This window comes from Prosopis cineraria, unplaced genomic scaffold (genome assembly GCF_029017545.1).
Source record: "Prosopis cineraria cultivar Desert tree isolate PC_DT_omini unplaced genomic scaffold, ASM2901754v1 PC10, whole genome shotgun sequence".
NCBI lineage: Eukaryota > Viridiplantae > Streptophyta > Magnoliopsida > Fabales > Fabaceae > Prosopis > Prosopis cineraria.
In genome coordinates this window covers 29,348,841-29,414,173 of record NW_026555341.1, presented here as the reverse complement: position 1 = coordinate 29,414,173, position 65,333 = coordinate 29,348,841, and the positions used below count along the sequence as shown (strand labels likewise).

The window sequence follows — 65,333 nt, the reverse complement described above, 5'->3', positions numbered from 1 at the left end:
ATCACTAGGACAACACTCTTATGTACCGTTGTGATAATTAAGATTAAATAAAAATCCCAAGCAAAGGTTATCACAACCTAAGGATTTTTAAAAGATAATTAGTTAAAAAATATGATATCAAGAAAACCCTTTTTAAAATATTTTTTAAGCTCAAATCATAATTCAAAATTAATTAAATATGGTAACGGAAGCATGGAAATCAAAACAACAATTGAAACAAGCTGAAGCAAATCTAGAAATTCTCCAGATTCTAGCCCATCTATCACGGTAGATGGCACAAAGGGTTGAATCCCTCGAAGGCCACTTATGCCACAGAGCAACTACCATAAGCCGTACGCACCTACTATCATGACAGTAGATTACTGTCATGACAGCTCTTCGAACTTTTAGGGCATGCCGTTTCGCCATTTGATGTCCAATTTGAGTGATTCAAGAGTTCACACGAAGCTCTCGAGCCTTCTAACTAATGGCACCAATCTCACACTCAAACAATCATCCGTTGAAAGATGGACATTCAAACTCAAAATGATTTGTTTTTACTTCAAAATACACACAAAGGTGTTCAACTCATAATGCCAAATGCCATCGATCCTAGAGACACTTTGACAACCTCAAACAGACTATCACAACATGACAATTCAATTATAACGCACAATTAAACATTCACACTCAAAATAACCACTAAAACTGTAATACATAACAACATAAAGGGGTAGATAAAATCTAACACACATATTAACTTTGGTATTTTGGCACATAAATCATTCCAATTATATTACTTGTAATTGTAACTTGGCCAAGCACATATAACATCAACCTTAGACTAAAATATGTATACTTATCACAAATTCATACAAGTGATATCCTAAAATAATGTCATGTTTCTAAGTTGGCATTATATATTGACAATATTCATTACAATACCCAAAAAGAGGAAAAGGAAGAGCTATATGACTAAGTTCTTCACTCATCAGACACCCCTTCCTTTCCTTACCCTTATCGAAGCCCTCACCTATAAAATATAGTCATGGAATGAGATAAACATCTCAGTGACAGAATAATTCACTACTAGTAATTAATATGTACAACCATTATGGAGTAAAGTTATTAAAATAGCAAAATATACTTTTTGTATATTATAACATACTCTTTTTCATCAACGCAAATCATTTACCACTGGCATGATCATTTTACCATCCAAGCCTCTATATCACCCTAACTCAAATCATAGGCTCTTGAACCAAGTACACATCTATAATGGTCCAAGCTCACCTTTGGTGGTAAGATCACCCAACTAAAGGTATTCTATCTCACTTTCAGACTATGGTCTCCTCCTATCGCATCACGAATTAGGGTGTCGTTACTCAAATACTATATCATTAATGCTAAGGAGCGTCACTTTCTAATGTCGTATCCCGTATGGATATCGAAGAGAAAATCTCCAACACTGTGCCTCACTAAATACTAAAGAGATACATGCCATATGGACTTTCACTACTCCTTTCTACGAGTGAACTCCAATCCCTTAACATAATCATGCTTAAATTACCACATATTTCACATCCTTATAAGAAATCATAAATTTTCATGTAAGAACTCACAATTCTTTATCATTTCAAAAGTAGTTTCTAATGCATAAGAAAATTATCTTTCATAACATGCTAAGCTTTTGAAACACATGTAAACATGTATATTTATCTATTCACAAACAGTTAAGCAATATAATCAATCAGTATAAATTATTCTGTTACCTCACCTTTATCACACAAAAGAATTATTGTGACTTAACGTTAGCTTCACACGTTCCATACACACGAGATAGCTCGAGCAACATTAATCTACACAATCAAGTGACAATTATCAATTATCACTCTGGATAACCCTGAATTCACTAGGTTCTAAGTACCTAAAATACCTAAATTCCTTTTTTAATAATATCAACCATTTCCAAACACTCTAACCATCTTATTAAGCACTCCAATACATCAAGATCACTAACCAATACCCCACATTGTCTCAAAACCTCTAGATTATGCCTAGGGTTTGTCTAACCCTTATCAAAAATCTCGAATCACCATAAAACTCACAAACCTAAGGTTAGAAGCTTGATTTAACTTTCCAATACCTTATATGAACCAATAAATTTGGTCTAAACCTAAAGAAACCAAAATCAAATCCCATACTATCACTTAAGTCAGAAAATTTACATAAATAGGAATGAGAGGGAATGTGAAACTTACCCAATAATGATTCAAGCTCTAAATGCTCCCAATGTAGTCTAAGGATTGTGCTTTAACAGATAATGAGCTCCTCTCTGTCGCTCTCTCGTTTTCCTTCTTTCTTCCTTCTAATTTTGAGTCTGTTTTCACGATATGATAAGTGTAGATTTTGCACGTACGCCATAGCACATTGACATGCCTACCATGGCTTATGGCGTAGAAAGCCACACCAATATTTAAACTTTCTTCCGTACCATGGCTTACTCAAACATCAACTTAGCCCTCTTTTAAGGCTGTCCAAGGATCCAAAAACTATATTAGTCTCCCGTAAACCTCATTAATCAATAATTTATGTAAATTGACTAAATTATGCTTTGAAATACTAATAATTACTAATTAAGGAACTTAGGATGTTACAAACCACATGAGAGCAAGCCCTGTTACTTTGGCTAAAATGTTTGCTATAGTGATAGAAAACCTAGTCATTATTCTTATGAATGTCCACAGAACAAAGGGAAGGTCCCAGAAGAAAAAGCTCTAGCCTAAAAGCCTATGACCAAAGGAAGGGTTTATACCCTGAATGGAAAAGATCTTGATTAGTCTACTAGCCTAGTGAAAGGTATATATGATATAAACAATAATCCCTTGCTTGCACTTTATGATTCAAAAGCAAGCCACTCCTTTATAGCTAATAATTGTATGAAGAAATTAGGCTTACATGTTTCTAACATTCCTTATCAGTTAGAGGTCTCAACTCCTATTAGGGAAAAGGTCTGTACGACCTTTATGTGTTTAAATTTTCCTGTCAAGATTGAAAATAAATACGATGTTGTCAACCTAATATGCCTACCCTTGATAGATGTTGACGTCAATTTGGGCATGGACTGGTTGACTTAAAATCAAATAATCAATGATTGGTTTAAAAGACTTGTGATATTTCCTTCTAATGCTATGACGTTAACTTACCTTTGTACCTATTCTAAGAGTATGGAAATAGACCAAGGAGACAGTGATATTCTTTTTTTAAAGCTTGAAAGAAAGCCTGAACCTAAAGAAATTCCAATTGTAAGAGGTTACCTTAATGTATTTCCTTCACAAATTACCACTCTTCCCTTAAATAGAGAAATTGAATTCACCATTGATCTAATTCTAAGAAGTAGACATATTTCTATAGCACCCTATATGATATATCCTCTAGAACTAAAGGAATTAAAAGTTCATTCGTCCCAGTGTTTCTCCATGGAGAGCTCCTGTCTTGTTTGTCAAAAAGAAGGATGGTAGCTTTAAGTTATGTATTGACTACAGGCAATTAAATAAAATGATAATTAAGAATAAATATCCACTCCTTGGAATAGATAATCTTTTTTATATTAGTTGAGGGGAGCATTTATTTTCTAAAAAATTGACCTTCAATCATGATATCACCAATTAGAGTTAGAAAAGAGGATACATCTAAAACAACTTTAAAACCCAATATGGACATTATGAATTCTTAATAATGGCTTGCAAACTAACCAATGCCCTAGCAATATTCATGGATTATATGAATTGAATTTTTTAGACCCTATTTAGATCAATTTTTGGTAATGTTTATAGATGATATCTTGATTTATTCAAGGTTCATAACAGAGTATAAGCAATATCTTTGTATAATGTTGCAAATCTTAAGAGACAAACAATTGTTTACAAAATTTGAAAAGTGTGAGTTTTGGATGAGAGAGGTTAAATTCTTAAGTCATGTGATTTCTAAAGAAGGGGTATTAATAGACCCAGATAAAGAATCTACTGTAATTGAATAGAAAATACCCTAATCAGAGATAGAAAAAAAAGTTTCCTAGAATTGGCTGGTTATTATAAAGGTTCATTAAAGGATTTTTCTCAAATAGCTTTACCCCTAACTAGACTAACTAGGAAAGGACAACATTCATATGAATCCCGAAATATGATATCAATATTCAAATTTTGAAAGAAAGATTGACCACCTCTTCCATTTTAATTCTCCTTGACCTCTAAGAAAATTTTGAAGTTTACACTGACTTATCCAAGAAGGAATTGAGTCATGTATCAATGCAAAATGGGAAGATAGTTGCGTATGCATCTAGATAACTTAGGACATATAAAGTAAACTACCCTACTCATGATTTAGAATTAGCTATTGTTGTGTTTTGCCACCTTAAAAATTTATAGGCACTACTAGTATGGAGTTGTTAACCTCTTGAATTTTATATCATTTCATCATATTTTTCCTAGATTCTAATTCATTTTGACTCAATTGTATATATTTTTATTGCCTAAATTAGGAAAATGTGTATTTTATTTTGGATTTGTATTCTTAGATTTGATTTGATATTTTTGGCCTAATTTCGTGTTATTTTGGTTTAAGATTTGATTGGAAGCATTTTTGGAGTTTTGTTGATGTTTTTGAAAGGCTTTTAGATGAAGAAATCAAGCACAAAGTGAATAATTTTCATTAGCTACAAAAACACAGTCAAAGTCATTCCAAAATTATGACTTTCGTTCGCGACTTTCATCACTATTAAAAAAACACTACATTTTATTAAGTCTGAAATTGGTTGCATAGGACACTTATATGTAGAGAGCTCGACTCATAAGTCATTCTACACACTTAAAGATACTTTGGGAGCTTTGTTATGCTAGGGTTTGAGCTTTGGATGAGTTGGGTCAAAGAGTTGAAGCTTTGAAGAGATTTGAAGCATTATTGCTTCAGTTCTTTTATTTCTTCTCCATTTCTTTTCTTGTAATCTTGTAATGGCTATAAATATCTTGTGTTTGTAGCTTTTTAATGTTTATGAATAGCTAAACTCTTTGTTCTAGGATTATTTGGAAACTCTTGTATGGATTAACGCTAAGTTTCTCCTTTCTTTTTATAATTAATGATATACATGTGTTTATTTTACTTTTTTTCTTAATACTTCTATATGATTGGACACTATTTAGATATTGAGTTCACTTGATTGATACTTGAGAGGGCTAGATTGAGTGTAAAACTTAGGTAAAATAGTGCAAGAACTTGACATTTGCATGTTGAATGAATAGTTTTGCTAGTAAGATAAAGATATACTTGCTAACCTTATATAGCCACATTAAGATTGGCATTTAAAATTGAGTTTTATTAATTGTAACAAGAGATTGAGCAATTAATTTAACTAAACATTTGTTCATGACTTCAGAGAGCTTATCCAAATATTTTTTAGAACCTAGGTTAGCACTTGTCTTCATTAAAAGCATTTATGAGAAGAGGTAATTTTGATGTTATGATATGCAAGAGGGATAAATAATTATAGGTCTCAATTTGTGTTTGAAATGTTGAATGAAATTCTTTTCTTTATTTGATAGTTTAGTATAGTTTACAAAATCACCTTTTTCCTAATTATGTTTGGCTCGACTTAGTTAAATTTATTTAGTCTTTTTCTTAATCATCATTTTTAAACAAATTTTTGAGAGAACAATACTTTACTTTTATTATATTATTTGCTATAACTCGTGCACTTACGGTTAGCAGCAGGAGTCAGTTTTGAGGTTTTTAGTGATCATAAAAGCCTTAAATATCTTTTTGATAAAAAAGAACTGGACATGCAATAAATGAGATTGATGGAGTTTATTAAAGATTATGAGTTCAAGCTTGAATATCATCCAGAAAAAGCAAATATAGTTGCAAATGCATTTAGTAGAAAACCTTTACAAGTTTCCTATATGATGATAGAAAAAGCTAAGATGTTAGAATACTTTAAAGGCAATAGACTCTCTATGATAGTCTTGCCTCACAGTGTAAGACTAAACACTCTAAGAATGGGTTGCAACTTGAAGGATCAAATTAAATAAGCTCAACAGAAAATTCCATTCATGTAGAGTCAAGTAAATTAAAAAAGATTTTCTCAAGCTATAGATGGAACGATTCTATTTCAAGGAAGAATCTGTGTACTAGAAACTGAGGGACTCAAAAAGAAAATTCTAGAAGAAGAAGCACATAAAAGTAATTATGTTAGTGACCCTGGATCCACAAAAATATACTAAGATCTAAGAATAATGTATTAGTGGCTAGGACTGAAGAAGGAAATTGTCGAATTCATAAGTAGAGATTTTGACTTGTTAGAAAGTCAAAATAGAGCATCAAAAGCCCTTTGGTCTTCTTCAACCTCTAGATATTTCTAAATGGAAGTGAATTTTATAATCGGATTGCCCCAAACCCAACCAAGCAAAGATACTATTTGGGTCATATTTGATAGATTAACCAAATTAGCTCATTTCCTTTCCATAAAGATTAGTGATTCCTTAAAAAACTTGCTCAGTTATACATTCAGGAAATAATAAGATTACATGAAGCACCAACAAGTATAGTTTTAGATTGTGATCCTAGATTTACCTTAAGATTTTGGAGAGTGTTACAAGAAGCTTTTGATACTAAATTACATTTTAGTACAACCTATTATCCCTAAATAAATGGTATTTGCTTAGATCTTGTACAATAGATCAAGGTGAAAGGTTGGAGAAATACTTACCATTAGTAGAATTTTCTTATAATAATATTTATTATTTAAACATAAGAATGGCATTCTATAAAGTTCTTTATGGTAGAAAATGTAGATCACTTCTTTTTCAGTTTGAGGTAGGAGAAAAATGGTTATTAAGACCCAAATTAGTACAAGAAACCACTAAGAAGTTTCAATTAATACAAAAAAGGATGTTAATTACTCAAAGTAGATAAAAAAAAAGTTATGCAGATCAAAGGAGAAAACCCTTAAAATTTGAGGAAAGAGAATATATATTTTTGAAGATTGCTCCTATAACAGGGATAGGTAGATCTCTCAAGTCTCCAAAACTGAGCCTAAGATACATTGGACCTTTCCAAATTTTAAAATTAGGCTAGTAGGTTACCAAATTTCCTTGCCACCTAGATTTGCAAATCTTCACCTTATATTTTATGTATCTCAACTTCAATAATATGTACCTAATTCTTCACACATATTAATAAACAAAAATAGTGTAAGTAAAAGATAATTTAACATATATCCCCAAACCACCAGGATAGTAGATTTTAATAAAAAAAAACATTTGAGGAATAAAACTACCCCACTTGTCAAAGTAGTATGGGAAGGGTTAACTCAAAACAAGCAACATGGGAAACAGAAGAATATATGCTACAAAAGTCTTCAATTAAGGTGTACCTTGAATTTTAAGGATGAAATTCATTTGAAGAAGGGAGGAATTGTAACACCCTCTAGGACAATATATATATATATATATATAAGGGTCAAAATAGGGTGAGCTGAGCTAGGTTTTTAGCCAAATGGACTTGAGCTTATGTGGTAAATAGAGGCTTGAGTCTAACCTGAAACTTATATAAGCCTTTTTTTATGACCTAGGCCTGAGCCTATTTAAAGCCTGGCCTAAACTACAAGCTTATTTAGAAGCTTACTTAAAAATAAAGCCTTTTAAATAAAATCACATTTTAGCTTTAAATGTTTCAAATATATTTTAGGGCTATTATAATGCAATACATAACCTAATTTATCAATTATAATATTCAAGAATTGAAAGGACTTACTAACTATAATATAATATAATAATAAAGTGACAATATTAAAATTAATATAAAGTCAACTATGATTAAAAAATAATTAGAAGTAGTAGAGAATAAATTGATTAAAAATTATTTGATGAAACCGATGTATTTGTGATATAGTACATTATATATATAGAGGGACAGCCTGTTGGGCTTGCAGGCCAGGCATTGAAAAATAAGCCTAGCTTATTTAACTAAATAGACCTAATTAAAGGTCTAAGCTTATTTAGTAAGTAAGCCAGGCTATAGGTTTCTATTAATGGCCTGGCCTATTCCACTCTTATATATATAATGTAGGATTCCTTTTGGAATTTTGAAAAATTTACATATATTCTAATATTTTGCATAATATTGATCAAAATGCTAAGTATTTAATTTTCATATTTAGGTTAAAAAAATTTGTGTTGCATACATGAATATAATAAATCTTGGAGAAAGACATGGGAAGAGAAATGGAGGGATATGGTAAGATATTTTTTGAAAAAATACCAAGCTAAAAATAATTATATTATCTCAATGTAATTAAAAGGTAAAAAAGATTTTTGAGAAAAAAATCTTACTATATCTCTTCTTTTACTTTTCATATCTCTCTCCAAGATTTTTCCCACTCTCTCAATCAATAATTTTTTTCACCTCTCTCTAACTAATCATTTGGCTATTTATAAAAAAAAAGTTGAATGACAAGTGATTGACAATTTCTTATGTCACTTCCCACTATTGATTCATTCAAAATTACAATAATGCTTTCTCACCACAAATTCATCCTTATCCCATATTTATTTATTATGTCATGTCCATGCTTTCTTTCCTTCACGTGCTGCAAACCTCACTTCCCTTCCCTTCCTCTTTTTTTCCCTCTCCTCAAAGTTTAACCTTTTTTTTTCTCCCACGTGCAGCCTTAAATATGAGAAAGGTAACCAAGTACAATTTTATTATATTGTCACATGCAACATAATTTTTTTTAACCAAAACATGAAAATTGAATACTTAACATTTTTGTCAATATTATGAAAAGCACAAGTGAACATGTGAATTTTTTAAAATTTTAAGAGGAATCTTATATTATATATATATATGTATGTATGTATGTATTTTCCCTGGAGGGTGTCGCACAGAATCTCACTCCAGAATAGTTCATAAAATAGTACAACTTTATCTCCATTTTCTTTATCTCCCACGTGTAGCCTTAAATATGAAAAAAGTAACCAAGTACAACTTTATTATATTGGCATATGCAACATAATTTTCTTAACCAAAACATGGAAATTAAATACTTATTATCTTTGTCAATATTCTGAAAAGTACAAGTGAACATGTGAATTTTCTAAAATTCCGAGAGAAATCTTATATTATATATATATATATATATATTATTTTTTTTCCAAGAGGGTGTTACACAGAATCTCATTCCAGATAAAATAGTTGTCATCGAAAGAAATAAAAGTTCCCAATGAATTACCAATCAAAGAAGCAAAGTATTCCATATGGAACCGTATTGGCAACTCATGTAAGTGAATCCATAACAGGACAAGGGAGAAGGAAACCTCATGAAGCCAAAGAGATGGTTGTCAACGTTTCAGAATAATCAAAGCAACCATTGAACACTCAAGGTCCACCATAAAAGCATGAAGTCCAGATCATAGGTACAGCCAAAAAAGAGCAAGAAGCGATGATTAAGATTGTAGCACATGTACGTCCCCTCTTGGTTCCCAAAACCGAGATATGTAAGCCTGAATCTTAATTAGAAGGATGAAAACATCTTTGGCTGTGAAGTACCTCAGCAAAATGATGGTGAGATCCTGTGATCCTTAAACGAAGCCATGAAGAAAAAGCATCAGAGAAAAAGCTTCGCATTAGAGAGAAAATTCTCCCCTTTTTCAGTGAATTAATTAATTATTTGATCTATTAGTTGATTAAGTTCAACATCAACAACAACTTTATCTTGTTTATGCAGGCAATTGCATGATCCAAAAATTTGTGAAAAAAGTCTATTAATCATTTGGCCAAAAAAAAAAAGCATTACTGTAAAATTACAGAAAATAATCTATAAAATTACAAACAAGTACCCCCATAAAATTGACAATTCTTGTATTTATTATCCATGTAAAGTATCTCATACTTTGATACCTTAGATGGGTAATAAATGACATTTGTACCCTTGTATTTATATGTAATTTAAGAGATTTAATTGCGTGTTAATTTTTATATATTGTCACGCCTGAATCATGATTTTCCAAAAAGGAAAATCAATAAGTGTATGAGTCGCCATCAAAATTTTAAAAGAATAATTTTAAAAACCTATTTTTTAAAAATAATGGTCTACAATAATTAAAATAGAATTCAGAAGTTAATTGTGCGTAGAGAAGGTATTACGCACCCCACATCACCTGTTCATGAGAACGATTATCCTAAGTTGGCTAAACAAAATTAATATGGCCTTACATCAAATTTAATTATCCTTAATAAAGAAAAAAAAGAAGAAGAAGAGAAGAAGAACAATTAAATTAAAAAATATTATTTATTTACATATTGAACTTGACTTAAGATAAAACCCTAAGGCCTATATACCCTTTAAAGGAATCAAAGCCCATGTAGTTGGCTAAAAATGTGTGTCATTTTGTTCGCATTTTTTAGAAAAGGATTTCTTTAAAAGGGTGTTTAATTGGATTTGTATCTTTTAAATTATTAAAAAAACTTATTCCCTTATTTAAGAAAGGATTTTTTTTTGAAAAAAATTTGATTGAAATTCTTGCAAAGATTTCAAAAATTTTACATGAAAATTAATTTACTTTATAATTGCAAAGATTCCAAAACCTTACATGACATATAAATTATTTTTCAATTTATTCATTTATATAAAAAATATAATTTTTAAATAAATTAATTAAGCATCATGATTGATGTGCTTGTGGTAGTCTAACAGGGCATATCAATTGATTAATTATCTGCAAAGACTCTACAAATTTTACATGATATAATTAGAAAAAATATGTGCAAAAAAGTTTTAAATCATGTATTTTGTGTGTTAAAAAAATATAATAATATAAATGACTCATAAGAAAAACAAGAGGTCAAATCTTTGGAGTTTTATTACTTTTAAGCATTTTGATAATTATTTCAATGCTCATCCCACGCATAACCAACAAAAAAGATGAAGGGTTAAAGTGAATACTTGACTATTATGTGTGAGCATTAAAACAAAATCGCACATGTGACTTTCAACTCATCTATTTGTATGCATGAAAAGATACTCACATACATACATACATACATATATATATATATATTATATATGATTTCCCCCTGCGTGAAAAACTGAATCAAAAGTGGAGGAAACAAAAAAAAGAAAAAGAAAAAAGAGAGGCTAAGGTAAAGGAACGTGAGTGAGAGGGAGGGACGGGGATGAAGAAAGAAGCAGGAAAACACAAGGCACCAAAAGCAGCTACATATGCACGCGACGACCAAATTTTTTTTCTTTTTCTTTTTTGAGAAAGGAATACGGAAAACAAAAGGATTAACTAAATTATTATTAATCTTATATCCTTTAACTTTTAACATTTTTTTAAAGATACATATGCAATCACAAGTGTGAGAATATTGACTTTTCTTAAAGCATTATAGAATAATGATCAATAGATATTATCCTATTTAGGACCTCTATCCATTTCTAATCACATACTATAATAAGTAGAGGTGATAAAAAAGAACAAACAAACATTTTCTACTTTTTCAACAAACTTTATCAAGCTTTTTTTTATTTTTTTCCTTCTCCCCCTTTTTCACCTTGATCTCCACCTTTTTATAAATGAAAATTAGGGCTTTCATTTTTAATGATTAAATCTCATCAAATCACAATTTATGATTAATTTTATTTGATTTTTATCATTTTAAATCAAAGCACAAATTTGGGGATTGGATCTCCAATTCATTTCCCTAATTGATCAAGACGCAAATTTGAAAATTTTTTCATTTAATTTTGTTTATTAATTTATTTTTTTTATTTTATTAAAAAAGGCTTTTTAATTAATTAATTTATTTTTTTGTGGGGGCCTAGACAAAATGAGATGTTCATATATATGATAATTATTTTTAATTTTAGGGTCATTTCTTGTAATTTTTAAGTCAATTAATGGTTAATTTTAACATTTTTTCAACAATAGAATACCTAATGCATTATTTTTAAAAGTTGATAGGAGAAATTGCATCACATGTATTTTTTTTTAAATTTCAGCTCACATATAAATTTAAGATATCAAACATTTTTAAGAAAATAATTAAGAGACAAAAATATCCTTTAATTCAAAAAGTATTGTAACAACATTTTTCGTGATGTTCTAGGAGTGATTTTTAATCTAAAAACTGCATTTTTTATTTCTTATACAAATACACAAATTTACCGCCATCAATGGAATTTGTCAAGCTAATTATTTATTATTATTGTGCGAAAAATGGTAATCACTTTTCCTAATGTGGAAGACAAGAGTGAGAAAAACTATGAAACCAATTACCATAATTTGAAGAAAAACTATGAACCAATAATTTGAAAATCAGACTGAACCAAAAGATTGAATCATTGATCAGACTCGTTAAGGGCTCATTTTCAACCAAAAAATTATTTTTATAATTGAACTAGATTAGATGGAAATTGAGCCACTATTAATCTAGAAATCAAAGTTGAATCAAAAATGGGGTGGTTTTTAAAAAATTGAAAGATTTTAAAATTATTAAAAATTTTAAAAATTAGAAAAATTAAAAATATAGATCTTCCTAAAAGTTAAATATATTTGTGGACAATTCACATGTATAAAATATAATTTAAAACTATTTTTTAATAAAAATATTGATAATTATATGTGCAAAAATAAATATATTTAAGTTTACTCATATCTAATTTAACTAAAATTCACTTAAGTTTGACGATTTATAAAATTATAATTTATAATATTATTAATTTATAATTATATTATGTCATTTTATCAACATACTATAATTTTTTTATATTTATTTTATATAATATTTGATATTATTTTTATTTAATTATTACATATCGATTCAATTAGTTCAATCATAAAAATTGAGAAACACTAATTTTTTTAATTCAACATTCAGTTCGGCTTTTAAAACATTATTATAAGGTAGTGAGTCAACACTGGTTAACGAAAGTTGGAAGAGTGAGTTAAGGTCGCTTGTATTATTTTATATAATTTATTTGTCAAGAAATCTTTTAATTGATATTTATTTGTAATTTCACCCAAAAAAAATTGTTATTCCACGAAAAAGATTGGGCCTTCGGCTAGAATATGCTGACAGAATGTTAAAAAAAAAAAAAGGAAAAAGGGTCTATACAAATACAAGTATTGGGCTCTTCGTAAATGTAAATGCAACAGGCCAACCTAACCCAAGACTATCAACAACGTAAATTAGTTTTCGCCTTCTCTTCCGTTAGATGCTTCCGGTTTCGTAGTCCTGGACTGTCGCGATTGTGTGAAACATGGAGAAGCAAAAGAAGAGCAATGGTGAGGAAGAAGCGAAGAGGTCGAATCGCCAGAAGACGTTTGGAGCAAGCTCTCTTCCATTTAGCGGAGACGTCTACTCTGGCTTGGTCGGAAGCATAGTTGAAAAGGGTATAGTTGAGAAGCCACCGAGCAAGCTCACTTCCATTTCTTTACCTAAACCCACGGTTCTTCCTTTTCCTGTTGCTCGCCATCGCTCCGAGGGTCCTGTAAGTGTTTCCACTGTTCTTCTTTAAGCCCTTTTGCTTTTCATTTTGATGCTAATTGTTGGGTTTTAGCTGTTAGACTGTGGAAAATGAACTCATTGTGGAACCAAAATTTTGAGTCTCGGTTTAAGAGTATGACGTGAACTAGTATTTGGATCTCTCAAGTGTGAATCGCTTACCATTTTGTCTCGTTTTGGTGGTAATCTTGGCCTTTAAACATTTTAAAGTGAAAACCAACTTCAACTTTTGGAACTGATACTTCGATTCTTCATTTGGAGAGTGTTGAAACTTGAACTTCCCATTGCTTTGTTTTTTAGAAAAAATAAATAAATAACTTGGGCTTAGGAGGGAATATGGGAAAAGATGGAATCAATATTGGGAGAATGTTAAACGAGAGACATAAAGTTCCATCCAGCTGACCCTTTGATAGCTGCTTCATGCCTTATTCTTTCTTCTATGGACATTTGAGTTTGAACAGCAATTCACTTAGATTTCTTTTTTTTTTTTTTGCACTTATTTCTCTTCCAATCCCTCCAGTTGTCATTGGCTTAAGCAATAGTTGGATGTTTTTGAGCCTCAAAATGACTTTGATACAGGATCTATATGTTTCAGCACTTACCTTAGTAACTAATCAGGCATGCTGCCATATCTGAGTTCGGTGCCTTCAATTTTGGGGTTTGGAGGGTTGGGTCTAGAGAAAATTCAATAAAGAAGATACTAACATTTAGATCTTATGATTTTTGCCTATGAAATCAATCCTAGGTAGGAGATGCCTTTCAAAAAGTTATGGAGGAAGGAGAGCAGAAGATGACCCAAGTATCACATTACCTAGGGTTCATTTATACCCATTTTTAATTTACAAATTCTTTGATAGCTGGGGATACTTGTACAAGAAGCCCCTGATAATTGCAAAACCTTCAAAAAAGGCCCACATGTCGAGATTAATATGCATGATTAAGGGTCCATCTAGGAATTCTTGGACCATAAAAATCAGTCCCATAAACAAAACAAGAGCAAAATGATGAAATTCTTTAGTCTCCGAGTTTGTGCACTATTGGAGCCTTGTCAGTGGTGATTTTCTCTGTCTCTGTCTCTATCTGTTTTTTGGCATGAATCTCTGCTTACATTAACTCATTTTAGTTGATTGTGAGCAGTTTTTATAATAGGTTAGCCTTATATAGATTGATGTTCAAAATTTGAATTTACAGTATTGGCGACCTGTGAATAGTAAAATGGATGATGATAACAATGATGATAGTGATAATAATTTTGAAGATGATGAAGATAAAGATTTTATGGAGTTTGACCCAGTTAAAGCCCATGCTAACCCAGTGCAAAGGAGGAACAAAAAGGGGTTGGATTTTAGCAAGTGGAAAGAGTTCATTCAGGAAGATAATTCTCCCTTGGAGAAGAAATCCGAAGAATCTATGTTACACTTCAGGCAACCCAAGGAAAAGAAAATGGATGATGAACAAGGTAAGACTGAAGACAAAGGAACCCTTTCTTCTGCTGATACAGGCATCACTACTTTTCTGGAAGCTGAAGCTAAACCACAGTCATATAGCTCTTGTAGTGGGATTATCATTCAGTCACGCCCATGGAATTGGATAACTCAAACAAGCTAGGTCTTCAGGAAACTACTAAAGATGCCAGAATTTATGATGTTGAAGAAGCATCAAAATATGAGGCTGGAAGCAACCAAATTAACTCTAAAAGAATGCCTGGTGACAGTTTTGGATCACTTGATGTGCTAAGTAGACCAGAGCAAAATAGTTTGACTTCAAGTATGGATTCTTGTTCTAGTGCTAACAAACATTCAAATGAACCAGTTTCAATGTCTCTTGAGAGTCAAATCGATGCTGAGAATCAAGCTCGGATTAAGCAAATGTCAGCTCAGGAGATTGCAGAAGCCCAGGCTGAGATTGTGGAGAAGATGAGTCCTGCTTTACTCACACTACTACGAAAGAGGGGTGAAGAAAAACTGAGGAAAAAGAGTAACTCAATCTTAGAAGTCAGTACTGGTCGTGAATCTGTGATTCAACATGCTGAGAATGTCAATGATGCAAAATTTTCTCTGCGTGTTAAGAATGATGTCTCCAATATTTTGGCAACACCACCCTTAGAAAATAAAGAAAATAAGCTAGATGATCAGAACTATATGACAATGACATCAGCCACTGGAAGTAGCAGTTCATGGAATGCTTGGAGTGGCAGAGTGGAGGCTGTTAGGGAATTGCGATTTTCCTTGGCTGGGGATGTTGTTGAAAATAGCATTGATTTGGTGTCTATAAATGGTATGCCTTATTTTTTATTACTATTTTTTCACAGTCCATTTTATTGCTCCTTTTATCTCATGCCTATTCAACGGGAGGAGGAGAGGGGATTTAATATTACCTCATTAGATTTGATTGGAAGGGAGGGGAGGGGAAATGATAATAAATGGACAAATATACCTTTATCTTATTTCAGTTGTATTCTCCTCTTTTATATGAATGTTTAATATCTGGCGAAAGAAATATTAATGTTTAATAATATATATATAATATTTAATATATACATATATATATTGTATGTATGTATATTTATATTTATAAATAAATAACAGTCATTTTCCAAATAGTCTCATTGAATGTTAATGCATGGTTGTTCAATATTTAGCATTTAAATGTTATCATTGCTCTCTTGACCGTTTTCTCATTGATATCCTAGTTGTTCTGAAAAAAGACACGGGTTGAAATAAAATATGAATCTCCTTTGTATATAGTATTTTACAGTTACAACTTATTTGTGGGAATTCTGTTGGCTGTGCTGCAGATAATTTGACTGAACGTGATTACCTGAGAAGTGAGGGGGATCCTGGTGCAGCTGGTTACACAATCAAAGAAGCTGTGGCACTCACTAGAAGTGTGGTATGCTATATGTTGTGCAACTTATGTACTTGACAGCTGGATGCATTTTTTACTTTTGATTTCTGGCACAGTTTGGAAGAATTTGCTTGGCATGTGGATAGTTTAAGCATGTCTTCTGAGAGCTTAAATAATTGGGATGAAATGGTCCTTGGCATGATATAAAGTCTTCCTTAGCTGGCTGTCAAGTTTGATCTTTGTCCCTTTCTGTTCTTTCACTTTTACAGAAGAGTAGTGGTGGGATGTATTATTTGTCTGCACACCTTTGCATAGACGAGTGTTAGAGATATATACCAACACTATTTCCAAGCCTTCTCCTAACCACCTAAGCTTTTGGAATGAATTAATTATTCACATATCATAATATTTCCCCCCATTTTTGTATCTTACTATCTGCTGAATTTTGTTGTTTAGGTTCCTGGGCAAAGGGCACTTGCACTGTGTCTCCTTTCGTCTGTGCTTGAGAAGGTGTTAGACAACATTTGCAAACACAAAGTTGGGCATTTGGTGAGAAATGAAAATAGAATGAACACTGTTGACTGGGAGGCTGTTTGGGCCTTTGCTCTGGGCCCTGAACCTGAGCTTGTGTTGGCACTTAGGTGAATAAATTGGCTTAACTTGTTTTTGATTCATCGACTATCTGCAATGACTGAGTTAATGCACATTTCTTCAGCAAATGTACATGTCCATATTGTTTTAAGATTCTGTTGGATATAGTGTAATTTCATCCACTAACACTGATATATCTGATATTAAATTGTGTATGAGATGCATGCTTGTGGTCTTTGTTTAATATTGCTACCTTTGTCCTACGTACATTTGAATAGTGAGAACCTAGAATTGATTGCTTACTTGGTTGACATACCTTTTGTCCCTTGAGGTTGATAACAAGGAGGCATGTCGATTCACTAACTAGAAATTTTTTGTGCATTTTTTATCGTAGATATTTAGGAGCCAGAAATTTGGAAAGTTCTTTTTTTTTTAAATTACTGTTTGTTGAAATCAAGTTCATCCCAAACAGGTTACTATTTATTTTGTTTACTTCATGGTCCAGATTTTGCAAATAGACAGGAATATAATGTTTATCTGGGAGCTGATTCTAGTAGCTAGTGATTAATAACCACTTGATGTAATCTTCAATTTATTCCAATTTTATTGGCACATAACTTTTTCTTTCTCTGTCTGGGCATCCATTGACATTACTGTTGTATTTGATTTCTTGTAGAATGTGTCTTGATGACAACCACAGTTCTGTAGTTCTAGCCTGTTTGAAGGTCATTGAGTGTGTGCTGAGTTGTGATGTGAATGAGAATTTCTTTGATATCTCAGAGGTAATGGTGTTTTCTAATCGTATTTTTCCTCTTCATATTATATTACTGTTTCTATTTACATTTGTTTGTAATTATTTTGACCTACAGAAAAAGGCAACTTATGACAGGGATATCTGCTCTGCTCCTGTGTTTAGAACTAAGCCTGACATCAATGTTGGTTTTCTTCCTGGTGGATTTTGGAAGTATAGTGCAAAGCCTCTAATATTCTTCCTTTCCACGAGGATTCTATTGAAGATAAGACTGAAGAGAAGCACACAATTCAGGATGATATAACAGTTGCTGGACAGGATTTTACTGCAGGTCTAGTTCGGATGGGAATCCTTCCTAAACTTCGTTACCTTTTGGAGGTAAGAATGAACAACAAGAACAACAAATAGTGACATCATCATTGTGTTAAGCTTTGTTTGGCGAACTGACTCGGCTTTCAAAGGCTGCTGGAGATTCTTTTCTACCAACTATTACATTTTCATCACTCTTTAAGTGTCACTTATTCATTTAATATAGCCATTACTTTAGTTTGAACTTCATCATCCTTTGTGGTTTCTTTTCTGCAGTCACAAATAATATTTCTTGAATGAATAATTATGTTGAAGCATTTTATATTTTAGAGTTGTTTAGAATGACGCAAATTGTTAAGAAAGTTCTCATTCCCTATTTTATTTGAACTTTCGTGTCAAATTTATTATTTGCCAATTGCTGCAGACAGACCCTACAGCAGCTTTGGAAGAACGTATTATGTCTATAATGGTTGCCATAGCCAGGCATTCACCCTCATGTGCAAATGCAGTCTTAAAGTGCCAAAGGCTAATTCAGACAATTGTGCAGAGATTTATGGTTGACAGCATAGAAATTCGACCTTCTCTGATAAAATCTGTGACCCTCTTCAAGGTGAGGATATTGCTCAATAACATTAGATTCATAATATATATTAATTTTTGTCATCCATGATTGATATTTGAGCATTGTGGTTAAAGCATTATTACTAATGTTCCATTTTGTTATTGAATAAGGTCTTGGCCCGGTTGGACCGGAAAAATTGTTTGGAGTTTATAAAGAGTGGGCATTTCAAGGCTATGACATGGCATTTGTACCAACATCCTTCCTCCACTGAACACTTGATGAAGTTAGGTAATGAAAAATGTAAACTTGGGTCAGCGCTGATTGTTGAACAGTTACGTTTCTGGAAGGTTTGCATTCAGTATGGATATTGTGTATCATATTTCTCAGACACGTTCCCCACCTTGTGTATGTGGCTAAACCCTCCTTCATTCAGAAAACTTGTTGAGAAAAATGTGTTGTATGAATCTGCTTCTATCTCAAGGGAGGCTTACCTTGTTCTGGAATCACTGACTAGGAGACTCCCTAAGTTCTTTTCACAGCAGTGTCAAAAACTTCCAGAATTTACTGATGCTGAAACAGAGGTCTGGTCTTGGAGTTTTGTTGGTCCTATGGTTGACTTAGCCATGAAGTGGATAGAGACCAGAAGTGATCCAGAAGTATCTAAATTATTTGAGGGACCAAAAAAAGTGAGAGCAGACTTTGCTTCCCAAGATCTATCTGTGACTTCTTTGCTGTGGGTGTATGCAGCTGTTGTTCACATGCTTTTCAGAGTCCTTGAAAGGTTGACACCAGAGGATGCTATTAACTCAAATGAAAGTGGTGGGCCTGTACCATGGCTTCCAGAATTTGTTCCAAAGATTGGACTTCAATTGATTAAGTTCTGGCTTTTGGGTTTTTCAGTTTCCTCTGGCACAAATGGTGGCAGACCTGATGGATGTGAATCGTTTATTGAAGAGCTAATTTTTTTGAGAGAGAATGGTGATCATGAAATGTCTATGGCTTCTGTCAATTGCCTGAATGGAATGGTCAAGGTGATCAGTACACTTGATCATTTAGTCAAGTCTGCCAAGAATGGGATCTGTGGTCTCCCTCCCCAGAACCAAACCTTCTCAAAGGAAGGAAAAATGCTTGAGGATGGCATATTAAATGCGTCTTGTGTTAATCTAAAGTTGATGCTGATGTTTTTACAAATTTAGTTGCTTCAGGGTGGCAATGCATGCTCTCTATTGAAACATTTGGCAGAGGAGGACCTGCTCCAGGAGTGGGAATTGGCTGGGGTGCCCCTGGTGGAGGATTTTGGTCACAAAGCATTTTATTGGCACAAACGGATGCAATATTTCTCGTTCATTTGTTGGACACTCTTAAAAATCTTTTTGTTAATACATCCATAGCTGAAGAAACAGCCTTCATCACCCAAAGGATTAATTCTGCCTTGGCTTTTTGTTTAATTGCGGGACCAGGGGATGGGATTTTTTTGGAAAAGGCAGTAGATCAATTGTTTGATGTTTCTGTTCTGAAGTATCTTGATCTCTGCATTCAGAAATTCCTTCTTGAGAGGAGAGGTGAAACATTTAGGTGGCAATATGAAGAAGAGGATTACCGGCAGTTCAGTAGACTTCTATCATCTCATTTCAGAAGAAGATGGTTGTCTGTAAAGCTGAAGTCCAATGCTGCAGATGACAATAACGTTTCTGGAGCCAAAACCTATCAAAAGGGTAATGCTCATTTGGACACCATTTATGAGGATGTAGACATGTCAACTGTGACAAGACCATCCTACAGTTCTTTAACTGTAGAATGGGCTCGCCAGAGACTACCTCTTCCAGTCCATTTTCATCTTAGTCCAATTTCGACAATAGTTCACAGCAAGCAATCTGGTCCTAAAAAATTTTCTAGTTCGAACATACACGATCAAACTAATTTGCTTGAAGTTGCAAGATCTGGGCTTTTCTTTGTTTTAGGTGTTGAAGCAATGTCCAATTTTCAACACACTGACTTTCCTTCTCCTATCCAGCATGTATCATTGACCTGGAAGATACATACCTTATCTGTCAATTTCCTTGCTGGAATGGAAGTGCTGGAACAGGAGCAGGGCAAGGAAACTTTTGAAGCTTTGCAGGATCTATATGGTGAGCTTCTAGATAAAGAAAGGTCTACCAGAAGGAATGAAGTTATTCAAAATAATAATAGCCATCCTGAGTTTCTGAGGTTCCAATCTGAGATTTTTGAAAGTTATTCAACAGTCATTGAAGACCTTGTAGAGCAATTTTCTGCTATATCCTATGGTGATCTGATTTTTGGCCGGCAAGTTGCACTTTATTTACACCGTTGTGTTGAATCTTCCATTCGACTTGCTGCATGGAATGCATTATCTAATGCTCGTGTTCTGGAGCTGCTTCCACCTTTAGAGAAATGCATTTCTGGGACTGAAGGTTACCTTGATCCTGTTGAGGTAAAAATAACTTGTTAATTTCTGTTTTTTTGGTAGTGTAATATTTTCTTAAAGAAAGATATTGGTTGTGCCTTTAAAATCTCTTATTTTGAAGGCTAATGATAAAAATCACAAAAATTAAACACGATTGTAGTTGTGTTGAAATGCTAGAAGAATGTGTGTGCACTTGTGTGTGTTTGCATGTCTATGTCAATGGACTGAATTCATTAGTTTTTTATCCTTGAAAGGACAAAAAAGTTCTCGAAATATTTATACAAAAGTACAATGAAATACTATCATGTTTATTTGTTGAAACTGTAATGATTAACTTTTAGAAGCACCTTCTGAAAAGCACAGCAATGCCACTGAGCGTAGAAATAAAATGGATTTTTTCATTCAACATTCATAATGTTAATGTAGAAATAAAATGGATCTACATCCTTGATTTTTTTACTGTACGAAGAATTCTAATATCCACCAATGTACACTTGTTTGCCCACTTTGTACCACATAGACAGGCAAACATCTGGCATTTATATGATGCCTTCTCCCAAAGCTTGTATAAGCAGAAAGAAGTCAATATTGTTTCAGGTTTAATTAAATTTTTATTGTGATATTTGTGATAACTTTTTAAAAGAACAAATTGGAAAATAATTTGATGACCTAATCATATTCATTACCCCTTACAACAGTTGGAATTCAACGAGTAGGCGCATTTGTCTCTTTTTATTAGTTCCTCCGAACTCATCTGCTTGGAAACACATGCTGGCGTGAAACATTGACTCGATATATAAACTTTTTTCAATTAAATTTGATGATGTACTTACCCCGTGCAGGACAATGAAGGGATCTTGGATGCTTATGTCAAGTCATGGGTTTCTGGTTCTCTTGACAGGGCTGCTATTCGTGGATCAGTTGCATATTCTCTGGTCGTCCATCATCTTTCCTCTTTTCTATTTCATGCCTGTCCGGCAGATAAGATGTTCCTGCGGAACAGGCTCTTTAGGTCTCTCCTACGAGATTATGCTGAGAAGCAGCAACATGAGGTGAGCAAGCTTTGAAATTGTTTAGCCTCACAGTGTATAGGGAAGGATAGTTGGTTAGACAATTCTCCAGTCAGAATTTGTGCACAGTATTTTTAGGCTATGTGTCTGGTCATGGAAATAGATTGTAGGAATAATATCAACAGAATGCATGTGTGCAAAGGGCATTGATGTAGAGGTAGTGATGTGAAAACAGGTCTTGACCTGTGGGTCAACTTGTTTGGCTCTAGGGCTGAAACAACAGCCAGGTGAAGAAAGGCTAACCCAAAAAATCAAACTTTCTGTATGCTTGATGTTATTCTATTAAGTATATAGTTGGTTTACATCATCTATATGGAAAAACCCATCATTATTTTACTCCAAAGCATTTGATTTTAAGAAAATGAAGTTAAAAATTCATAATGGACTAAAATCATAGACTGACCTGTTTATAAGGGCTTGATCTGGGAACATGTTTTGAGCCCATTTAATTGAAGACAGTGATACTGGCCGGCAGGGTTGGGTTACCTCACTCTAGGTAAAATCCCAAGGATGTTGTCCTCTGTAGTTATAAGTTCATAAAATGTCTCCAAGATAAAAGAGATAAAGATAAAAGAGGAAATGGGTTTGAGAGTAAGAGAATGAATTTTATGCAAAAAGTCTCTCTTTGTGCCACTCTTTTCTTTTCTCCAAAGGATTAAGCTCCAAATTGTAAGTGAACATCTCAGTGACAATTGGAAATGTGGACTATGATTCTTGTAAGTCACCAATAAGATTTTATAATTTCTTTTTACTTCTTGGTTAATTGGTTTCTTTTTGTCTCCTTAATTATATGGTGGTGACAACAATATTAGCTATTACTGATTCAACTTGTGTCACAGGGAATGATGCTGAGTCTCATCTGCCATAACAAGCCATTAACATCTGAGATGGATGAGCGGAAGGGCGACATGTTGCAGGAGAAGAGCTGGTTGGAGCCGAGGCTTGAAGTTTTGTCCGAGGCTTGTGAGGGATATTCCTCTCTTTTGACACAAGTAAACAAGCTGAAGGCAATCATCTTAGGGAATAGTTAAGATTTGTGCCTTGTAGCTCACTTAATTTAAGTTGTACATAATGACAAGATATACTGGGAAAACCACGCATGGAAATGAAGGGCATATTATATGGGAAAATTTAGGCAATTTTGTGGTCAGTTCTGATCAAATAATTTTGATGGCTATGGCCTGAGATAAAAGCTGCTCTTTAGAATTAGAAGGGTGGCATTTTAGTTAGTCTTGTTGGGTAAGTGGATTTTTATTTTTTATTTTTGGGGTACAATAGGAGAATGTGTGTGTGTGTGTGTACATACTGAATCTAGTTCAAATAGTTTGGAGGGGAACCCCATCACTAATTTATTTGACATGTACAATTTATTACTTGAACTCCTTTTGTGGCTGTGGCTTTTATCTGTCAGTAAAATCATCGTGTGGCAAATCAACACAGCCTAAAGTGATACGTTTCCTTTTCAAATTGAACTTGAGATTCCGAGCTGTTGGTTAGTACATGTTTGTACGAGTGTTTGAATTTTGAAATTGTTTCCTCCTCCTCTCCTCTTCTTTATCTAATTTTATGTGAATTCCTTAAAGTTATATGAATTTTTTTTTTTTTGGTAACGATGAAGTTGCATTCTCTAAAACCTTCCACTCCCCAATCACTTCTGTCAATTCAGTATGTCATTGGTTATTTAAATAAAAGTAGAGAACTATTTTTTTTCTTTGTTTCTTGCATTGAATTTGATAAATAAACCATATTAATTACGCTTGTAAATGATACAATTTTGTTATAAATTTGATATTTTTCAGATTCATTTCATAATTTAATTTAAATTTTTAATAACAAATATTGAGGGTATTATCAGATTGAGGAACATCTAAGTTTTCCATATTTTTATATCTTTTATCCTAATCCAAACTTACCAAAGATTAAAATATTTGTACTTGTAACAGAGGCGTGCATGGACATATATTTGGACTGAGGCAAATTTGTTTTGCTCACTTCATGATTTAGAAATCTTTGTCAATTCAGTTTAGTGTATCCTAATCCATGCCATTGATTTTGGCCTTGGTAAATATGTTTTCAAACATGTATTAAATTTTAAATACTACTTCCAAGTTTATGAGTAATGATTAAATTTTAATTATAATTTATTCCTTATAACCAAGTTCTGAAGTTGTAGAGTTTCGTTTGTCTCTTGATATTAGGCTATAAATAATGACTCTAATAATCTCTATAAGTTCAGTCCCCCCGCCCCAAAAAAAAAATTAATAAAATAAAATAAAATTCAAATTGGTTAGATCATTTAGATCCGATCAGACTAACAATTAGATTTATGTCACTATTAATATATATATGTGTGTGTGTGTGTGTGTGTGTGTATAGAAATTAATGTTCTAATGATTAAACTAGTTTAGAATAGCTAAAAGCATATAAAAAAAAAAGAGTAGAATTTAAGAAACCAGCTAGATCAGGATTTGGATTTGGTGAATGGTATAACTTCACTTAATATGTTAATCCTTAAAAATTATCAAGATATATTTTTTTCAAAATTCAAAATAATCCTCAAGATCAAGGCATTCATTACACATATGTTGTCTACAATAAAAATGAGATTTGATATTTTTTAAGTATTATATAATAAAATTCTATCCAATTGTTTGATTAAATTGAATAGTTGTTATCATGCCACATAAGATACTCATTAAGTGAGTAACGTTAGGTCACTCACCAAATCCAAGTCTACCAAAGTTTTAAAAAGACCAGGGCATGCATTTTTAATTAAGCTTTTGAGCCATTATGGTCAACGGGTTTGTCATTTGAAATAAGCAGTAATAGTTAATTTAATTACGTTCCAAACACATGATTTATAATTAATATAATATGTTAATTAACAATAACAACTGTGCTAAATGGTATGCATTAAGAGTCATCACTTGTGTTATGTGCAATAATTTACTTCTTTTTTTTTTTAACTATAACCCTTTATTTCTAAAGAAAAGAAAAGAAAACGCAGTTTCTCCATTCATATCAAGACAATAGAATGTCCAAACCGCAGATTTTGCATAAAAATATTATGGCATATTAATTGCATCAATGTCTACGTTAATTGCATACATTCTGAGACATTACAGTCCATGCTTACACACACACACACACACACATTATAAAATATATAGTTGATTCCAAATAAACTAAACTTAATAACAAGCCACCTTATAATTTTCTTGCCCTAACTTAATTCCTTTGCCACACAGCTCTCTTTCATTCCTGCACATATATATATACACAGACTCTTAATTAATGTCGAGCAGTAATCTTGGAGAATCAAGAACCATATATATCATAATATATATAACTGATATATCACTAATAATACGTTTTGTACTGTTTTACCTTGTTCTTACTTCCTGAAAGTGAACTGCTTGGTGAATTTGGAATGTACCTTGCCCACTGTCATTTTAAACAGCGAGTTAATTATAATATAAGCCTCTTCAACAAGTTATTTTGAATAACACAGCAAATCATATATATATATATATATATGTTATCTCATTTGAAGTTTTTAATTTCACATTGTGAAAACATGTTATGCAGTTAGTTAATAGAAATATCGACGCTTTCTGAGGAGCGTGAAATAAAATGAGGATGTTACATTTTTGGCAGCAGCGCTGAAAGCTTCCCGATGAGGAATCTCAGGGTTGGCTGCTTTGATTCTCTGAATCTCCTCTCTGAGCCGCATCAAATTAATCAACACAAGTTGTGAGTGTGTGTGTGTGTGTGTGTGTGTGTGTGTGTGTAATTTCACTGGGAATTAAAAAGCCAGAAAGAGAAAAGTAGAGATATATGTGTATATATATATAGTTGCAGATATATATATATACATATACATACTTCATGAAGCGATTGTAAGCCGAAGGAAGTCTGTGTTTCTTCTCAGGTGCTGCCAAAAAAAAAAAGATACAAAACTAGACTAGTTAGTTAATTTATAGGGCACAGGACATCTTGTTTAACTATATATATATGTAGATATAGATATATGGTGCAAGTTGAGTACGTTTGACAACGAAAGGTGCTGTTTTGGGGGACACTGGATCATTGGACGTAGTTAAAGAAGATGAAGATGATGAAGACGAGGCCTGTCCCTTCTTGTAATCACCATAAAAGCCCTGCTTCCATGTAAAACACATACAATATTATAATGATCATGTATATGCATATGCATATAGAGAGAGACACACACACACAGACACACAACTTTGTAAATATGTGTAGAAACCTGAAGGGTGAGTGTGTGATCAATATTGTCTTGTGTTTCGTTGTTGTTGTTGTGATTGTGATGAGATGGAGGAGGCCTGGTGCTCAGGAAGGACAGGTTGCTGCAATGGCCACACTTCACTGTCACTGTGTCCAGCAGCCTCTTGCATGGGATCCCAACCTAATAACCAACCACAAATAACATATATTAATGTCACAACAACGTTGGATTTTAGACACACAATGCACATATATATAATAAAAGTTTGCGGTAAAAGATATATAATGTATGTGATTGACACTTCAAGGACTTGCAGAGGCAGATAGGGATAGATAAAAAAGATGATAATGATCATCATGGGTTGGCTTTTCATTGATTAAGATATATATGTATCTATAGTTACACAAACACACAAAAGTGAAGTGATGGATGATCTTGTGTGTGTGTGTGTGTGTGTGTGGTTTGTATCAAAAGATGAAAGGTGAATATACAAGAGATATGATAATAAAGACATATGATTATACATATATATATATATATATTACCGCAAGCACAGTGTTGCAGAAGTTGCAACGGACATAGCAGAAATGTTCAGATGGCTGAACCAAGTCCATGGTGACTTTCTCTTCCAGGTTCATATCAATGGAGGGGGGAGAGAGAGAGAGAGATGATTTAGGAAGAAGAAGAGGAGGGTAGGGTTTATGATGGCAAAGAAAGGCTGTGATGAAAGGGTGTTATGGTAGATATAATATATATATATATATATATATATTGTAGAGTGTGTGATCATTGAAGAAAGACTTTAATTAATTAAAAGTGATGATCGAAGAGTGAAAAAGAAGAAGCAGGTATAGGTAAGGCAGCTAGGGTTACTACTGACCGTCCCATAGTTGGCATTCTGTATTTGCAGACAAACAACTGCACGGGGCTTTGCACCCCGAGAGAGATATTGCCAGAATTTAATTTCTCCTCATTTTCTCTCTCTTCTTCTCATCACTTCACATCGATCAATATCATATTAATCTGATAATCTCAATGGAACAAATCACTTCAACCACATCTACATGGACAAAGAAATGACTAATTAAAGACCAACAAGATTATGTGAGGGAGATTGTACTAGCTTAGTCAGAAATCTCGAATTTGAATCCTATGAATGCAATAACATTTGACAGAGTTTTCACCCAAAGGGATCCCAACCCAGTTTAATTTGGATTAGTTAGAGCTATTATAACTTTTGAACATTGGGTGGTTTACAACTAAAAAGAAAAAAAGAAACAATAATTAAGGTACTAAAAATCAAACTGATTAATGATTAAAATCATAATCAAATTAGTTAATCGGTTAAGTTGATCTGAATTTTAAAAATATAACACTCACTTTAATATTAAAGGTGATAAAGATAAATCAAAACTCTCACTCTCTCTTCACTATGATATAATTGAAGTGCATTTTAGAAGATTTGGCTTTAAATGTAGGAGGAAAAACTACCTCTTTATCTCTCTATTTTTACACACACACACACACAGTGAGACAAGACACCCACATGTATAATTATGTATGCATAACATCAATGATAATTCCTAGAGCTGAGGTAACTAGCAAGGTGTGATAGGACAGTGCTAAGGATTTACGTTGTTTGTTTATTTAGTCAGTTTCCATCATTTCAGAATCCTTCAAATTGTCAGACTGCTTTAGAACTCATTACACACACACACACGTTTGAAAGTTGCTTCTGACTTTGGGGCTCTAAAGAATGTTATATGCTCTCATGAATATAACATCTGATGATGCAATATTGGATTTCATTGCAAACTGATTAGTTAGTGGGAACACGTTATGTAATGAATGAAAGAATGTGACTAATTAAGCGTTATTGCATCGTATATATTATATTTCACGAGCTTAACCAAAGCGGATAGAGGTAGAGTCCATGAAAAGAATCATTAATTTAGAATGGTACTTTTCTATTCAAAATTAAATTGAGGTAGTATATATCGAAATAATTATTAATTTGCATTTTTCCTTTCCAAAACAAATTTTTTGTTCTTTTTATTGAAAAAATTTTAAGTAATAAATTAGTTCTCAAGAGGTTATAGGAGGTCAAAGCAGGCCACATAGCTTTGAAAAAAAAAAATACTTGCAAAGATATTTATAAATTATACCCTCTAACAAGATCTTTACTTTATTAGTAAAGCAATTTGAATACTGCTCATTCTCATGGGTTACAACTAAATTTTTATCAACTTGATTAACCTTTTTAATTACATAACATTTTTTTTTCCAAATCCAATTAACCTAGACCAATTGATTGTAAATTTTTTATGCATGGTAGTAATTTTCTCTACACGCAAAACTTAAAAACCCTATTTAAAGAAAACGAGTATTGATGAACCATTTGAACTTGAGCTAGTTCAGATCAAACCTTGTTATTAGGAGGTAACTTTTTATTCATACATTAATTAGATTACAAATGTAAAAAAGTAAAGTTACTTTTTCCCTACTTTGCCATTTGCAAAGCCTCATTTAATTAGTAGCAGTGATAGATCCGGCTATCAAAAAAAAAAAGTGAAAGAAACAATGAGTTATTAACTTCAATGTCATCAGAAGCCTACCCTGTGACTATTAAATATTGAGACCTCAGTTCAATTATTACTATGTTCTACATGATTACTATTTAACGCGTAATGGAATTCTCTAAAATCTCAAAACACACACACACACACACACACACACACACACACAAATCATTTCAAGAGATTTTAATCTCACTCAAGTCACAAGAAGGAACTTGAAAAGCACCATTAGCATATGCAGCTGCTCCTGCTATTTGATGAAATGAACGAATTGGACATATCATAAAACGATAAGTCTCTTGAGTTTCTCCATTCTTAGTTAACAAATCTTATATAAAAATATACTTGTAATCAAAATATGAGGAGACCAAGAAGCATAACTGCATGTGTGAGTGTGAAGATATCAAAGGGACAACGAATAATGAAATGAAAATATCAAGAGAAATTGATGATGAGGAGATTCAAAAATTGAATAATAATGATAAGCAGAAGAAAGTGGTGGTGAAAAGATAGTGAAGAGAAGGAGAGCTGGCAAAGAAGCCCTCTTTTGTGGGTGCAGGAACAGAAGAGGAAAGATGAAAGAGACAGAAGAGAGAGTCACAAGTCACTGTCACTACACAAAATATATAGATGGCACAATTGAATTTTGAGGCTATGGAGATCAATATAATCTCAGGAGATGGGTTTGTGTTGCGTTGTGTTGTGTGTCTTTTTGTGATGATGGGACGATTCCCACAAGTGTTGTTCCTTTTATGGTAACTTGTCTCTTCCTCTCTTCTTTCCCTCACCTTTCTCTTCTTATATAAACACCACCTTTTTCTTCACTCTCCCATGAATCAATGAATCACTCTCTTTATTTCTTCCCTACTTTCCCACTTGTTTTAATTTTTTTTTTGTTTTCTTTTGCTTTTTTCTTTTTGCACCCTCAAACTATCTTGCTTCACGCTACTAGCTACCACCAGGTAATTTGAATTCAAGCTAGGTCATTCATTGATTGGAATAAATCTCTTGTGCTGACATCTAATTTTCTTTTTTTTAACTTATTATTCCATTGCCTGATATCTTGAAAAATTTAAATTTAACATCCATTTTAGAGGGTATTGACGATTAATTTTCTTATTATTCAACCCAATCACCATTCCTTAAAAAAAAAAAAAACAGAGAGGCAACACTCTTGATCTTGACTAATGTATTTATTTATTGAATTCAAAACTTTTGTTTAAGAAGGAATTAAACCTTCTTTAATGGGTAACTATGTTACAAGAGAGAGAGAGGATATTTTATGTTCACAAAATATTAAAATTTTATATATAAATATTACATATCATTAGAATTTTTTCTATAAATAGATATATATTAAAATTAATTTTTTAAATTTAACATCATTTATTAAACTTTTGGGTCGGATTTACAAAATATCAAATAGAATGATAAAAGCATATTTACCCATCCCAAGAGATTAATTGCTTTAGTTCCCTACAATTGAGGACATAGCAGCGGCACCGGCTCTGTTCATACTGATATACAGCTTAGCTGCAATGGAAAGTGTAGATTGTATCATTAGTTATGCCCTTGTTTTATTTCAAAATAATAATAACAATAATAATAATATTAAATAACAAAGATTGGTTAAACTATTAAGAATTTAACTTATAATTCACAAGATCGTGGAATTAAATCTTGATGTAAGGATCTTATTAGTAGGTAATCTTTAAGTATTTATGCAAGCGTTTTTTGAATTTGGGACATGCTCTCCACCTGGTGAAACCCAACATGCTTTGAAATAAAAAGAAACAATAATAATAATAATAATAATAATAATAATAATAATAATAGAGAAATGAATAGGTGATGAAAGAAATATTGATATTGATGGAAGGTGGTTGGTGGTTAAGCAGCTTTTTGTGAAGCAGGAATGAATAGTCAAGAGATTCCCTGGAGCAGCCTCAACCATACCATTCAGTGAAGGAAACATGTAGTTCTGTTCTTTAACTTATTTGGACACAATCATTTCCTTCATTTTCACCCCCTCTTCTTATCTATTTCAGGAAACTCTCTTTCTCTCTATATCTGATCTCTCTCTCTCTCTCTCTCTCTACACCCACCCTTGCAAATTACTCCAACGAGTCCCTTGTATAAGGTGCTTCAAACATTTTTCTTGTATAGATTAAAAAAAAGTCAGCAAAATTACCAACGAATGTTTAGTTCAACTAATAAAGAAGTTATATCATGCACCTTAAAAATAAAACGTTTTGAGTGATTTTCAACGAATGTCTAGTTCAACATTTGCTGAGCTTCCACTTAAAAAGGTCTTGACTCGACTTAATCCAAATTAATCAAAGCTTTGTACTAGAAAGTGGGGAATAAATTGGTAGATTATGCTCAATTTATTTACAAACATATCAATATCTCAATTATGCCCTTTATTATATAATTCATCTTTGAATTTTGTGCAATCTCATCATGCATTGCTTTGCATCACTAGAAAGTTAATCCTGCTTATCCTATTTACAGTTGTTACAGTTGCAGAAAGAGGATGATTTAATTTTCTTTTATCATATTGTATTTACAAGTCGTGTCATCAAATTTTTAGCACAAAGTTTTTGATTTTACCTTCTTTAAATTGTTGGTGGGAGAAAATATTTTATTAAAATATGTATTTTTTTTTTGGCTTTTGCTTTGGCATATTAAAATATGTATATTTAATAAGAGTAAAATTATAAATTTATTAAAATTTCATATAAAGTTAATAATGTGTTTTAAAATTTTAATTGATTTTTTAAAAAGATGTTAAAAATAAATTATAAATAAAGTTATAAGAAATATTAAAATTATAGGGATAAGAGTGAAATATCATTTAATTTCATGAATATACGTTCTATAATTTCGACCAGTTTTTATTTTGGAGGACCATCTATATTTATGAAGCAGTTTGGAACTTCTGTGACCAACGATAAAATCCAGTTATTGTAATTTGGTAATTTCCCAGCCAGTCCTTAAAAGGTTGTGAAGTCCTTAAATGCCAAGTCAATTGACTTTGACTTTGTTGCAAATGTTAGGCTTCCAAATAAATTTGTACATGACTTGAATGACTTCCTTAGACTTTTTTTTTTTTTTGAAAACGAGTTAAAAAAAAACTAGATGTATTATCATATTCATTTTAAAAAAATATATATAATTTTGAGTCATTGCATATTGCTTAACTTTTCTTATACATCTCTATATTTTTTTAATACTTTAAATATTGATATTTTTATTTTTTGGTATTCTAAATGCCTATGAGCAAAATCCAAGAATTCAAAGTTATATTTTTTTCTTTATTATAGAATATCTAAAAGAATTTTTGTTATTCTTAATATAAAATACTTGGTGAGGTATTAATTATATTTTTTAAATATTACTCCTATTTAAACTCGTTAACTATAAGAAAAAAATGTAATGCAAATTTAAAAATATTTTATTTAAATATGAATAAAAATATATATATATATATATTATATTTTCAGACAAAAATAATGACTTAGCTATCTTTTTATAACTCCTGTGAAATAGTTTGAGATATTTCATAATATATGGACAGGAGGGAGTAGACATCTACAATTCAACACACGAGACTATTCATAAAATATATTAAAACTAGGCAATTTTTTTGTGCATTGTATGAGTTAGAATTAAAGAATCTGAAACAAATATAATCGATACTATTGATATCGACACATCTGATATGAATAAATTTTTAGAAATTTCTTTATTCAATCATTTTTCTTCTTAGATACTTTATTTGTTCACATCTTATCTTTATTTCTCAAGCTTATATTGAAAAACCTATCTAAAAAATACTTGTTTTTATAGTGCTTAGAGAATATTGGCCCAAAAAAATACCTCTTTAGAATTCTCAAGCTTATATTGTATTTCTATAAATATAAATATAAGAAAGAATCCAAAGGGATCTCTCTTTTTTTTTTATGTGCAAAATAAAAGGACTACAAAAAAGATACATCTATCACTTAAGTTTTGCCTATTTAGAGTACTCAAATAGTCATCACGTTATCTTGTCAGTGAGAAATGTATGGTGAAACATCCACAATTTGAAAGGCCAAGACCATGAGATAAGGATTGGTGATCCAAATCAAATTTAAACTTCTTTTTATTTTTTTTTCTTTTTACAAATAATGTTTATGGATGATAGTTGATGAAAGTTGATTGATATTGAGTATAGTAAATCAAGAAAATATATAGAGAATAGGAAAAGAAATTAAATCTCATTGATCAAGAAAATTGAAAAGGCATGGGAAAATACAACGAATGCGGAAGGATAGTTAGATGGAGTCAATGCTAACAATAAGAGAAATTTAAAAATGGGATTGCTCTTAGATCAATGCTCCCATGAACTAAAAATATATGAAAAATAAAAAATAAATTAAATCTCATTGATCAAAAAAATTAAAAAGGTATGAAAAGTACAACAAATGGAGAAGGATAATCGGATGGAGTTAATGCTAACGATCAGGAAAATTTGAAAATGAGACTGGTTTTGAATCCATGCTCCCATAAAAGTTGACTAAAAATACATGAAAAATATGAAAATGAGTTAAATCTCATTAATGAATCAAGAGAAATTTTTATATTAACATTAGATTAAAATTTATTTATTAACCAATGAGAGTTAATTTTTTTTCTTTTGAAAATGGACTGCTCTTAAATCAATGCTCCTGTAAAAATAAACTGAAAATACATGAAAAATATAAAAATAAATTAAATCTCATTAAATGCTCCCATAAAAGTAGACTAAAAATATATAAAAAATAAATTAAATCTCATTAATGAATTAAGAGAATTTGCATATTAACATTAGTCTAAAATCTATTAACCAATGAAAGTCAATTTTTTTTTACAATTAGATTGAAGCTACAAGATTTATATATTGATATATTGATGATATTATTGATATTGATATTGATATTGATGATAAGATAAGATGCCTTGAAAAGGAAAACCAAAACATGTGGAGAAATGCAACAGACATGAGCCATGAATAAGGAAAAACAAAGTCAGTTAATGCTCCCATCCAAGTTGTGAATTACGGTTCAAAATTTGAAATTGAAAATAGGTGGGGCTACATGAAAAATTGATTGAACCAATAGGAGAAGATAATTAAATTTTAACCAAGATAAAATGACCAATGACAAGGCTCAAAATCTGATCATTGGGATGCTTTCCACAAGATTTGCTAATATATAAATATATTGATGATGTGATGCCATAATTATATGATTAAGCCTAAATAAGGTTGTCTAATTTTAAATTAGAAATTTAAGGGCTAGGACCATAATTATATGATTAAGCCTGAATTAATGTATATGGATACCATAAGATGATATTTCTAATTTGATGAGATGGTTAAAAGTATCACATTTTAGTTCCATTGATTAATAGTCCGGAGATATACATTAAAATTGCTCTTTACTTTCCCTCTTTGGAGAAGATACGGCAAAGGTTTTGACATTGCTAATGGAAAAAAGGTCAATCTATCAATTTCATCATAATCCTTCTATAACCATGGATTTCGAGTGTAAGCGCGTGCGCGCGCGCGCGCGCGTTCTTTTTAGTGTTTCTTATTTTATAAAAATGATTAGAGGTGCATCTTTAAAAGAACAGTTGGGTTTCACATATAATTTAAGATTTAACATGTAAATGATGAGTGAAAGATGCCAGATATTGGTCTATCACTCTTGATTAGAGAAATATTTAAGTAGACCAAATGTACCAAATCATTTATAGTCTATTTAATAAAAAATATGATATTTAGATGACATTAAATATAAATTGATTATGGTATTAATGATAGTAGGGAGAGAAAAGACAAGAAATCAAATATACATTCTGTTATAAAAATAAAATCAATTTAAAAAATATCATACAAGAATTATTTTAGATTATTTAGAACATTTTAATTGGACAAACCATAAATGATATGGTGCACCCAGTCTATTTAAGTATTTCTCCTGTTAATCATGATTTTTCATGTCTGATTTACTATATCTCAACGTGAACTTTTTCAACCTTCTCCTTTACATTGAAGAGATTTTTAGCATAGTGAGGGAGAAGTTTTAAGGAATTGGTCTCTCTTTGCAATGTATTAGATCCAAAGCCAAATGGTGCCCTGAAATAGATTGGATTAGACTTGATACTAGTAGCAGTTTTCGATCAACAAAAATGGCATTGCTATTTGTGGTAGACTCATTAAAAATGTTCAAGGAAATTGGATAAAAGGATTTACGAAATACCTTGTCTATCACCTCAATACTACTAGTCTACTACTAAACTTATGAGTATTCTTGAAGGCTTAAACATATGTTGGAATAACAAATTTACTAAAGTCAACATTTATTCTGACTTTCTTAAAACTCTTTCTCTTATTCATCATGAGTCTTCTAATAACCATCCTCTTGCAAACACTATCAAAAGAATCAAGGAACTCATTATATAGGATTAGACGATCACTTTTGATGATATATCTAAAGATACTAATAAATGTATTGATTGGTTGGTGCATCAAGCTCTTGATGATGATTTAGATATTAAGATTGTTATATTCTACCCTTAGAGCGTGTAAATTTTTTGTATTCTAATATAATATAATTTTTCACCCCTTACAAGATCGATATGTGGCCATGTACTTAAAAAATAGGGGAAATTTCATAGGGAATCTCTAATTCCTTTTGATATATGACCCCTGCATTGGCCTTTGCACTTCAATTTTTTTTTGCACTTCAATTTTTTTTTCCTTTTAAAGAAATTCAACAAGATGGAAGGTGAGGAGGGAGGACTAGCCTCCCCCAAAGTGAGGATATTGTCAATTATACATGAGCAAAAAAAAGTGTACTTTGAATGGTAAGATGCTCTTTATCTTAAATAAAAAAACTTTTAATGTGAAACCGTTACCTTTTATGTTTTTTGATATGGCTATTTGATTTGATTAAATTCGAGCATGACTCCATAATATTAAGTTAGATATATCTTTTACATTCACACAATAAGGGTGGAAATAGATCATGTTAGACTTTGATCAAACAAGCTTAAACTTGTCACATGAACTTTAAGCTTGAGCCTGTATGTAGGCCTTTTTTTAATTGAGCCTAAGGTAAGCTTGGCTTAGCCTGGCTTGAAGCTTTTTAAAGGCATACTTCATATATTAGCATTTTAAAAATAAAGCTTTTAAATTTAGATATCAAAATTTCTAAGTAAGCTTCAAGTCTATCAAAGCTTATATTTTTATGTAAGGTTCAAAGCCCATGTATTTCATATTTTAAATAAGCTTAAAATCTATTTAAATATTATATAATATATATAAATTTAAATATAATATAATATATAAATATTTAAAATATAAAAGTATATCTTAACAAACAGACTTGTAACCTAAGGCCGCCTAATAAAAGCCTGACCTAGAATTTAAATTCAAGATCATGTACTTAAGTGACCATGTATAGCTCATTCTATTATAAGGTCAACACCTTTTGCTGGTTACCACTTGTATTTGTAACAACCATACTATCGAGTTGCAATATCCCCATCCTTTGTAATTGGCGGCATTAGTGCCATCTAAACCAACTATTTTTTTTTTATTTTTTTTGTGGTAAATTAGCGTTGCCACGGTTAATTTTTTTAAAAAAATTTAAATTTAAATTATATTTTTAAATTAAAATTGAATTTTTAAAATTTATCATATTACAATAATAATAAACAATTTTATCCTACTAGAGGTTGATTACATTTTAAAAATATATGATGTTGTATTAACATATTCTATATTTAACTATGAAAGTTAGGTCTAGTAAAAAAAGTTAGTTTCTTACGGCATGATGAATTAAGGTTTAAATTCTCACAAAAAAAAGTATTCACATTTAGTACCAAATCATGTCTTGAATATGATTACATCCTATAAAATGATATTTATGAGCAATTAAGAAAAAACATCTTCTATATTTATGTCGTTTTAAAATTAACTATCAATTTTTATTTTCAATTTAGGTAGGGGTTGCAAATTTTGAAATAAAAGAATTATTCTTTATATTTTTAACATACATAGAGTTACAAATTAACTGACTTTTCTTTTTAAAAAATGAATTCAATAAATTTTTTTCCCCCTTCCCCTCCGTATACCTTAAGTTGGGTGGATTAATGCACGGGTTAAAAATCTAATTTAATTAAAAAATGTTTAGATTATATAAATGTTTTAAAAAATGGTCTATCCTTTTTATTAAGAAAATTACATTTAAGTCTCAAATAAATGATTTATTTAAAAAAAACATGAATTTTTGCAAATTTACAGTTGATCAGGTTTTTTTGAAGTTGGGATAGTGTGGTTTTTTCACATTCACAACAAATTACAGTCAGCTCCCAAAAAGATTGTATTTTTGCAAATTCACGTGAAATTTATTTACAAAATAAATATTATTTATGGCTTATAGCTTTTTCACTTTAAAATATTTTGCAAAAATTATTGTCATTACCCATTAGCATTAGAGAGCAGCCAAAAAAAAAAAAACTATTGATGTTTAAATTAAAGCTTTTTAAAAAATATATTCCACCACCCAGTTTTTTGGGATACCTAGGAGCATATTACCACTTTTCATCCAAATTAATATGAACCTTCACTCTCTGTAAATTAAAGCTTTTATTGGTATGATTTTTCCAGCCTATAAATTGTTAACCATAAAATAATCACATTTTTTAATGCTTTAATACCATCAAGATATTCAATAATTTGTTCAAATTATACTAATGTCAAATGGTTGAAGGGCTACTGCGTTAATGTTAATAAACATACAGATCTAAATTGCTGAAAAATATTTAGAGGAAAGGTCAATCTCAAACTGAGCAAGATATAGGTTTTTTCTATACAATGCACAAAAATTACAATGACATAATTTTTTTTTTGGAGACCCATATTCATTTTTTCAACATTTAAATGCCATTGGGATAATGCACCAAACAGTTTTTTTACTGATATGTGGAAAACATACTAAAAGAATGAGAATAGAGTTTGAAAATTTGAAAAAAATATTACAAAAAATCTAAAATTAAAAGTAATCGTACAATTAGTAATCTCATATTCTTATATTATTTTTTATATACTCCCACTAGTCCTAATTATAGATTGAAGTCAACTAATTTTACGATTCTGAAAAAATGATAATTAATAATTTTAAATCTGTAAAAATATTTGATTTTCTAATTTTACTGTTTAATAAAATTAATAATCGTAACAAAGTGCATTCTAGAATTAAAAGTTCTCCAACAACTTAATTCAATTAAGGAGGGGCAATGTTAAAAAAAAAATCAATTACATCTTTATCCTATATTTAAAATCAAATAAAGTTTTAGAATTTCTTATTATAATTAGCATCAGAGGAGTATTAATCTTATAATACCGGCATGAGGAAAGAAGTTAACATTTTAAAAAATATTTGGCCTATAAAAAAATTAAAAAATTATAAGAGATAATGAAATATAACAATATCACAGATTTCACGTCACACAACATCAACAAGGTCGTTGTAGTATAGTGGTTAGTATTCCCGCCTGTCACGCGGGTGACCCGGGTTCGATCCCCGGCAACGGCGTCGTTTCATTTTTCAATTTCCACTTTCGCGTGACGTTTTTAGTTTCGACTTTTGATACTTCAAAGTGGCGGGAAGTAAAATCCTAGAGAGGAGAGATGGAGGGAACGAATCGTCTTCGAAGTTAAGAACACTAGAAAGCTATCTCATCTCCATCAGTCTTCGATCTCATTCCCGCCAAACAAAGCTTTTTCTCTGTTCTCTCTCGATTTCTTCAGTCAATGGCGAAAACAACATCCGCTGAGAAATCAGAACCAGAAGAGAAATCGGATGGCCTCGAGATCATTTCCATCGGTTCTCTCTACAAAGGTCCCTGGGACAAGAAGTACTGGAGCAGCTCTAGGGTTCGTTTACAATTTTTTTTATTGACCCCCTCTTAGGTTGTTGTTTTACCTTGTACTCTATTTGTTCTCGATTGCGGCAATTTGATTCTAAGTTTAAGATGCAACTAGCGTGGATTCACAAATCATCCACAGGATATCCTGGGAAAGTATGGCTCCAAGCTAGGTCATAGGTTCTGATCAGGAGAATCAACCTTTTCAATCCTAGTTTCATGCTGAAACTATGATATTAATTGAAGACATTAGTTCTATTTAAGGCATTTTTATTTAAGTTGGGAGCTTGAAGTTTATAAAGACTGAAATTCTGCAGCCAAAGTTTGGTGCTTCCTGCTCAAGGGTCAAGGCATCGAATTCAAATGATCAACTAGTTAACTGTACTACTGTAGTGAAAGTCATCTTAACGGGAGTTTCTGACCATGTTAATACTCCTTTTATTTTTCCATTAACTGACGGTGTCTACTGTCTTCCAAATTAATTTTTTACAAAAATAGTAGCAAGGTACTCCGATCGTAGCATGCATGAAGATTTTTGCATGATCAATAGAGAGACACTTCAATGGTTATATTAAAGAGCTGGCGGGTTTGACCTTTCCTAGCATGCCTTCTTTTCCACTCCCCCCCCCCCCTTGCCTGATTCCTAGCATGCTTGACAAAAATGCTTCTTGGTAAGAATGGTTCTTGGGGGAAAAAATTGTGTGATTGTTTAACGATACTTTAGAGTGGTAAAAGGAATACACTATTTGTTAACTATATGAAACAGTGAGCTAAACCACCACGTGACATTGACTAATTTAGAGAATAGGGCTCAAGGCGATATTGTTGATTGCAAAAGTAGCGGTCATGGACTCATGGTTATTTGATGTATTGAGAATTCAATGATTGAGGAGCAAGACCTATATTTTGTAATATAGACACAGGAAATATGACATAATCTCAATTTCACTTCGTTTTTATAAAGTGAATGTGTAATATACTAAGTGATTGTTTGACTGGCATATTTACTTGACATTGGTACTTTGCAGGGAAAAGATCGCTATCCATATCCAGTTGGTTTTCAAGCAATTAGAGCCTATAATGGGACCACATATAAGATGGAAATTCATGAAGGTGTCAGTGGGCCTAGATTCATGGTTTGTAGCCAGGCTTTTTGATGCTTATATATATATATTTTGATTCCTTTTACTTGACCATGTTTGAAAAGAGATCGGAACAGACCCATCATGTTTTGACAGTAGCAATATGCTTATTGTTTTTGCCAAAACGTGGTTTTGGCTTGTTCCAACTTTTTTTCCCCAAACATGCCCCTAAAGTCACCTTGCTTTAAGTAGTATTAAACAACCATCTACTCCCTGAATATGCAGATTACATCTGCTGATGGGTATTCCTGCTCTGGGAAAACTCCAGACATTGCCTGGGAGGAATTTCAGAAAAGAGGTTGCCCCCGGATGAAGATTTGGCATGGGAAGAGACTTTCATCCAAGATGGATGGCTTGGAGGTAGAACTTTTTATTATTATTATTTTTTTAATGCTGCCAAAAAAGTTATCTTTTTTGAGTTCATTAAGCACATAAACTAATGTTTGTTTTGTAACTTTTTATGTTCTTGTGAGTATTGTAAATGAATGCTTAACAAAACAATATCTAAAGAGAAAGGGAATTTTAATTTTAACAGTGTGCTGGCATGATGAAATTTCCTCTAAAGACTTGTTGACTTTATGTATTATTTTTCATATTAATAAGCTATATTATCTAAACATTCTTATTGCATCATTTTCTCCATTGTGAGCCGTGCTGACATTATGGTTGACTTTATACTCGTTGGTGACATTTAAATTAATATCATGAGGAAACATTGCAACAATTGATAGGCTTATTTCAATTTGAGAATGAGGATTCAGAACTTAATTCGTACAATTTTAACCAACTTATTGGTTAGGAAGGATAAACCGAGTAACCTGGCAGTATATTTGGGTCTTTGATAATTGGGTGCAATGCAACAAGTAGGGGAGATTATTTGATTATGATGAAACAAGTTAACATCACCGTCAACTGTCCTGTATGCTGGAGGTTGTCTGATGCCATATTGAACTTATAGCTCCCACTGATTTCATTTACATGTGGAAAATTAACACAGATGAATGCTTGTAATATGTAATTAGATTTGATGGATCGCAAAGGTCTGATATGTCACAAAGGTCCGATCTGACTATTCTCAGTTCCTTTGTAATGTCTTGAGAAAGCAATGCAAATTGAAGCAGAATACAGGAGTATTTTTTTTTTTTTAACTTGCTTGATACTCTTCCTCAGACTCTAGGTGTCTAAATTCTTTAGCATGGCTACTCACTCATTTTCATCTAGTTTCTTGTGTAAGTATCAGATTGCTTGCAAACTAGATGCTTTGTCATGTATTTACGGAGTTTTGCTGATCCAGTTGTTTGTTTTAGGTATTCTATAGACTGGGCCATATGTTTATAAGTAGAGGGAGATTCAAATGCAGGAGAATCAAATAATGATCTTTGCATTTATTCTTGATGCATTAATGTTATGCCTTGTAACCATGTTTTTATCCTGTTTTATTGTGTACACATATTTCATCACTAGCAAGCTAGCACTATTCTAGGCCCCCCAAAACTATCCCAAATCCTATGACTATCTTCAGTCAATAGGCAGATAAACAACTCCAGCAGTTTCTTATAATGCTTTACTTTTATTGTCATCTCGTGCAGCTTTTTGGGTTCAAGAATTCATTGGTACAGAGGTTGCTCCGGGAACTGGTGGCAGATTTAAATGGCATAGCTGAACAGAGCATGAACTCATGCAACGAGATCTCTAGAATAGAGCATGATGATTCCCGCCAAAATGTTGGCATACATCCCGACTCGCTACTTTGCCTAGCAAGACCACAGGTTAAGGGGAAGAGGGGTAGGAGACGGGAAAGTAAAAATGTAAAGTCACGTGGGGAAACTATCTTTAAAAGACCTCGGCCTCATGAATTCACATGCAGTCGCATAGCTTCAATAAAACGCAAAGTTTCAGAAGGGAATGAAGCCCAAAAAACGGGTGTTTCTGCATCAATGCGCATGACGTCCTCTGTTGGGGGAAGTCCTAATTGCTTTTCATTAAAAAATGGTTTTTCATCAAATCAGATTGTTTCTGGTGACCAAGAGGGGAGAACTGTGCATGCAGAGACAACAAGTGGGTTTGTTGACTCTAAAAACAGCAAAGCTGTGGCAGTTGCTGATCGCTTCTCTAAAGTAGAACATGTAAGCCACACTATATAACTTATTTTTCTTTTGCTGGCAATCTAGTGAATGACTAATGAGCCATTATTTATTGGCAACATTTTGCTTCCTAAAATATGTTAGTCCTTATGCCCTTATTTTGCAGGGAGAAAGGAATAAAGTTAGGAGTGATTTAGGGCTTGTTTGGTTTTGTTTTTTGTTTTTATTTTCTTAAAACAATTCTGTAAAATAGTTTTTCAGAACAAGTTTTGGAAACAAAAATGAAAAAAATCTGCTTGAATCATTATTTTGAAAAACATAGTTAAATTGGTGAAATAAAAGATGAAAGAATAATTTATTTTATTGACATAATTGTCATTAATGAAAGCATGATATTTTCTGCTTTTTCTCTAGTTTTGCAGAACAAAAAGTATCAAGACAACTAAAAGATGTTCTGGTTTTTAAGCTCTTCAAAACAACTTTTAACTTTTTTGCTTTTCAAAATAGATAACAGAAAACACATTTTCAAACAGTTTATTTATTTATTTATTTATTAGAACAAAAAACTGTTTTCTTTTTAGCCTCTTGAGATTCCGATATCCATGCAAAAATGTATATGAACAATTCTTTTTATGCAAGAAAAGCTCTTAACTTCTTGCAGTTTGATAGGTCACACGAAGTTGAGCTGAATGCATCCCAGTTTTTGGTGGCAAGAGAAAACATGAAACTGCTTTCATCAGTCTCTGAAGAGTCCAAAGATTGTTGTGACATTGATCTTTGTGCTCCTGATGCCATGGATTATGCTGAAGGTACTTGCTTCTCATGTTCATAATTTCCAAGTTTAGTGCATCAACATCTACATTCTCTTTCTCATTCGCTTATTCATGGAATTCCCACAATGAGATGGAAGACCTATTTTTGTAGGAAATGCTTGTTTTCTGGGTGATTATCATGTTCTTCAATAAAGAATATTATGTGGACACCTTTTCAACTCAAAAATATATCATTGGATCAAAAAATGAGGTGTCTTTTTTGTGACAACGCCAAGCATAAACAAGTGAGGTTTCCTTCAAGCTGTGGTCCCATATACCCAACATGTCAAAAATTCTGTAAAATTTGACTATATATAGGATTATTTTATCTAGTCATACTGCAAATTTTCTCATTGATTTCTCCTTCACTATTTAGATGCTCTATTGAATCTTCCCTTTCCTTTTTTTTCCTGTCAATTCTCCATCTTACTCCAGTGCTCTGCAGAAAGTACTTCTAATTCTACGCCAAATACCCTGGATAAGATTGCTGACAATGAGAGAGCCTATCAATATGCCTCTGGAGAAGCATTCAGCATAGAAGTTAATGATGTGGCGAAGTCAATGATGGCAGTTCTGCTTCCTCAAGTAATTCCCTTTCTGAAGGATTCAACAACTGACAAGTTAACAGTTGGTCCTTCAGGGAAGCTACCTTCTATTATGAACTCCAACCAAGATGATAAAATTGGAAATCACTTGGAAGAAGCTTCTGGTAATATTACTTATTGATCCAAATCTTTCTAACTATATGTTGTAAATCTTTTACATTATTGTATTTGCTGCCAGGATTATCGTTTTAGCATATTACCCTTTTATTCTTATAATATCTTTTTTATTTTGTGAGAATGTCTGTATTTACTGAATTGACATTAATATGTAATCTGTGGATGTAGTGGTGATTCAGAATGCACATGTGGATAGAGAGGAAAAGATTGATATGAAAACTAGAGACGTCAGTTTTTTCATTGCTGACAGTTTTGAGCCCAGCCAGTGTGAGAATCATAAACCTGACCAAGCAATATTGCATTCGGACATTGCTGAAGCTAGCCGAGCTAGTTTAGATAAAGAAATATGCTCTCCGGCAAGTCATGAACAGCATGCCTTTGGTGTTTTGCCAAACGAATCATCAGATTGCTATGCTGATATGAAGCTAACCAAAAATAAATTCTGTCATTCTTCAGAGTTGGACTCCGAAGAATTGCCTCCGGATTTTGAGATCTGCATTCCTGATCCTGTTCTTGAACACATGCCTCCTTTGGATAGAGTTATTTCTGAAAGCAACAATGATGCTTGCACAGATATGAAAGAAAATTCAAATAAAGTTGGATTGAATTCTATGGAAAAGGACCATAAGGCTGCACATGATTTTGAAATCTGCGCTCCTGATTCTGTTCTAGAAGACCTGCCTCCTCAGGGCAGAGTTGTTTCTAAGAGCTGCAATGATGCTTGCACAGATATGGAAGAAAATTCAAACCAAGTTGAATGTAATTCTATGGAAAACAACCAGAAGGCTGCAAGTGATTATGATACCTGCATTCCTGATTCTGTTCTAGAACACAAGCCTCCTCTGGATAGATTTATTTCTAAATGCAACAAAGATGCTCTCACAAATATGGAAGAAAATTCAAACCAAGTTGGATTGAATTCTATGGAGAAGGACCATAACGCCACAAATGATTTGGATATCTACATTCCTGATTCTGTTCTAGAAGACACCCCTTCAGACAGAGTGCTTTCTAAAAGCAGCAATGATGCTTGCACAGATATGGAAGAAAATTCAAAGAAAGATGGATTGACTTCAATGGAAAAGGACCTTAAGGATATCTGCATTCCTGATTCTGTTCTAGAAGACACGCCTCCACTTGACAGAGTTGTTTCTAAAAGCACCGATGATGCTTGCACAGATATGGAAGAAATTTCAAAGCAAGATGAATCAACTTCTATTGAAAAGGACCATAAGGCTGCAAATGATTTTGATATCTGTATTCCTGATTCTGTTCTAGAAGACATGCCTCCTTTTGACAAAGTTGTTTCTAAACGCACCAATGATGCTTGCACAGATATGGAAAAAATTTCAAGCACCAATGATGCTTGCACAGATATGGAAAAAGTTTCAAACCAAGTTGGATTGGATTCTATAGAAAAGGGCCATAAGGTTGCACATGATTTTGATCTCTGCATTCCTGATTCTGTTCTGGAACACACTCCTCCTCAGGACAGAGTTATTTCCAAAAGCAACAATGATACACGCACAGATATGGAAGAAAATTCAAACCAAGTTGGATTGAGTTCTTTAGGAAAGGACCATAAAGCTGCACAAGATTTTACTGGAGGTAGATGGTTACAATTTCTTTTTTTTTTTTTCTTTAACATGGTGATAAACTAGTGAGTCTCATGTGTTGTTGGAACTTAATAAATGAGTCATAATATTTATGGCTTATGAATAATGCGGGTTGTTAGAGTTTTTATATTATATATAGATATTGTCAGAATGGTTTACGTGGACTTGATTAAATGGTCTTGTCTGATGTTAGTTGAGATGTGTTATGCCAATTTCTGGATGTTTCAATTTAAACTAAATTGCCATGGTCGTAGAAAACCTACAATAGCACTTTCTTTTGTGGAATCACATGCTCAGGTGGGGTGAAAAAAAAGGAGACTTCATTGTATCTTAGCTGTTCTAATCCAACTATTATCTAAGTTATTCCGATTTTCTTAAAAATGCAGATATCAGCAATGCACCTGAAAGAAATGCAGAGGATGAAGTTGTGGGTAAAACAACAAATGCTGAAGCCATTGCCTTGCCTATTATTCAAGTACCAATTGTAGCATATACCAGAAGAAAGTTCAGAACTGTTTCTCCTCCCACAGGATGCTGCCTACTTCCAGAAAACACCAAAACTGATGAGGACGGAGAACTTGTCACTTCTGAAGTAAATATTACCAAGGGCACTTCGCCTCCCTCAGAAACCATTCAGCTGCACACGTCTGGTAGTGAACTGTTTGAACCAGCTTTGTTTGGTAATCAAGCAAGGGATGAGGTGCAGTCTGATGATTTGCAAAGAGATAATTCTGTTACAAATTCTCAAATTAAACAGAGCTCAATTATGTCAGAAAATGGACCATGTTTACGCCCCCTCAAAGAAAATATTTTGTGCCCTGATGATCTCTCTGAGTCACATGTAGAAACACCTCCAAGTCGTAGTGATGTGCTGGTTGGCTACAGCAACCTTGCTGAGTTGAACAACCCAATATCATATTGGGATCCAAAACCAAGCTCTTGTGGGAATAACTGTTCTTCCGAAGAAGCACAAGTTATTTCAGAGCTAAATCCTCACACAAACGATGATATCAGTGATAATCTGGGTAAAATCATCAAGTTTGTGGGGTGCTACTTCCTCCCCATGCCTGTTTCATCGCTTTTTTTAAGCAGAAGAGAGAATGAAATTCTCATTTGTGTTATTTGTGGCCCTGTGGTGAAACAGGAGAGGACTTTGTTCACCTACAAGGTGTCTGTGAAGGAACCCAATGTCGGGTGCCCATCTTTCATTGCCCACACATCATTATGGCTGCCGGACCCAAAACATAACTTCATTAGAGTGGTAAGTTGGTCTCTTTTTATTTCATTGCCTTCTAACATGTTTATGTTGATCTTTCAGCTATTGATAATACTGCCTCAAACTCTATTGTGTTATTGTTTTAGACTCTGGTCGAAAGATCTGGCGTGCAGTTGACTCCTGATGGACAGTATATTGTTTTACTTGGCAGCATAAAAACTCCGAATTGCAGGTTGACTGTTTCCCAGTGTTTGCTTTGAAACTTATATCGATTGTAGCCGTGTTTGATAGCATATCTAATTTTCTCATTATTCCAGGGAAAGAAAAATTTCTTGTAATTGTTCATCATGCACGTCAGTATGCTCTGAGGAAAATGCATTGAAGATTGTACAAGTAGAACATGGTTATGTTTCCGTTGTGGCAACATTGAGGACTGTCGAGGTTGTGCATTGTATTGTGATTTGCGAACCTAACCTACTTTGTTCAGTTGGGGAGAGTGGTAGATTGCATGTATGGGTCATGAATTCAACATGGAGGTGATTCTGAATTTCTCTTGACATTCTATTTGTTCTTGCTTTCTCCTGAGAGTCAATTATTTCTTCTTTTCAATTAATTGATTTTGTGATGACAAACTTACATTGATTTCTTATTGTTTGAGTTAATGAGGTTGGAGGTCTTTGTACTTCTTATGACAAGTCGCATGAGAAGGTTTGAATAACTGTCACAGGTGTTAATTTACTTTTTTTTTTTTTTTTGGGGTGGGGGGTGTGGGGAAGTACAGATCTCCCTTGAGGTCTAGCTTGTTTTCATTTGTCATCTTGTGGTTGAACAAGTTTCCTATGCTTCCATGAGGTTTTAGTGATCATAACCTATTTGAATGTTTTTCTTTTCTTGGTTGAGTTTCAACATAATTTGTAATTTGGTTCAATTAACATGATAACCTCTATGTGGGTTAGCACTTAATCTCTCCCTCTCTTCCTATGGGAGGTTACGCTCTATCGGGAAAAACCTACGAGGGCAGAGGGACAAATTTCAAACCGCAGGTAGCAAAGTAAAATCAGGTCTAATCATAGATGGAGAAACTGTGATTTACTCCTTTTTTCCTGAGTTTAGAAGTTGCACACCAACTTGATTGAAGTTAATTTGTTTGTAGGTGTCGTTTGGATACATGGCTTGAACAATTGATCATGTATGGACTTATAAAATAAGCTCTAATTCCATAAGTTTATTTAGTCAGTTGGTCCCTAATAAACCATTTCACTGTCCTCTATGCTTATGATCATTGTTGGTATGATTGCCATTGATATTTGATTCTCGGGTTTGGTAAATAAAACTTAGTTTATTCCCTTCTGCAGAGATAAAGTTGAGGATTTTATCATACCAGCTGATGACTCAATCTCTCCTGGCATAGTGGAGTTGAAGAGGATTCCAAAGTGTTCTCATTTGGTAGTTGCTTTTAATAGTGTTGGCGAATTTAGTTTATGGTATGCTATCTTCAATTACCCAGACCAGAAGGTCTTTTTCGTGAAACTAGCATTTTTGAACCAAATTTGATTAACTAATTACATTTGGTGTATATCTAGTCTCTGGTTGTTTCCAGGCCTTGCAGATATCTCTAACAATTTCAATGCATCTCCCTGAGATGCATTGAAATTTTAATGAAATTTTCCCTCTCCTCGTTTGAATGTCCCCTCCCCTCTCAACCCTCCTCCCAAATTGGGGGGATTCCTCCTACCCCTCCCCCTCCCCTCCATTAAAATGCCTTCCCTCCCTTGCCCTCCCTTTCTCTCCAACCAAACATAGCGTTAATGTCTCTAATTCCGCGGGGCATCTTTGTCTCTATTACTACTGTTACATCACTTGCTTTACTTTCGTTCTTCATTTTTGTAATATTTGCAACTCACTGAATGAAATTAGTAACACGTAGGTCATTAAAGAATTCCTTTCTGGGTCTTTATAGCCACAGTATGTCTTGTACATGAAGAATCAACCCGTAGACTTCGCAATTAGAGATTGTTAAAATTACAATGCTCAAGTTATTCCTATGGACCTAGTAATTGTGCACTTGGACAGCCCTCCACTCCTTTTGTGGGGGGGAAGGAATTGCTGTTTTTCTTTCTTTCTTTCCGTTTTTATAGCTACTCTGTCTATAATCTTATCCTCATGATTCGGATTCTTTCCCCAGGGATATTTCAAAGCGTAATTGTGTTTCAAGCTTCTCTACTCCAACAGATCCGTTTACTCAATTTTTGCCAGTTAGTTTGTTTAATTGTCGAAGAAATAGCCTGGGTTTCACATCTACCAGCGTAGGGGAGCAAGTTGATCGACTTTTAGGAGCAACCCGTCTGTGGTTCTCAGAGCAAGAAGAACAATGTTCGCTTCTTTCATCAGAGGAATGTGATATTGCCATGTGGCTGCTTGTCTCGACTGCCTCTGATGTTGAATCTCCGCATAATTTTATTTCAAGTCATTGCCAGATAAATACAGCTAGAAGTTGGAGGCTCGCTCTTCTGGCGAAAAATGATATGATTTTAGGAACTTCCTTCAATATAAGGTACCAAAATAATAAATTCGTGAAATTGATAATTGAATTGTGGCCAAGAAAACAAAGAAATTGATAATTGAATTTGCAGGGAAAATTGTTTCTTCAAATATTGGTAGTTTGTCGCATGTTTCTTATTGCTGTGGCTAATATGTTTAGTATTTTTCACTGCTCAGTGTAGACAACGGGCTATTCTTTTGTATGGGTAGGACCATAAATTAGGTTTCAGAAGTTATTATTCCCACCTATTTTCATTATAATTTAGGAAATGAGTAGAGTTGTTGATAACTGTTCCAACTGGATGTTAAGCCAGGTTATGTCATCCTGCCCTTTATCTTTTTTATTGTTATAAATACACTTATTACACACATGATATTGCATTTGAACACTAGCTGATGAGATATCTTATCAAATTTTATTGAATATCTGCCCAGTTACGGCTAACACTAGTTTCGACAATTAACTAACCCAGAAGTTGTATGCAGAACTACTGCTATTGGTATATTGGGTAGTCATGGAATCATCAGCACACCTGATGGACAGGTGTATATGTGGGAATTGTATGGAGGATCGAAGGTTGGCACTCTTCACCATTTCCAAGGTATGTTTCAATTGTACCACTTAAAAATTTCCGTTGGAATATCACTTTCATATGGATGTGATAGCCACGAGTCAGTCCTTTGATTGTTCTATGCTCTAAGCATTAAGCTAGGTTTTCATTCCTCGTTAATAACTTTTACTTCAAAGAGCTTTTTACTTGAAATTCATGCTAATATACCTGTTATTTCTTTCACTGATAAACTTGCCTATTCTGCCGCACTTGAGTTGTCCATGGCATTTGTGGTTCAAACGCACCTTTAAATTGAACGGTAGAATTCATGGTTCCTAATCTGCTTCCATGGAATCATAGCCACTTTTTAGGCATGATTGCAAGTAACAGTAGCCTGGATGAAAGAACCTGTATTATATCCATTTCAAAACTTAAAAAAGTAGGTTCACTTAAGCGCTCTCAAGTGGCCCGGACGATATGATCTTTAATGTTTCTTACTGATGGAGATTGACTGTATGCCTTTTTTTTTTTTTTTAACTGCCACTTACTGAGAGGGTTAGTCTATTGTGCTAGAATTGGTCCACACCTAGCATACAATCTTTTCATTCGGAGTATTTTACAACGATACTCTACATTTAGGGGCAAACTAACTATCATCTCAGGTCCCCCTTTTTCTTTTTCTTTTTTTTTTTTCAGATGGAAACTATAGATGTAAAATGTGAACGCATAATCAAGATAGAATTTCAAAATCAATTAGTATTTGATATCTTCAATGGTAGAACAAAATTTCCAAAACTTTTGCAAAATGTACTTGTATATTTTTATATCATTTACTTGATTAAACAGACGCTCTCTGTGCCGGCAAGTTCGTCATAGGTCATTTCTCAGTCATTAGTCTCAATCTTGGATACCTTGTACTTCCGTTCTTAAATGAGTCCTAATATTGAAAAACACAAACCAAGGAGGTACCAAAATCTATGGATTATGTAAAAAAATTAATTTTTTCTTTTCATTTTTGCCCTCTAATGTCACAATATTTTAAACCCCAACTACCAAGAAACAAGTATTGACTATACCAAAAAATTTGTAGTAAGATTTATTGTTAGGTTGTCCAAATGTAAATGGATATTAGACGATGTGGGAATTACACATCAGATAAAGTTAAGCTCAATAATTAATATATATTAAAGAGAAATAACTCATAAACTTGAGTCTTAAACTTTTAAGTTAAGATGTCATTATTTTGCTGTTCTTGCCCGTCTCTTTTCTCCCCCTATTCTCGGGCCGTCGCTTCCCATTCCTACACTTGCTATGGATTACGGGATCAAAAGGAAAGATGAAAATTAGGACTTATATTTAGAAAAGAAGAAATTAATATAGTCCAATATATGATTTAATCTCCATTCATGTTGTGAGCAAAAAGTTTTTGACCTGTTCCCTGATTTTATGTCTGAAGTATTAATGCAAAATAAATGTTTATGGTTATTAGATGGCACTGTCACGAGTATTGCTACAGATGAATCGAGGGGAGGTGCATTGGGGGTGGCTGGTGGTGAAGGTCAGTTGTTGATTTATGTGCCTCATAATGAACTAAATGCAGAATAACAATACTTTGACTATCATCATTGGTCTACCCTACAAGCTCTCTTGTAGAATTTGCAGCCTTTACCCTCATCAGCACTTCATTTCTAGCCATTAAGAGTAGCTTCCTGATTCTGAACCGCACATAATGTTCATATCTTCCTTTTTGTTTTTGGCCAACAATGTTCATATCTTTAGTTGCTGCAAATTTTTGCAGTTTCATCGTACTTTTGAGCAAGTACTTCTCAACTTTGATTGTACAAATTTAAACTGGATCAGTACTTAATGGGTAATTGATGCTTCTACTTAGTTTTGGAAGGGAAAAGGAAAGGGGGTATTCAGTGTCTCGAATGAACAGTAAAAATGTGCCTAGAAACTTGGAATGCATCCATGTTATTTTACTTCTCAGAAAAAGAATCAGTTTGTTGCATTTTAATGTACTGTTTGGTTGGTAGAAAAATTCTTTCGAGAAAAAAAATATGAGAAATGCACTTATCCTATTTTGTAAGAACCTTTTACATTTCCGTTCTAGAAGTGTACCAAACATTGCCTAAGAGAACAAGCCTTTCTAAGTTATGCGTATAGCCTTTTTAAAAAAAAAAAAAATTGGTTAAGTGGCATTGAAAGTTAACTGATAAGTGACTCATTTTCTTTTGATGGTAGATCAAAGTGCAAAACGTTGTTAAGGTTCAAGCATTAATTTAGTCATGTCGATTGAATAAAATATTGCATGGATGTATCTTAAACCTCGGACTTCTATATTCCATGAGTGTGGAACTTGTTAACATAACAAATTATAAATACTATATTATCAATAAAATAAATATTTCAAAACACTAATACAAGTAAATGGGGCACACAATTCAAGGCAAATTAATCTATCAAACCTTGCCACTATTTATAAGTCATTTTCTAAAAATAAATTACAAATTGATCATACAAATGTGGGGGAAAAAAATAAACCTAATTTATTGTCCATGATAAGAGCAAGACGGCCAGAAGTGAAGGATCAACTGCCTCTTAACTCCTTCAGGAAAGGCGCGCTCTAATAATTCATGAAATGGTTCATGGAAGCTGAGATAAATGATTTTATCGTTATATGAGCGGAAAGATAGGGAGAAAAGCATTGATTTGCTTTACTTTGTTCCAGCGATGCAATTTTCACACAAAAAAAGCAAAGCCCCTTTCCTGTTCTTCTTTCTTGCTTTGCTTTGCTGTAAGAGCAACTCTTCAAAAATCGCAGAAAAGTTGCAGTGGCACTGTGGCAACAACGGGGAGTGTCAAAAACATCAGCAACTATAAGGATTAATTGGGACAAAAATAAGGTTTATTTATTTTCTTTCCATTTTTGAAAGCTAACGATGGAACACTCCATTAAGGAAAGTTAATTAGTAAGCTAGAAAAATCATTCAGGTGGCAACAATTTTTGAAATAAAGTATATAAAGGATATAAGCTTAAGTACATATGTTTTGCCCTTTACAAAGTATCTCAATTATCATGTGACTAAGCTTACAAGTGTTCTTGAAAGATTGTTGGTATGAAAAATGTTTTTATATCAATGTTCATGACAGTTGGAATGTGCATAAAATCCATTATTGACGAGCCATCAATGGAATGTGACATAAATCCGATAACGATAAGTTAACTAAAATTTGAAATTAATTTAAATAATTTTTGATTGAATTTCAAAAAGAAAAGTAATTCTTCACAATAATGATAATTATTTCAAACAATTTATTATGATAAGATGAATTATTATTAATTGAATTTCTTTTTTCAAAAGTGGCCTCTCTCCACTATAAATAGAGACAGGTGACTAAAAGTAAAACACACCCAAAATGAACAATTCTCTAATTCATTCTTCCTCTCCCCCTTCTTCTCTCTTCAATGCATCTATTGTGCACCATAATCTAGACTCAAACTTGTGTAAATAGTTGGATAAATTTTGCCACCTTTAAATATGGTAAAACTCTGACCCAACTTCTTTTATTTGGTTTATTATTTATCTAATATTCCTTCAATGACTATATAAGATGTCCCTTTCATATGGAATGAATACAATTAGACTTGCCCTCTCAGCATGATTAAAAGTATACTTATGCAAGATTGACAAGTTTCCATTAATCACGTTTTTAGAAAAGTGAATCAATGCACTGACTAACATGATTATCAAGCGGCTCATGATTTCGATATTAAGAATTTCATAAAAAAAAAAAATTTCACGCTTGAATTCCAATCAATTTATCGTTACACAATATTAACTGTGGCCCTGTCTAATATATACATACATACATACATACATAGTCACTAGGCCAGAAAGATGTAACTTAAAGTAGGTGACAACTGACAAGAAATTTCTCTGAAAAAAAAAAAACAAGAAAAGAAAAGAGAAAGAACACGCCCATCCAAAATCATGATTTCACCTGAATTTAAGAGGTAAACAATAACAAATACAACGTCAAAACTAAAAATAATAATGATAATAGCAGCAGCAGCAGCAGCAACAAGAGAAATGATTACCAAAATCTAAATCACCAGAAACTACAGACTTTGGACACTACAGATCACAAAAATTAGAGGTTCACTTGGAAGGACCATTAGCTTGCCTTGAAGAATTTGCTTCGGACGGAGCGTTAAGCTCATCCCAAGCTTCAATCCAAGTGACCATAGCGTCAGCTAGTTTGAGGAAATAATCATCAACTTTTCCAAGTTTTTCTTTGACCTGTTTGGAAATTTCAATGTAGCACTTTTGAACAGAGGTGCATTCTTTTGGCAGAGTGACAGCTTGGAAGAATGGAATTATCTCTTCTTGCCAGAAGATGCCTTTGTATTCCTTCTTGAGGTTAACAAATGGGTTGCTTGCTTTGCTGTGCCATATGTAGGGAAGACCGGTTTTGACTCCTACTCCCAAATGATCACAGATAACCTGCAAGTTCGTATATCATCTTTTCATCAGGTCCTGAAACAGTTCATTTTATAGAAAAATGGAGACTATTACTAATTAGATGCCATTTTCAGGTGTTTGTTATAGAGTTTTCTAATGAATGCAAAGGCAACCTGGAAATTTGTTATACCTCTTTTACCAGATTGGATATTTCGAAGAGGTTCATTGCAGGTGTTTTTTTTTTTTTTTTGAGCAAGAAAACACCTAAGAAACTTGATGTAACTTTAGTTTTCAAAAAACATGTTGCTAGCAAGCAAGATATTTGGATAATATTCCTCAAAGGATATTTGATCTTGTAAAATGATCACAGTGATGATTGAAAATCATAATGAAGTTAATTAAAAAAATAATTTTAAGGAATTCAAGTTAATTATCAAAACATATTAAAATATTAAGCATCAAGGCAAGAAAATTATAATTATTAATTCATATAGATCCTGTAAGAATGCTTGATTTAGAAGTTGCCGCAAAAGGGGACACATGATTAATATTTTATACCTTCATGCACCAACCGGCCCACATATCGTCATATCGTCCAATAGGCTGACCATCACCCATGAGTCCAAAGTACATGGCAGGTCCAATAAGCTCACGGTTGAATGCAAGATTCATACCACACATGGGGAACAATGTTCCTTTTGGCACCGTCAAAACAGCATCAACATACCTGAAAAGGTACATAATAAACTAAACTGGATGATAAACATCAACAACATCCATGAAAAGAGTATGTATTGCCTGATTGCCTCATTGAAGGACCTACAGACCTGGTGTTCCTCTCGAGAGGCTTGACAAGTTGTGTTGGAGCATCATAATCAGGAATGTTGAGCCAGAGACCATGAGAAACAGCAGTGGCTGCACCCTCACGTAGACTAAAAGGGTATCCACGAACAAAATCAGCACCTTCTCTATAAGGATCATAAAGAGTATTGAAGAAAATTGGAGTAGAAGGTGAGAGGAGATTCTTGATGTGCTGCTCAAGTGCATTAATATCTTTGCCAGATGGATCTTTAGCAACCTGCTCGTGAACAAAGAAGATATTTAGCAACGTGCTTATATTTCATAAAAATCATAGCATCTCCTTTTACAATATCATTCAGAGAAAGTAATGGCTAACATCATAGACATCAACAGATTGCTTTTAATGTATGTCAATCTTAAGCTTAATGTATACTCAAAATCAAGTCACAGGAAGAGACAGAAACAAGATGGAGATCTAAGTTTCAATAACTCTTCAAAGACGAGGGAGATGAAGAAAGATCTGAAAATATCCCCAAAATAATAGTAAATAGTATGTTCAAGATCCTGCGAGAGATTAAGCAAATTAAGCTATCTAGAGACCAAACAAGAGTTAACCACTCGTTTAAACCAATTGCATAGGGGGCAAAACAATTGTGTCAAACACTACAACGCCTTCATAGTCACTAGCCAGCAAGACCCAGAGCATTCCAAAGTTCACCCAGCACAAAAAATAGAAGCATAACCACATTGAGACTTCCTTTTTTGTTTTTTATACAAGCTTCAAGAACAAAAGAAGGCATCATATTAAAACTCATACTGTCATCGCTTCAGTGACGCTAATATACTGAACACGCAGCATCACCTAAAAGGAAGACTCAGTCAAATCCCGCAAAATTACAATCACCGCAAGCGATCAAACAAATCAAATCCTGAGACAATACCAGTAAACAGACTCACCAAAGCACGGAATCTCATATTTTACCAAACATCAACACCTCACCACACTGAACAAATAATAAAATTTATACGACAAGAGGAACAGGATTTAGCTCAATTCCACTTTCTTAGCCGCGAATCAGAACATAAGCGCATGAAAAAGCGAGAAACGGAGAACTTACAAAGCAATCGTCATCGATGGTGTAGATGTACTTCTTCTTAGAGACCATGTAGCCGAAGCACCGACAGGCAGAATCCTTGAAGGAAATGCAAGAAGACTTAGGACCTAAGATCCGGTTGATGTCATTGCGGTTGTAGAGCTCGTAATCGAAGCCCTCAGGGACCTTGATGGTCTTGGAAGGATCGCCATCTTGGACTATGATCAAGTGGTAAGGTTGGAAGAACGGCCTCCACATCTCCAAGAAATCGAGGTTTCGAATCGTCGGGATGACGATATCGAGCTCATCCTTCAGTAGAGGAACCGGTTTGACTGAAGATTCCGCCATTAGAGAAGCAGAGAGAGACAGAGAGCGCAAAAGAGGAAAGCAGACGAAGTGAATTTGAGAAGATGAGGTCGGTGCGATTCAACGCGGCAAAATGCGAGAGACCGAATTGTGTCGTATATTGAGTTATTGATAGAAGGTGTCGCCTTTAAATTAATACAATAATACTACCTCCGATCAAATTATGACAAAATAAAAGGAATTAAGTAAAGTCGAAAATAAGGGTTGAGTTTGGAGAGTCAGATTTAGAAGTCTTATTTAAATAAAAGTTTTAGGTTTTAAAAATAATTTTTTTAAAGTAATCAAATTTGAGGGCTTGACCTTGATAAGCCTTGTAAAAAAAGCTCAGGCTCGGATAGCCCTTCAAGTCCTGTTATATTATTATTATTATTATTATTATTATTTTCTTTGATGGAAGTTCCATCATGGAACATATATTTGAAACCAATGAGTTGCTCACCTGATTTTACATACATTATATTATTATTAATTTTAATTTTTTTAAAATTAATTTAATATAATTTAATAAATATCAGTGTATAGTGTAAAATTCCCGATATTTTTTTTATAATTATTATGTTTGTGTATTTATAAAAAATAAATTTTTTTAACCAAAATTTAAATTTTATTACTAGACTTCTAAATGTGTGTTGTTTAATTTTTTAAAAATTATAAGAATTTTATTTTTTTAATTTCAAAATATTTTAATTAATTTATAATGTTTAATTTTTTAAATTTTTTTATTTTTTTGAAAAAAGGGCTTGCGAGCCTGGCCCTGAGTCCTTCACATAAGGGCCAAACTTGAGAAACATGGTTTAAAATAAAGAATCAAGTTTTAGGGCTTAGACCTTTAAGGGCTGAGCTCATAAGGGCCGAGCCCTTAAAAGTTAGGCCCGCCCGTATTTCTAGCTCTAGGCTCAAGGGTAGTATGTATATTCCTTCCGTTTAAAAACATAAATTAATTTTAATCAAATTTTATCTTTAATAGAGTAATTATTTATTTATATTTTTATCTTTATTTAGTAAAATATTTTATCCTATAATAAATATAAAATAATTTATTCAATAAAAGAATGAAAAAAAAAGTAACAATTATACTTTAAAAAATTAAAAATATCTTATATTTTTTAACATTCAATATCTCAAAAAATATTTTATATTTTTAAATGAAGGGAGTATTTATTATTTTATTATTGAAGATTATTTTTATTATTTTAATATTATATATATGTGTGTGTGTGTGTGTGTGTGTGTGTGTGTGTGTGTGTATTTATGGGATAATTACATAAAAATATCATATAAGAAAATTAAATACCCATAAATCCCAACTACTTGTAAATATTGAAATTTAATGTAATATGTAAAAATTGAAATTTCAAAATCATTCATAGAATTTAATAATTAACTATTGGATTAAGATGTAATTTCACCCTAAACTATTCTTTGAGGAGTAATTTTATCTCTAAACTATTCATTGTGGCAATGTTGCCCTTAAACTAATTAAATTAAAAAAATATTATTTTTACTATTTAAACATCTATTACTATAGTTATTGGGATTCAATTTTCATAAGTTAAAGTGTAATTTTGTCTTTAAACTATTTTCAAAAGAGCAATGTTGCCCTCGAGAATTAAAAATCATATAATTAAATAAAAATAAAATTATAATAATATTAAATAAAATAATATTAAATGTATATATAAATATAAAATTATAATAATATTAAAAATATATATAAAATAAATATAAGAAAAAAATTTATAGTATGTTAATAAAATGTTGTAAATTAATAATTTTATAAATTATAATTTTATAACTTGTCAAATATAAGTGAATTTTGGTTAAATTAGATATAAGTAAACTTAATAGTATTTGCATTTGCACCTATAATTATCAACCGAAGCCGTTGTTAACGACTCAATTTGGACTAAAAAATCTTTTTTCATGATTGAGTTGATTAGATGAAAGTTAAGCTGTTATTAGGCTAAAAATTAAAGTTGAATTGGGAATTAGAGTGTTTTTCAGAAAACTAAAAAGTTTTTAACATAATGTTAAAAAAAAGCATAATCTTTTTAAAAAATAGAAAAATAGAAAAATTAAATCCTAATAAAAGTCAACTTTATTTTTAAATAATTTATATATACAAAATATGATTTGAGACCATTTTTTATAAAGATGTCGATAGTTATATATGCAAATGTAAAGATATTTTTGAGTCTACTTATATCTAATTTAACTAAGATCTACTTATATTTGACAAGTTATAAAATTATAATTTATATTTTTTCTTATATTTATTTTATATATACATTTAATATTTTTTTTAATATTATTATAATTTTATATTTATATAAACATTTAATATTATTTTATTTAATATTATTATAATTTTATTTTTATTTAATTTTATAATTTTTAAATTGTAATGGCAACATTGCTTCTCTAAGATTAGTTTAGAGATAAAATTGTATCTTAACTTATAAAAAGTAGATCATACTAGTTACAGTAACAAACTTTTAAATGACAAGAATAATATTGCTTTGATTTAATTAGTTTAAAGACAATATTATTATATGAATAGTTTAGAGGCAATATTATTGCTCTTTCGAGAATAATTAAAGACAAAATTACACTTTAACTCTTAAATATTTAAATTTATGAGAAAATTTAGGGTATGAATTAGAAGTTGTGAACTGAAGTTAAAATAAATTGAAATTAATGTAAAAATTATTGATTGTAACATGATTTATATTTAAAATGAGCTTTTGAATTGTATTTACGGCTAAAGCCAAAGCTCATGGCCAAAAAAGAGCTCATAATTTTAGCTTCCATGTAAATAGGCTTGTAAACCAAAAACTCGTAATTATTTTTTTATCTAAATATTCTTTCAAATTTTTCAATGAGCTTTTAAGACTTAAACTTTGGATAGCCTTAGTTTTCACTTATGTCGATCTCTATGCATAATGTAATAGTACGTATGAAGGAATTGATGTTTTTGTCGCCTAACATGAAAAATCATGGCATTCTTCAAAAATTTCTTGTTGTAGGTTCACTTTTTTCTCAAAAAAACTTGGTTCTCTAAAATAAATAAAAAACCCAAAATATTGTAGAAGAAAGCCATATAGACAGAGGTCACTAACTATATCTATACAAGCATTTTTCAACTTTTAAATATGGAATAAATTCAATTTAAAAATTGTATCTTCCATCCTTTATATTTTAAAGGGAACACATGAGTATATTAAAATCATTGCTAACTTATTATTAAAAAAAATCATTGCTAAACTAAACATGAGTTATTAGTCACAAGCTTGAATAATTTTCTGGTTAACAAAATCACAATCTTTTGAAAACTATTGATCGAATCCAGCCTTTACAATCAAAGTGTTTATAAAGAAGAGAAAAATATGCCTCTAAGGACCAAATTCACAAATCTTTTATTCTCAAAGACCTTGGTTATGTGAAATTATGAGGAAAAATTACATCTAAGTTTTACAAAAAAAAAATTATTATCAAGAGGTTTTATAAAATTCATAAAAGTACTTTCAAATCTCAAATTTTGTGCATTTATAACTCAATTAAAGGCATTTACAATTGGACAACGGACATTTATAATTTGCTATTATAAGTTTTTATTTTCCTTTTTAAGTTATAATTACTCATTGTTTAATTATAAATGTTTTTAATTAAGTTATAAATGAACAAAATTTAAGATTTAAAAGTATTTTATAAATTTTATGAGATCATGATTCAATGCAGTCTTGCAATGTGGGCATGGATTGTTTTGGTGGTTTGGAACAATAATAGCATCTTCCATGAAAAATTATGCGTCTAAATTATGCTCAAGGTTGACTTTAGCGTCAGGAAGCATGTCACCAATAATCAGACTTCTAATATATCTTCTAATTTTGTCTCTTTTAATGTGTCGATATTAACCCTTTCTTTGTAACCGTTTTCCTTTTGTTTTGTTTTTTTTTTTTGTTTTTACTCTTGTTGATATACTTTTGACCTTTTTATTAAAAAAAAATACAAGAACACAAGGTTTTAACTTTACATGAAAACATGGATTAATACACATGATATACACCTACAGTATTTAACACCTTACATCAAAATATACATTCACAAAACACAAATAAACAATGTTCATTATTCCAAAGATCAACATTTGACAATGCTTGGATATGATTAACCAATCACCATAAAACATCAATCCTCAGTATGTTAATTAATTTTAGCCTGCTCAACTATAGAACAATATTATTCATCAAGCATTCATGATATCCATGTTAATCAACATACTTGAATTGAATTCAATTCAATTCAGATGAAGAAGTATAGGAACAGAATTCAATTCAGATGAAGAAGTATAGGAACAGTTTCAAGTATGTGCATGAGGTGGAAGTCTTTTTAAGCTATGAGGAGGTCAATCTTATTTTGTCAAAATATGAATAGCTAGAATGGACCTCATGATTCTCAGGGAATTGGAAAAAAAAAATTGTTCTTTTTTTATTTATAAATTATTTGTTCCTTTCATATTTTATATTGATATTGATATTGATATAATATTGATTAATGGTTGATGGTTTTAGAAAAAAATTAATCATTTAATTTTTATAATTTTAACTCGATTATAACTCAATCTGAAAACTTTAATTCAATACAATTTAATCCCTATAATTTTAACTCAATTGAAAATTAATCCATAAATTTTAACTTATAATTACAATCAAGTCCCTATAATTTTAACAATTCAAAATATTAGTCCCTAAGTTTCAAGAAGTAACTCTAATTCTTATAATTTTATTTTTTAAAATATAGAGACTAATATATTTTAAATAATTAAAGCTTAAAACTATAGGAATTGAATAATATCATGTCAAAATTCAAGAATTAGGTATAAATTGAGTCAAAGTTATAAGAAATGAGTTATATTGAGTCAAATATTAGGACTAAATTTTAACCAAATTATAACTATACATAGATATCAAATAATTAATTTTTTTTATTATTTATTTATTTAGAGAGAGTTGATAGTTTGGGCCAGTGGAAAAGTGGAAATGGCCAGCTTCACTTGAGAGGATGATGGGGTCCATGAACATGAAAGTAAGGAAGCAGACAAGGTTTAAATTTTAAAATATCAAGAGCAAAAGTCATACATAGATCAAGAGAATAAACCAATAGGTTGGGATATTTGCGGAATAAAAATCAACCAAGAGAGAATATAATTTGGCTGTCAGTTATCTCAGTTTTGTTTACCAATAAATATGGCAAATACATGTAAGAAATCTAAATATAAATTACAAAATTAGTATAAAATTTCATGTCGTTTATTAAAGTTGTTAATTATTAAAAAATTATTAATAACTATCTCGAAATAATTAACAATTTTGTTGAAAAACATGGAACTTCAAAATAATTTTATAATTTCGCAAGATTCTTTAATATTTAGTTTCATTATATGATTTTTTAAAGTGATTTCCCCTAAATCCTTCCTCATAAATGACTTATGTTGATGATGATGTAAAAGAGCTTAAATCCAACATTTTAAAAATGGGAATTAGGCAGAACATATTTAGAGTATGTTGTACCTTTTTATGGGAGAATATCATTAAAAAGGACTTCTAAAAGAGTTTAATATATAACAAGAATTTTAGATTGATTGAACATTTGTTAAATTAGTAATTTCATTTGTTAATTTAATAGCTGTTTGAAATCTTTATGAGATACTAAATTTTTTAGAATGTTACATTAGTATTCTACTTTTTTTTTTTGGTATATCTTTTTGGTGTGGGTATGAATTCTCTTCAATGAGTCTAATCTAATATTTTTCCGGGGGAAAAAAAAAAGAAGAAGCCACATAAAAATTCCACTAAGATTATTAATTGAGAGAATTATGTACAAGTCTTATATAAAAAATTAATTATTATAAAATTTATTAACAACTATCAATAGCTTTAATTTAATTATTAATGAATTTTATAATAATTAATTTTTTATGTGAAGCTTTAATGTAATTTTTTTTTTAATTTTGGCAACAGTCAACACATGCACTCACACATTTTAAGTTTTAAAATTCGAAAAGATTAGGTTTGTCCCCTCCATCTATGCCACATGCGAACAAAATTGGTCTTACTCCCGCCAATCCCAATTGCAATTTTAAACGTGGCTTTCACGTTCTCATTCAAAAGATGATGATGATGATGATGGATTACTGGATTTCACGTTGACAACTCACAGGCACAATGCCTTGTACCTGCTTGTCTATTTTTTAGTTTCTCTTTGTTTATTTCCTCTTTTTTTTTTGTGACATGACAATTTTATAATTAAAAACAAAAAGTCAGCTACAATCACAGTTGGAGCATACTTTCTGTCAAAATTGTCAAGTTTTGTTTTTGGTCGTTGGAACCATGATGTTGGGAATCATTCATACCATTCCCCCAATGCCAACAAGATTTTGCAATTGTCTTCTTTCTTTTACAAACCAGAGGCACTCGTTATTCTGGTCAATGAAAAGAGAGAGGATGAACCAAAATTGGGTCCAAAGTGGATTCAATTAAGTTTAATATAATCTTCTAGCCTGAAATAGCAATCTTGCCTTCCAAAGTTGAAGCTTTGAGTCAATTGTTCTCTCTAATTCATGAAAAACTTCTTTGGAACTTGAAAAATTATCAACATGCACTCCTCAAGTATTTGCCAAGTCTCGTTTTAAATTTCACTCCTAAAAGATGAGCAAGAAACTTTATTTTTTATTTTTTAGCTTAAAAGGTACAAAAGGACTACAAACCAAACAGGATTTTATTTTTTGACCTGAAATCACTCCATACTTGTGAAGAATGACATTCATAATCCTACAATCTCGTTCCATGACTCAACAGAACAACAAAGTGTCGTCGACATACATAAGATGAATAATGGGTATATTATTTCTAGAAACTTTGATCCCATACCACCAACCAAAATTTTCTGCTTGTGCGTAATCATGCCAGACCAAAAAATTAGCACAAAACAGTAAAATAGGTAAGGAGATAGAAGATCCCCTTGTCTAATTCCATAACCTTTTGAAGAAACAAAAAGAAATACGTTGCATGAACAATTGGATGAAAGTACAAGGAAAGCACATGAATTCCATAAACTTTTGAAGAAAATCCCAAAAGACCATTTCAAACTCTCTACCCAATTAGTAAGTTTGGCAACTCATAATATTTTGAGAGAATAACAGAGAGATCTTAAGAAGATTAATTAATTCAAGTTAATTTTTAAGTGTTAAATTTTAAAAATTTATAACCCAATCTTTCAATTTTGCAACTTTATGTGATGAATTTGTAATTTATTTTTCATGTTAAAATCTGAAAAAATAAGTTACAAATTCATCACAACGTAGTTGCAAAATTAAGAAATTGTGTGAAACCATATCATTTGATATGTTGAATATGTTAATCCTTAAAAATTAAAATTATTAATGAAAGATTAATTTTATCAAACAAAAACCACGTTTTGATGTTTATAAAAAATTGATTTAATATTTTGGGCCAAAAAATGATTTAATACAATGTTTACATATTTTATTAATTTAATAAAATCTATATGTATAAAAATATTAGAAGACATAACCTAATTATATAAATTTTGAGTTTTATGAATTATTTTAATTACTTTAAAGTTATGTAATATTTTAATAAAAATATAAAAAGTTCTTACTTTCATTTTTTATAAAATTTTTTAAGGATTGTAACCTTTGGAAATTAAAAAATCTACATCCAACTATACAGGAAAATTCAAATAAAATAAATTACAGATGCCTAGCTAATATAAAACTAAGAAAAACTATAGGCTTGTAATTATTTTTTATTTTTAAATTGCTATTTGATATGGTCACTAAAAAAAATAACATAAAATAGATATACATCATATAATATTTATTACTTTCTTCATTTAAAATATAAGGTATTTTTAAACCGAATCTTATCTCCTAAAAAGTAGTACCTACTTTCAAACTAACCCTATCTTTTTATATTTATCTCTATTAAATACCCTATAATAAATATAAAATTATTATAAATAGGGACACTTTTGAAAAAAAAGTAATAATTACATTCCAAAAGATTAAAAATGCCTCATATTTTTTAACATCTAACTCCTCAAAAAATATTTTTATTTTTGAATGGAGGGAGTATATCTTATCATATTAATGAATATTGATTTTTTATTCTCATACGAATATAATGATATTTTAATTCTTGTTGTCATTCATTTGTTTATATTAAGCAATTTCATAACTTGTTGCTTGTTGGGCATTTGTTGTGAGTACAGGGCTTGGTAGAAAAACTATTCGGCGGGCGGTTGACAGAAATTTTAAGCCCCCACCCCTGAAAGGTAACTTGGAAAATTTTTAAACAATGTTTTGTAACAATATAGGAAACTATATTAATTTAAGCAAAATAAAAACATTATGTTTAATTTAAATTTTATCTAGAATTAGAAATCTTTATAAATCCTATATTTATCAAAAAGACATTTCATTTGTTTATCCTCCTAATATATTATAGGAGAATATCATTAATGAGGATTTGGAATTAAATTTGAATTAACTAAATTCCTCATTTGAATATATTAAAATTTATGAATTTATATTTGGTTTAAATCTAAGTTCATTTTAAAATTATGATTTTTTGTAATTTAAAATTTTTTATACACTCTAGTTATTTAAAATTTTAATTACTCCAAACATCTTATTGATCTCTTCAGATTTTTACTATTAATACATCTATAACTTTGGCATATTTTCTCTTTTCTTGTCAATTAAAAAATAAAAATAATTTTTTATTTTTTATTTTTGCTTTGAATTTAATTTATCTCTGTTATTCATTTAAATTTTTTTAAACTATCTAAATAAAAAATTTTGATGTATGAATTTTAAATGTAAGATTTAAAATGTAATATTTCAAATTTAAAATCTAAATCAAATTCTATTAGTTCAAACATTACCTAAATCCTTTTGAAAGGACTTATTTGTATTGAAGTCTTAAAATATACTACAATTAATCTGTCGGATTTAAGGACT

The 65,333-nt window shown here is 31.7% G+C and overlaps 4 protein-coding genes and 1 non-coding gene across 7 annotated transcripts; 3 read left to right on the top strand and 2 right to left on the bottom strand.

The window, feature by feature from the left end:
• Positions 1–13,207: 13,207 nt before the first annotated feature.
• On the top strand, positions 13,208–23,561 carry LOC129322246 (transcriptional elongation regulator MINIYO). Its single transcript, XM_054968425.1, is given in 12 exon segments — positions 13,208–13,525; positions 14,731–15,816; positions 16,337–16,431; positions 16,843–17,027; positions 17,654–17,759; positions 17,847–17,955; positions 17,958–18,106; positions 18,462–18,647; positions 18,770–19,772; positions 19,775–21,051; positions 21,867–22,076; positions 22,934–23,561. Coding segments are annotated over 11 exon segments (4,209 nt in total). The 5' UTR covers positions 13,208–13,525; positions 14,731–15,119; the 3' UTR covers positions 23,126–23,561.
• Positions 23,562–25,228: 1,667 nt separating this feature from the next.
• Positions 25,229–27,042, bottom strand: LOC129321639 (protein CRABS CLAW-like). Its single transcript, XM_054967481.1, has 7 exons — positions 26,889–27,042; positions 26,365–26,523; positions 26,143–26,254; positions 25,980–26,028; positions 25,741–25,816; positions 25,482–25,538; positions 25,229–25,355 (listed from the first exon to the last, which is right to left on the bottom strand). Exons 1-7 carry the CDS (start codon positions 26,979–26,981, stop codon positions 25,350–25,352), a joined length of 552 nt encoding a protein of 183 aa, XP_054823456.1. The 5' UTR covers positions 26,982–27,042; the 3' UTR covers positions 25,229–25,349.
• Positions 27,043–38,476: 11,434 nt separating this feature from the next.
• TRNAD-GUC (transfer RNA aspartic acid (anticodon GUC)) lies at positions 38,477–38,548 on the top strand. The gene has a single exon. It is a non-coding gene; the product is annotated as a tRNA-Asp (tRNA).
• Positions 38,549–38,629: 81 nt separating this feature from the next.
• On the top strand, positions 38,630–51,573 carry LOC129321425 (uncharacterized). 3 transcript variants are annotated; one of them, XM_054967185.1, is made up of 14 exons: positions 38,630–38,889; positions 39,908–40,015; positions 40,247–40,381; positions 41,611–42,147; positions 42,767–42,914; positions 43,363–43,626; positions 43,808–45,247; positions 45,642–46,516; positions 46,618–46,703; positions 46,789–47,007; positions 47,827–47,955; positions 48,657–49,025; positions 49,499–49,614; positions 51,053–51,573. In XM_054967185.1, the coding sequence occupies exons 1-14, from the start codon at positions 38,767–38,769 to the stop codon at positions 51,166–51,168; spliced, it is 4,665 nt and encodes a 1,554-aa protein (XP_054823160.1). In that variant the 5' UTR covers positions 38,630–38,766; the 3' UTR covers positions 51,169–51,573. The 3 variants fall into 3 exon arrangements, with proteins under 3 accessions (XP_054823160.1, XP_054823161.1, XP_054823162.1); XM_054967186.1 differs by lacking the exons at positions 49,499–49,614; positions 51,053–51,573 and having other exon boundaries at positions 47,827–47,917; positions 48,657–48,815; XM_054967187.1 differs by lacking the exons at positions 38,630–38,889; positions 39,908–40,015; positions 40,247–40,381 and having other exon boundaries at positions 42,035–42,147; positions 42,775–42,914; positions 51,053–51,570.
• A 1,974-nt stretch (positions 51,574–53,547) lies between these two features.
• Positions 53,548–56,377, bottom strand: LOC129321676 (probable UDP-arabinopyranose mutase 2). Its single transcript, XM_054967528.1, has 4 exons — positions 55,949–56,377; positions 54,857–55,107; positions 54,588–54,756; positions 53,548–54,071 (listed from the first exon to the last, which is right to left on the bottom strand). The coding sequence occupies exons 1-4, from the start codon at positions 56,270–56,272 to the stop codon at positions 53,727–53,729; spliced, it is 1,089 nt and encodes a 362-aa protein (XP_054823503.1). The 5' UTR covers positions 56,273–56,377; the 3' UTR covers positions 53,548–53,726.
• Positions 56,378–65,333: the final 8,956 nt, after the last annotated feature.

Excerpts from the sequence above, each read along its gene's own strand:
- LOC129321676 (XM_054967528.1), bottom strand. The coding sequence starts at position 56,272 with ATGGCGGAATCTTCAGTCAAACCGGTTCCTCTACTGAAGGATGAGCTC. Across the intron at positions 55,108-55,948 it reads CCATCGATGACGATTGCTTT|GTTGCTAAAGATCCATCTGG; the intron begins GTAAGTTCTCCG and ends GTTCACGAGCAG. Across the intron at positions 54,757-54,856 it reads CCTCTCGAGAGGAACACCAG|GTATGTTGATGCTGTTTTGA; the intron begins GTCTGTAGGTCC and ends GTACCTTTTCAG.
- LOC129321425 (XM_054967185.1), top strand. The coding sequence starts at position 38,767 with ATGGCGAAAACAACATCCGCTGAGAAATCAGAACCAGAAGAGAAATCG. Across the intron at positions 45,248-45,641 it reads TGCACAAGATTTTACTGGAG|ATATCAGCAATGCACCTGAA; the intron begins GTAGATGGTTAC and ends TTAAAAATGCAG. Across the intron at positions 49,615-51,052 it reads CACTCTTCACCATTTCCAAG|ATGGCACTGTCACGAGTATT; the intron begins GTATGTTTCAAT and ends TATGGTTATTAG.
- LOC129321639 (XM_054967481.1), bottom strand. The coding sequence starts at position 26,981 with ATGAACCTGGAAGAGAAAGTCACCATGGACTTGGTTCAGCCATCTGAA. Across the intron at positions 26,524-26,888 it reads TCTGCAACACTGTGCTTGCG|GTTGGGATCCCATGCAAGAG; the intron begins GTAATATATATA and ends GTTGGTTATTAG. Across the intron at positions 25,539-25,740 it reads TCAGCGCTGCTGCCAAAAAT|TGGGCAAGGTACATTCCAAA; the intron begins GTAACATCCTCA and ends TTAAAATGACAG.